This window comes from Rhodamnia argentea, chromosome 1 (genome assembly GCF_020921035.1).
Source record: "Rhodamnia argentea isolate NSW1041297 chromosome 1, ASM2092103v1, whole genome shotgun sequence".
Classification (NCBI taxonomy): Eukaryota; Viridiplantae; Streptophyta; class Magnoliopsida; order Myrtales; family Myrtaceae; genus Rhodamnia; species Rhodamnia argentea.
In genome coordinates, this window is record NC_063150.1 from 24271600 (window position 1) to 24343688 (window position 72089).

The 72089-nt window shown below is 38.5% G+C and overlaps 2 protein-coding genes across 2 annotated transcripts; both read left to right on the forward strand.

Moving 5' to 3' along the window:
• Positions 1-2140: 2140 nt before the first annotated feature.
• On the forward strand, positions 2141-6230 carry LOC125314757 (disease resistance protein RPV1-like). The gene is made up of 5 exons (XM_048277782.1): positions 2141-2295; positions 4073-4606; positions 4880-5142; positions 5252-5826; positions 5913-6230. The coding sequence occupies exons 1-5, from the start codon at positions 2141-2143 to the stop codon at positions 6228-6230; spliced, it is 1845 nt and encodes a 614-aa protein (XP_048133739.1).
• A 13105-nt stretch (positions 6231-19335) lies between these two features.
• On the forward strand, positions 19336-52867 carry LOC115730695 (disease resistance protein RUN1-like). The gene is made up of 3 exons (XM_048277788.1): positions 19336-20184; positions 22206-22936; positions 52716-52867. The coding sequence occupies exons 1-3, from the start codon at positions 19493-19495 to the stop codon at positions 52865-52867; spliced, it is 1575 nt and encodes a 524-aa protein (XP_048133745.1). The 5' UTR covers positions 19336-19492.
• The last annotated feature ends 19222 nt before the right edge of the window (positions 52868-72089 follow it).

Below are 72089 nucleotides of genomic sequence, written 5' to 3' on the forward strand. Positions count from 1 at the left end.
GTAAGTTACCAGTGGTTGGTAACCAGCTGCTTCGTCCTTCATATCCAAAACATTTTCAAATCTGGTTTTGGCAACAAACTTTCTAATCCTGACCGCACAATCAGCAGGCTAACATACACTAGCTTTACTGATGAAGCACAGAGCTCTAAAACCTGCCACCAGACGAAGTAGGAAGTTCGTTTAATAAGTAGGACTCCTACGAACCAACTTTGCTCATACAATCTTAACTTAGTTTCTGGACATTAGGAATCACCTAGTTGATTGAACACTGCAGCTTCTGACAATCTTCCAAGCATCAGCAGCGGATAGAGAGCTATTTAAGGAAGGTGTGCAGACAACGCTATCGTCCACAGCACCATCAGGTTCTGAACTTCCACCATGAGCAGCTTAAATAGATATCAGAAATGACATTACAGCTTCTACTTCAGCATGATAACCCAAACCTGAATCACAAACATCTCATTTTGAATAAAAAGAAAAAATCAATTCCAGATTGTCAGGCAATACATCAAATCGATGCATTAGACTTAAAAGAAGAAATATTACCGATGCTTGGAAATTCCCCTCCCGATTTTGAGCACCATCGAGCATATGACCCTCAGAGCTTTTTCAACCTTCCAATGCCATCTGGTGGCTTTTCTATTTTACTACCATCGATATCCAGAACTACCAATTTGGCAATTCCCATATCCATTCAGGTGATCGTCGGGAAGTTGGGGATCTTTTTCAATCGACAGCACCGCAAGTTCACCAAATGGCTCCGGAAGTTCAAGCAATCAATTTACAATCCTTTAAGCACCTTTAGCTCCTTCAACCTTCCAGTACCATCTGGTATCTCTTTTATGCTACTATGAGTAATATCCAGAACTTCCAAATTTTGCAAATCCCCCATCGATTCAGGTAATTCCATGATCGTCGTCCATGACAAGTCCAGTCGAATCATCAATTCCAACTTCCCAATTGAGTTGGGGATCTCTCTCAATCGGTAGCAGCGTCCCAATGACAAGAACCGCAGAGTCACAAGGAGCCCGATGCTGTCTGGAAGTGCCAGCAAGCTTAACACAGCCTGATAAGTCAAGGGTCAACAAGCTCTCCAAACCGCCTATTGAGTCCGGAAGTCCAACCAATAATTCGCAATCCATGGAACTTAGCGTCTTTAGCTTCGTTAGAGAACCGATGGACGAAGGAATACTTCGTATCATAGTTTTATCTAGACGAAGTCTCTCCATGTGTTTTAGTTCACCCATTTGAAGCGGCAGCTCCTCAAGACGCGAACATCTACTCAAGTTCAGTTGAGTCAAAAAATCAAACATGCCAAATGAGTTGAGGATCTTTCTCAATCGGTGGCAGCATCCCAATGACAAGCACTCCAGTATAAGCATCACTAGCTTCTTCAGAGAACCGATGGAGGAAGAAATTTCTCACGTGACAGTTCGATCTGGAAGAAATTGCTCCAGTTGTTCTAGTTCACCGTGACGCGGCAGCTCCACAAGACGCAAACATCCAGTCAAGTTCAGTTGAGTCAACAGGATAAGAAATAATTTGCGATCCTTGGCACTAAGCATCTCTGGCTTCTTTAGAGGACCGGTGGAGGAAAGAATACCTTGCATCATAGTTTGATGTGGAGGAAGCTTCTTCAATTGTTCTAGTTTACCCATTTGAGGCAGCAGCTCCTCAAGACACGGACATCCTATCAAGTCGAGTTGAGTCAACAATTTCAACTTCCCAATTGAGTTGGGGATCCATCTCAAACGGTGGCAGCGTCTCAGTGACAAGACCGCAAGTTCACGAGGGACCCGATGCTGTCTGGAAGTGCTGCAATCTCAACACAGCCTGACAAGACAAGGGTCGACAAATTCACCAAGCCGCCTATCGAGTCCGGAAGTTCAACCAATGATACGCAATATCTGTCACTAAGCTCCTCCAGCTTCGTGAGAGAACCGATGAAGGAAGGAATTTCTCTTATCAAAGTTTGATCTAAAAGAAGTTCCTTCAATTGTTCCAATTTACTAAAGCTTCTCCAGCTTCGTGCGAGCCAGGAATGCTCCGCTTGCCTCGGTTCTGTCGTTTCGAGAATCAGGATGTTTTAAGCTTGTGGTGGATTTATTGGTTTTGTTTTGTTTTTTTTTTTTGTTACTCGATGTGTTTTCCCTCGGCAATTAGAGCTTCGCGCCCGGCAGCTAGATGCATCCTGAATTGTGTTTGTACCAACAGTGGTGGCGTGGTAGTTTTCTTCGTGGTCTTGGATCGTGTTTGGTCTGCTGATTCGGTTGCGGGAGCTGAAGTCGATATGAGGTTCTTGTCTTTAGTTATTTAGATTTAGTCGATGGCCCGAGTGCTCTGTATTCAAGACCAAGAAGGATACTCAAAATTTAGGTATCAACATTATTGCTTTTTGGTTGCCAATTAATTCTGTTTCAAATTTGATGAAAAGGTGCTTTCTATCACCATAAATCAAATTTCTTGCGTGAAAGTATGTAAGGTTTGACTTACGAGCTAGACTTGATATTAAAATATCTTAACATTTCAATCTATTCCTAAAATCTTAAAAAAAAAAGGATGTTTTTTTTTCACCTTTTTGTTCTTTATGTATTACTACAGTTAGTAGGGCTATCAAAATGAGTAATTAACCTATGTTCTAATCCACATTTATTTTAATGGGTCGCCTCCAATTGAAAGTATGGATCACAATAAGTTCTACAGTAGAAAGCCAAAAACATATGGATTTTAATCGGTCTATTATAAACCCACTTCCAGCTAATTTAATAAATAGGTTAAGCTCAATCGGCTTTGATCCTTCTTTGCCGGTCTCTCTCTCCCTCTTCAATGTCATGACTCGCGACCTTCTCTCTTCGTTCGCTCTGCTTTCATCATTGTTATGTTTTTCTTCGATGTTTGGCTTGCGACCTCACACTATTATGACAAATTGCGCGTTTGTTGAAAATCAAACTTTCACCACCATCTTCATGCCCCCATCCATAACCTGACCCTCGACCTCCCTTACTAACTTGATGAGTGGGTTCATGGGGCAACCCATTCTTCAAAGTCGGTGTCTAGAACGGCTCACTAAATTTGCATTGAATATAAATGGGTTAAATAAAGTTAAGTGAATCAATTTGGGTAAGATTATTTTTGATCCGAATCATCCGTTTAATGGTTCTAGTAGAAAGTTATACTATTTAATCAAAAGACAAGTCAAATAGTCCAAGTCCTTCAAACAGATGGGAAATTTTGTCCGGCAATATAAAGAGCGATCTTTGGTAATCTAAAGACAAGTCTGTTTTTCGTTTGTTTCTTTTGTCGAAGTCGAACTAGAATTTGCATTTCACGACCTTTGACCTCATCCAGAAATCTTAATCCAAAAATGAAAAAGAAAAATCCGGAAAGGAGCTTTAGCGAGCGGGTGGGACCAGCGAGGCCCACATTCACCCTTCTTTCAAGGAAGTCGGCAGATGATGTTTCGGCCTCAAATCAAAAGGTCATCAGATATTTTACATTGCGATTGTATCAAACATTTAGCACGTGGATGATCATTTTCCATCCCACGTGACATTTTGGTGTACACACGCCAGCAAGTTCCGATTAGAATTGATGGATGAACTCAATTGACAAAATATAAAAATGTTTAGAGTCAAATTTCATAATTAAAAATTTTAAAACTAAATTGATACAAATTTAATAAATTTATGATTTTTTTTTACGATGATTTCCAAATATTTGTATATATAACTTCCTCCGCTGGGGCTTCTACTTGGCACGCCAACCCCACCCCCACAAAAAAAAAAAAAAAAAAAAAGGCGGCAAGAGGAGAAAAGTCGCTCAATGTGTGCTCCTAATTTCGACACGGCACGTCTCTCACCCTCTTTACTCGGGCCTAGAATTTTCGGACCTCTTTCAAATACGTTACGGAAGAAATATCACGAAAGTCGAGAGCCATCACGCCCGATTTAAAAAGCCTTTCTTGTGCTGCTTGCTACTACGAGGGTTTCTGATCAGTCCTAGAGAACCAAGCCCCCTCCCGAACTTGAACTAGTTCCTCATATTTTCCTGAATCATTTCTGACATCCTTCAGGGTTGAGAGTCAGATTCTGGGGGAGAAACTAGGTGCAGAGTCAGTCAGGGCAAAGAAGAGATGGATCTTCCCCTTGTCAAAGCGTACCTCTTCGCTCGACTGCGAAGTGTTCTTGAGCTGCGCAGATGCTCGAAAAGGCTTCGCCGACCGCCTCTACGGCAGACTCGTCGGTGTCGGAATCCGTGTCTTCAGGGACCACGCAGGTGAGAAATTGAGGCCAGAAGTTCTGAAAGCCATTAAGAACGGTAAGATTCTTATCCCGATTATCTCCGAGAACTATGCTTCTAGCAAATCCTGCCTTGACCAACTGGTTCACATGATGGAGCGCCAAAAACACTCGGGGAGGCGCCTAGTGTTTCCCATATTCTACAAAGTGAAAGCCGCGGATGTGCGAAAGCGAAGAGGTAGCTTTGGAGAGGCATTTCGTTGCTACAGGCGGAGTTTTGACGGAAAGGTTGTGGCCGAATGGAATAAAGCGCTTGAAGAAGTCAGTAAATTGACGACGGGATGGGAATCAGAGAGAGTTGCTGATGGGTACTTCCTTCTTTAACCAATACCTTGTTTACTTTATTTAATGATGAAAGTTCTTTGCTATAATACGCGTAACATTAGAGAGACCTTGAAAAGAAGTTATGGGTGCATCCAAATGGAGCAATCACAGGATTGGGTTTGGCCCTTTTACATCTTAGCAAATGAAATAAGAAATGGAGGTGGGAAAGAGATAAGTTTTCCAAGCTATCCGCAAGTTCTGTTTTTTGTGCTATCGTTAGATAATACTTATGCCATTAAACTCATTTTTATTGACAGGCGTGAAGAAGAATTGGTAAAATTGGTTGCGAAACAAGTTTCCCAAGAGTTGAAGAGACAGTATTTGGTCGGAATTGATAGCCGTGTGGACGAGGTCATGCAATTAATAGATGAGCGTTCTAGTGCTACCGTAATTGTGGGAATCTATGGAAGGGTGGGCATCGGTAAGACGACTCTTGTTAAAGCCATCGACAAAAAGCTGTCCGGTTCATCGTACTGGCGTAGCTTCATTGCAGACATCAGGGAATCATGTAATCGCAATGGTATTGTGAACTTGCAAAATCAGTTAATCGCTGATATGTTGGGAAGGAAATTATGTTCAAACGAGTGATGCACTAGGCGGAATCTTTACCCTCACATCCGTATTTAAAGCTAAGAAAGCGCTCATTATTCTCGATGACGTGGATAACACTAAGCAGTTAAACGATTTGGTTGGAATGAGTCATTTATTGGCGCCCGGAAGTAGGATCTTTTTTACGACTAGAAATGAGAGTGTTCTTGGTTGGGCCAAAGTCGACCGCAAGTACGAGCTTAAGGAACTGAATGAGGAGCAGCGTTTGATCCTATTTTCTAGACATGCATTTCGAAGAGACTCTCCTCCCAATGAGTTTTCAGCTCTTGCTCGTCGTGTGGTATCTATAACGGGAGGGCTTCCCTTGGCTCTCAAGGGTGTCGGTTCATTTTTGTGCAGAAAACCAGCGAAAGTATGGGAAGAGACAATACGGAAGATGGAAAATATACCTTATAGGAAAGTGCAAGAAAGGTTGCTGAGTGATGTGAATCTTACCGGAGATTTTCGGAGTTTGTTTTCTGAGTTAAGATGGCTCAAACGGGGGAATTGTCCCTCAGAATTTGAAGCAACCAAGTTACAAGCAGAGAGATTAGTCATACTGGATTTGTCAGGAAGCAAGATTTCAGATAACTGGCGGGGATGGCCTTCGTTGAAGGTATGATATATAAACACGTTCTTTTTCCATTTCTTTTGAGTAGGAACCACTCCTCGCTGACCCCTACGACATATTCTTTCTTACAGATGGCAAGAGAGCTGAAAGTTCTCAACCTTACAGGTTGCCGTTCTTTGAAAAGTACTTCCTACCTCTCAGCTTTTAAAAGATTGGAGATTTTGATCCTCAGAGACTGCAGCGAATTGAAGGGAATTCATCCTTGTATTGGAGACATGAAGAACCTCGTTTCCCTGGACTTGAGGGGATGTTCGCGTCTTACGGAACTGCCTCCTGAGATGGCTAAACTGGGACGATTGGAGGAACTTCATCTAGATGGAACTGGGATACGAGAAATTCCTTCCTTCATGCGTTCTCTAAAGAAGCTGAAGACGCGTAGTGCCAGTTAACTGGGTAAGCTGTTTAGCGAATTTGTTGGCCCTTGTCTTGTCAGTCTCTGTTGAGTTTCTTGATCTCTTGACAGCTGCGGGTTTCATGGATTGAGAGAGAGCCCTAACTCAATTGGGACGCTGGAATTGTTGACTCGACTGGGACTTATCGTGGCCAAGGGTCACGGAATTACCTGAAGGAAGTTCTGGATATAGGTAATAGTAGCATAGAAAAGCTACCAGATGGTATTGTAAGGGTTGCAAAAGCTGTGAGTGTTAAATGCATGATAGTGCTCAAATTTGGGAGGGGAATACCAAGCATCCGTAATCTTTCTTCTTTTTAAGTCTAGTGCATTTTGATGTAATGCCCAACAATCTGGAACTCGTTTGTATTTTTATGCAAATGAGTGGCTTGTGATTTAGTTTTGGGTTTTCATGATGAAGGGGAAGCTGTAATGTCATTTCTGGTTTCTATTCAAGCTGCTCAATGTGAAGTCTAGGACCCTATTGGTGCTGTCGATGATTAGCGTCGACTGCAGAGCTTCCTTAAATGGCTCCCTATCTGCTGCCGATGCTTGGAAGATTTTTAGAAGCAGCAGTGTTGAGTCACTTGGTTATCTTAATGTCCACATTATAGGTTGTTTCGAGAAAAAATTGACATTTCTGAAAACGTTTTTTGAAGAAGTCGTTTTGACAATATTTTTCGATATTTAGCTGAAATATGAAAATGAAGTGGGGAATATTTTCCGTCGTTTGATAATTGGAAACTTGATTTTATTTTCTTAAAGAGACATGCATTATTCATATGATATAAGGAATACTTGGCAGCTGGGGTTTTTGGTCGCAAGAGTTGGGGTTTCTCGTGTTGTGAAAAACGAGCGGTTGAAAGATAAAATAAAGACAACAAGGAAGCAATCACATACCAGATTTACATGGCTGAGTTAGTTGCATTTACTCTATGAAGAGAGCAGCAATAATTTCACTATAGATGAAGCATACAATGGAGATTTTAATTGCATTTGAGTTATTCAAACACTCTCAATATTTTCTAATCCCCAACAACTCACATAGTATTTAGCATACATAATTTTTTTAAATGCAATCTATCAATTTCACGAAGGATATCCCAAATCTTACCACTAGATTTATTGGCTTCAAAACACTTGCAATTTCTTCATGATGTAATTCACGAAGAAGCAGTCTTTTTGATACTTTTTCACTAATCAAATCATTAAATTATATCAATGTGACGTTCTACCGTGAATTTTGTTTTATGATTTAGGTAAGCAAGTGTAAGATGTGAAATATATACTTTTCCTTGTTGATTTTAGTGCAGGATTTTGAATGAGTGAACGTAACTTCAATTGAATATTTCATTGTTGAATTTAATCTACCAGTTCAGTATAGTAAATGCAATATAAACTAAAGAGGATTTGTATAGTTTATTTTTTACTTTTTCTAGTCGAGGATGCTCAAGAGCATAAAATTTATTATCTACTTACAAAGAAGTTGGACTTTTATATAGTATATTCATTGTCTAACAGATTGAGAGATAGGAAAAATACAACATGAACCTAACAGAGTTATATTAGAATATGGTCTATTATTTTGGTCTTTCAATAATTTATTTTTTTCCATATGTTTTTTTTTAATCTAATTTGACCTAGTCTGTTTTTTGCTTTCTGTTTTTTTGGGTAAAATCGAAATGGAATTTCATTTTGTAGGATTACATTTCATTTGCATTTCACCTACCCTTGTGTAAATCAAAAAAGGTGGGACCAGCATGTGCTTCCCGCTTCTTAGTCAAGCATTAACACATATGTAAACGAAAGGGGGAAATAGTTGTTTCAATTTTTGTATACCCACAAAATCACTATCAGTAATGATGATATTGTCTACATATATAATCACAAGCACACATCAACTGCCTAATCACACTAATAACAAAAAAAATATCTGATCGGGTGACAGTTAAATAGTTGAGCATACCCACTAGCCTCCGATACTTACTTGGTTTTTTTTTTTTTAATAAATAGAGGTTATGCCAATCCGTGGGAAAGGGACAAAGAAGAAACAAGGCAAAGCTCTGCTGACTTTTTTCCTAAATGGGACCACGTAGTAGGATTCGCAGAACCAGTCCCCCTCGATCCATCCATTTTGTTCGTCAACCAGCATGACCAGGACATGAGTAAAATGATGAAAAAGAAGATTTCATTCCACAATTTTCAATATACTGATTTGTATTGTTATATTATAATTCAATTAATACTTTTAGTAGCTTGACAAAAATTCGTTAAAAAGACCCAGAAGTCAGCTCATTTTAGCCCCACAAGACCCATGCTCGGCCCCCTCTCTCCATATATTCACAAAAATGCCATTTTCTCTTACTTACTAAAGTTAAATTCCATGTCATCAATCCCTAAGAGCACTAATCTTAGCCATCCATTTCTCCTCTAATTAAGAACTTTGGATGTGTCATGCCATGTGAATTAAAAAGAGCCAATCATATCATTTCTTGCTCACTAAGATATGAATATGAACCGGATAGGGTTAAAATGAAGTTTGGCCCAAAGGGCCGAACAAGTAAGATGGCAAAGCTTATGTGAGATAAACTTGAAGAGAAATAGGACAAGTGGGAAGTTTGGATTCAATCAGGTTTTACCAAGGTTGACCCCATTCGACCCAAAAGTCAACTCATTTTAGCCCGCACGACCCGTTGTCGGCCCCCCTCTGTCCATATTCACAAATTTGCCATTGTATCTCAATTACCAAAATTAAATTCAATGTCATCAATCGGTAAGAGCACTCATCATAGCCATCCCTTTCTCTAATTAAGACCTTTGGATGTGCCATGCCATGTGAATTGAAAAGAGACATTCCATATCATTTTCGCGTTATTTACGAAATGAATATAAGCTAATTACTAAATTAAAAATTAATGAATATTTTAGTGATATAGACCATATTTCTACTCATGATTGAATTGGATTGGATTTAATCGGATAGGATATGAAATTCAGTAATTTTGCTATATCATATCCCTTGTTTGGTGAATTGCAGTAATCAAGCGAGATATGATCATATCATATAATATTCATTTTTGCGTATTTAGAACATTTTGACATAAATGAACCTGAAAATATACAAATTGAGACTATAAGAATCTTTCACAATCCACATCCAAATCTAGTAAGAGAGAAAAATATGATCATTCACCTTTACTACTAGAAAATTTTTTGCCTCTTGTTACTTTTGTTAAACTTAAACAATCATAAAACCATGAAAGAGAATGAGTTTCGACTCTCTTTATGCTTTCATAGACATTTGACATGATCATAAAGTTACGAAGGAGAAAAACTTTCGACTCTCTATCATTTTAGTATAGTTTTGGCGTGAACTAAAAAACTAGGAGACGTGAAACTTCAACATGAATTAGAGATATAGAGGAAAAAGAGATGGAGATCCTATTTTTTTTAATAGAAATTTTATTGCACCTCATTCTTCCATAATTAGAAAAATCATTTTCAAGTTTGAATTTGTTCATTTAAAATATATATGGGTTCTTCTATTTCATTTTTTTCCGCTTATTTTTTTTTATTTTGTAGATCTCTTTTTCTTCGTTATTTTTATACCCTTCCATCATTTCTTGATAAAAAAAATTATTTAACAATAAATTGTATTATTTTACACTAAGTGTGTGTATTATAAAATACAAGAAATTCAAATATACAAATATTTATAAAAATAAATAAGAAATTTAATTATTTTTTAGTTATTTTGAATTTTATTTTTAATATTATAATTCAATATAAATTATATTATATTATTAGTTTAATTTTATTATTTAAGAAGTTTGTTATTTGAGAAAATAGCTTTTATGCCATGAACATAACAAATTTTACCCACTTTTAACCCTCATGTCCCATGGAATAATTTTATCCAATCTATATCCTATTATATCTCATTTTATCTTGTTCTCGACGAAAACCAAACACGGGAGAGAATAAATTTTATCCTGATTATCAAATGTAACCTAAGGATTAAGATTAGAGATAAATTTGAAATTTCTCACTCTCAAAAAAAATTTTGAGAGGAAAAGCTCTCTCTCTCTCTCTCTCTCTCTCTCTCTCTCTCTCAATTCCTCTTCACGGCATCCTCTCTTCGATGATTCTCCGGCCAATTTTTGGCACCGGTCCTCCAGTCTTGACTTGCGACCAACTTTATTGAAGTGTCCTAACTCCATCCATGGTGATTACCATCCATTTTTGCCGCCGGAATCTCCCTAATTCGGCCGATTCAAGCTCTTTGTCAGCGGTAATCAAGAGCAAGGGCGAATAGAGCTTTGACACGCGGCAGTGGAAATGGCCAACGCTAATATTTTTATTTTGGATGGGCCTACTTCTGGGTTCTAATGGGTTAATTTCTTTAATGAGCCCAACTTAACCTGGTTTAATCATGGACCGAGAAGGGTCCAGGTAGTAGGTACCCCTTTTAATTTTACTTTATCGTCTCATTTTCCAATTATAAAATTTATATGAAAGGTTAGAAATCTCTAGTTATAATGGCTAATGAGCACACAATTAACTACCTCTTTGTTAAAACTTTATTTCAAAATTGAAATTTATAACCGAATCTAATTATCTATCAGATTTTTGACCATGTGGGTGATTTTATGAAATAAATTTGTAGGTTTCTAAAGTTAAGCATAACTAATTTGTGCTTTCTTTTAAGCTTTTCATATTTTAACATGAATTATAAGAAGGCATTGAAAATTTACTTACACCTTTTGCACTTACAAGATGGCTTTGAAAATTTATTTACATATTTTGCACTTTCAAACTCGCCTAAGGTATTTTTAGGGAAAATCTTTTAAACATATTTTAGAGTTTTGATCCATTTTCTATGTGATTGATATACAACCGATATTAACTACTTCCTTCATAACAGGAGTTAAACAGCAAGAAATTTCATGTTTTTCCTTTATGCGTTGATCCTTTATTAATATTTAGGTATAGTTTGAATATAAATATGTTTGACATTTTATCACACTTTTAACAAATTAACCTTTTTCATATTTTGATCAATTTTCTTTTCTACTTTTTATTAAGATCAGCTAAATAATTAAATTCAATTTTTGACTTTGAAATATAGTTTCACTCACACTATTCAGAAAAAAGTCATTTAATTATGTGTTCATAAGATGTCATAAATAAAAATTTCTTATGAATGAAAATGTGAGACCATAAATTAGAATTGACAATATTCTCTAGGTAAAATGATAATAAGATATAGCAAATTGGTATCTTGATACACGGATATTTGTATTGTGGAACTAATGAGAGATATGATAGACCTAAGGGCAATTTTGTGTATTAGCTTGATAAAAAAAGAAACAGTAAATTGAAAGAAGAGATAGAGAGAGGACATTTCGGTAAGTTGGCTGAAAATATGAGTGTGTTAGACAAAATGAGGGTGAAAATAGCGCCGCCCTTATAATTTTGCCAATAGCATGTTTTACTCTTCTTAGAACTATTATATTGTGGGGGAAAACTTTTATTAACCTGTTGGCACTCCAAAAAAGTCAACTTTAAAGTTAAAGAGCTCAAGTTGAGAAGAAGGAATATGAGATGGTGACGGATCGGGTTGTCTCCACCACAAACTTCCCAAGGAATTAGAGCAGATACTTATTAGCATTATCACTTTAAAATATTTTAGAAAATAAATGTAGGATTAGTATTTGCAAAATTACCAAAAAAAATCCTAAATTTATGCTAATTCAATTATGCTAAATTGTCCTTTTTTTTTTTTTTGTTGATTCAGTCATAAATCTTTTGCAATTATGCCAAGTTAATATATCTAATCGATTTTGGCCGATCGGCTTCGACCGTTCAGTAATATAATATTTTAATGTTTTTTTAAAATTTTTCTATCTTTTTTATTTTTTATTTTTTTTCCCTTCCCTGCCGCCCGGAGTTCTCATCAACCATTGAAGACGAACAAGAGAAGTAGAAAGCTGCGATCTCTCTTCTTGCTCGACCAGGTACGCTTGTTAACCTTCATTTCTACGCAGATGTCATTTCCTCTTTCCGATCCGCGAATTGTCAATCAAATCCGAAAGTGATTGAGACTAGGATTCCAATTTGCAAATCTTGCCAATCACCCAATTTGATTTCGAACCTAGAAGATGAATTCGGACTATGGAAAACCCAAATAACCACAATGAAGCTCCGTTTCTCTCAAAAGCTTCGATTTTGATGTTAGAATCGGTTCCAACAAACCTAGGTCCTTGAACGATGTGAGGAACAAGACGACCTCCTTCTCGTGCACCGCCACGTCATTGCTTGCGTAGCAGTCAAGGCCTGTGTAGCAAACCAACAAGCCCTCATCGACCCACCAACCAGCCGTTGTCGCCATTGCCGCCTCTGCCGCCTCTGCTCTGACTTAGTCGGCAAGGGTAGGGTCCTTAGGCGGGCCCACGTCGATGTTTGGTGACATCTTCAGCAAGTGCTGGTCATCGTCGTCAACAATGGGTTCTGAGGCCTTGGGGTTGGGGATTTTTTTTTTTGGTCAAAGGGGTCGGAGATTGGGATCATAAAGAAGGACCCGAACTTGTTTGGGGATCTGGTTAGCTCGGCTTTAGGAGGCCAAATTTTGGGCTAGCGGGCCTCGCTAGTGACCGGTCGCCGCTAGTGGCAACCGGTTGGAGGAAGAAGATTGGAGAGAAAAAGAAGAAGGAAAGAAAAATAATAAATAAAAAAATAAATAAAAAAAAATCTTAATAGTAAAAACGGTCAAAATTGTAATTATGTGAATTGCACAATTGGAGTTATGACTAATTGGCAAAGAATAATTTGAGCATCCATGTCCACAATTCAACGCTTATAACTTTGTTGGTCAATATTGACTAGTCAAAACCTTTTAATGATTTATCTTTTTAAGATACAAAATGGGCTAAAGTACACTGGAAGTGCCAAGACTTTATGACGCTAATTTAGTGCAAAACTTTAAAATAATTTGAATGACTTTTAAAAAAATTGACACAATTACAATAGGTTTATAACTTTGTTGATAATTTTTACGCAACTAGTGAAAAACCCTCTTTTAATGATTTATCTTTTTGAAGCATCACAAAACATGTATTATATTTTTCATTTTTTGCATGTTGTCGGGTTCAAACTTGGTCTTGCATCCCCGCCTTCATTTGTCAGTCCACTAGGTGGGTTGTCTAGTGGTCATAAACACCAAAATCCAATGGAAATATGTATATAGATTCGAGTTGTTTAAACAACATTGCGTGCTTTTGTGTTGTGTAGCTCCAAACTCATGAACGTATTATTCTAAGTCAGGAACAAGTTGATGGTATTCCCCTTTTGATGTCTCCATACCCCTCCGCAGGGCGACATGAGAGCAGAAAAAAAAGAGAAAGGAGGATATGATTTCTCTCGCTTTGACCAATAAAAAGATGAACGCATTTTTGTTGGGTAATCAAATGCTAAAAGTCAAATGGTAGGCAGAGACAGTTTATTTTCCTTCTTTTTGCATCTTTCTTTTGGCAGGCAGGAATCATTCGGAAGATAGCTGAAGAAGTTGGTTCAGTGAGGCTTTTTCAAATTGTCATTATTGAATTGCATTTCCCGGTGTCAAAATCCAGGTAGGCTTCTTCCGGATTGTGTACAGCATTCTTTGCCAAGGCAATGATATCTAAAATTATGATTATCTCCTCAATTTCTCTGTAAAATGTTACCAATATTGAGTCATCCCCCATCGAGTAACGGTCAGATTTTCCTATTTCCCAAGTTCTTTTATTGGGGCCTAATCTATATTTTAGAACGGAGATTGATTCTAGATAATATTTTGGTGATACCGAAAGAAGAAGAAGAAGAAGAAGAAGCTAAGGATATTTGTTGTATTGAGTGGATCCGATCAGCCTAAAACCTTAGTTATGTGGTATAAATTTGATGTTCTTGACTAAGTATTGTTTGGGGATTATTCATCTGCTTAACATGTGGAAACATTCTTTTGACAATTATTGTATCGGAAACCATCTTAATGGTTTAAACAAAGTCCTCAATCTTCTTGATGATCCGCATGATCATGAGCGCTTGAAGGCTCTGGCACGGAATTATAACGGGCTCAAATTGAGGAAGTAGGATATTTTGGACCCAAAAAAAAAAAAAAAAGGAAGTAGGATCTTTATTATCACGAGAAACAAGAATGTTCTTGACAAAGTTGGGTGGACTTCAAATACGAACTCAAAGAATTGGATGTGATTAAATCTTGGATTCTATTTAGCAGACATGCATTTCGAAGTGACTCTCCTCAAAGAGGATTTGAAGTTTTCTCATGATGTAGTCTCTACTCCAGGAGGCCTCTCCTTAGCCCTTAAGCTTTGTAAGTAGAAACAACATAGTATAGTCAAATGTGCAGGAAAATGACATGATCGAAGCTTCCATGTATGTTGATATTAGATGTGGATTAGTTGGATAGGAAGTGTTTGAAATGAAATTGTTGTTACGTTTTACGAGAGGATCATTAAACATTAGAGGATTACTTAATTAATGGTAGGTTTGTCAAATAGGTGAGTCGGATCGAAAATGGTCCGATCAACTCATTTAATCGGTTCCCATTTTCATGCAATATCAATCCATATTTGCCCCAACCCATACCCGACTCTACCCATAGTGCTAAAACATTATCATATGTTATCCAATTTAGGAAAACTTGTTTCTTATAAATTTCTATAAAAAAAATTATATTGCTAATAATAAATTATATAATTTAAAAAAATTGAAATTTTTTATTCTTCATTTTCTTTTTGTTATTTTTTTTTCATCTACCTTGCTGACCACTGAGCGAGGGCCACGAATCCCTTGCTGGATTTAATAGAACAAAGAGGAAAAGAAAGAAAAAAATAAAAAAATATAAAAAAATTAGAAAATTAAAAAAAATAAAATAAAAATGATCTGTTTATAATTCACTTAAACTTGTTAGGAAACCATTTATGATCCACTTAAGCATGTTTTTAAAATTTAAGACAAGCTTTTTATGACACGTATCATTATATATGAGCTAACATATGAACTTTGGACCCATTTTTGCCACGAGATTAGCTGATGCTAATTGTCGGGTGGATGTCACTTGTTCTCTAGCAAGGTTTCTTTCTTCTTCCGCTGGTTGTGAATTGTGATGTGAAACCACTTTGACGTCTCTTCCTCTATTCAGCCATAAAATCGCATGATCAACGAAAATGGCAAGGTAATCCACTGTTCTGCTGCAATATCCAAAAGAGCTGCGAAAAGTGTTCACTTCAGTATGATAATTGGCACTTTATGTGGATTCTGTTGGATTTTTATTCACGAAGAGTATCTTTTTTTTACCCCTATGATTTAGATTTGGGTCTTCATGCTAAAGTAAAAAGCTGGAATGGACGTTCTCAAGATTCAGAATTCTTTCCTTTTTTTTTTTTTTTTGTTGCTTTTTTTTTTCTTATTCTGGAAGAAATTCCAATTGCTACAATGGAAATCCTGACAAAATAATATAAGAGTTTTATCATTTAGCGTTAAGCTCTTTACCCATCACTCAACAAAAGACTCCCTCGCAGTTCTAAATGTCTTAATCCATTTTTTGGACGCATCGTTTCTCCCAGGAGTGCCAATGGGCCGGAGCAGGCCGGGTCTCACATAGGCCCAATTTGCTTATAATTAGGCCCATTATCTTTGTGGAAAATACATGCGATGATCATCTTTCTCTCTCGAAAGCTACATTATAGTTTCTCCACATTACTAAGGCTATTCTCGGGGACCGCGGTCTTGTGTTTACAAAAAGCACGACCTGGACATAAGCGTTGTCAGAATAATAGTAGTCTAAGCGGATTCATGTTAACGTTTAATTGTTAATATGATTAATTGCTTACGAATTTTCTTAGTTAATAAACTAGTAATTTATTTACAGGCACTTGCATAAGAAGAATTAAAGAATTAATTCTTCATGGTTGGACGCGTGAAGGTTAGATTAAAAATAAAAAGAAGATAGCAGGGGTAGCGCGAGGCATGCGGAGCAACCATGTGATTGCATCACACCACTTTCATCTCAGCATGTGAAATAAGACATGGAGGTGGGAAGAAAGAACAACGACAAGTTTTTCGATCAATCCGCAACTTTATTTATTGGACCATGCTCTCCTCGGATCTAACAAAGAGTCATCGTCTGGTTTTATTTCACAGGCATGGAGGAGAAGTGGCGAAAGTGGTCGTTCAGAGAGTTTTGAGCGAGCCTAAGAAAGCGTTTGAGCTATAATCCACTTTCACTCCTTGTCATTGTTGAACGTGTGGTTCTGGAATACGATAACGAGCTCTTTTTCTGTTTAAGATGTAAATCATACAATAATTATGAATTGATTGGTAGAGGTTATATGCGTTTATGCACTCATGATTTCTTTAACAGTGAATCGTGAGATATTTTTATAATGACTCTGTTTTTTCATTTACATCGATATGCCGTCATACCAAACAAGGGACAAAATAGGATCCGAAAGTATCTGACTTTATTTTTGCAACAGCAATATTTCTGAATTTCTTATTTTATCATATTTAATTTTATCCTGATTAAAATTCAGACGATCAAACACAATTTCCGTATTCACGACAGTTGCCACGGTACTATCTGGGACCAGAGCACCCCGTGCTTTTATTCCTAGACGAGCATTGCGTTGAGTTGAGGGCGAGGTCCAGGAGTGGGCGACGACTAAACCCATGCACACCGGCTCTCGGTCAACACACAACATATATCTGCGTAAGAAGAACAATACACGAAAGATGAATGTCGTCGTTATACTATTTGTCCAGCTTGATCAGAAAGATGTCCGCACTCTTACCCAGCAGCCATGTGCTCTCCTGTAAAAGATTTGTGTACATCCCGAGGATTTGGTGACTGTTGGATCAAATGAAGAGCACGTCTCATTTTCTGATGTCTCTCATCTTTGAATAATATCACAAGACTCGCAATTACGTTCTTGTTAACAGTTGGCCAATTGTTAGTACCTACTCAAGACTTGGCTTTCTCCAGAATATATATATTTTTTTTTGTGAATTTCATCGCCTTGGAAAGCGTTGAACGAATTCAACGAAATGTTGCCATCATCTTTGTCTTGACGCTAGTATGTGCCTACGAATTTTGGATCGAGCACTTGTCTGGCTACGCCATGGATAGCACTCGTCTTCTATTCTCAAAACAATCGTACTGAAGATCTGAAAATTTGTCATCAAAATATAATCGAAGTTTAAAACTTTTAAAAAGTGCAATCAAAAGAAGAACATGATTTCACCAATTTTGCAAATTTAAGATTTGATTGCATTTTTTTGAAAGTTTTAGGACTCAATTATACTTTCTTAATAAGTTTTAGGGCATCCAAGACACTTATCCCTTTATTTTGCTTTTATTTCTTTTCATTGCTCACGCACCGCAATTTCCTTAGATGTTTTCACACAGTGACCTAGCCTAACAACATACAATTCTTTTCGAATTTATTCAAAAAGTGTTTGTTTATGCAGATTAGATTCTCCAATTTTTAAAAATAAAAAGCAAATGCCTTGTTGATTATCTTCTAATATTCTTGCATAAGTAATCGACGATAACACAACATTGCACTAGCAACAGGGCGTTTCCCGCTTGAGCTCTTGGTTTAAAAGAGGAAAGTCCTATGGTGGGTAGGCGAATCCCATTTCAATTTGTAAAACAGAGATCACAGGATCCAAGCGAGTAGGTGAAATCCCAATGGCATTAAGATAGGGAATGGATTAAAAAGAGGAAAGTCCTATGGTGCAATCGCTACTGAAAAGTCTAACTCGAAAGCTTAAAGCGAGCAGTGGAGGAGAAAGATCACATACATAGCGAAAGAGGTAGAATCTAACTCTGATATAAAGATTCTGTGCAATTTCGATCCGATTTCTATTTCCTTTCACGTTTCAAACTAGGCCTCTCTAGATTAACACACAGATGTGCATAAGACATTTATTGGGGAATGTGGAATATTTCAACAACCGACGGAGATGAGCATTCTGTCATCCCCGACCTTTTCGACGTACGCTTGTCTTTTACTTCTCTTTTTAGTTATCTTCGTTGCTCGTGTTTGGCATTGAAATTTCCTGGAGCTCGTTCTTCCTGGACGGGTATCTCTGTAAGATTTCTCTTCCGCGTCAGAAACATCCGCAACTTCCATAAGCGCGTTCGCTAGTGCTGCTCGTCAATGAATTATTAGGTAGAGTGTGAAAGCGTCTGAATTAAGGAGACTGTTAGTTTGGCCAAGAAAAAGAAAAAGTAGACCGTAGACTTATATAGTCAAATGTTCCTTTAGTCTTATGCAATGCGTTCGTTAGATGTGCCCTTTTAAGCACAACTTCTCAATAAAAAGAGAAATGATTTTCTGACAGTATAATTAGAGATGATATAATCTCAACGGCAAATCCACGCATCATCACCACGTATTTTGCATAAAACACTCGTTGATTGAGAAATCGTGTGATCAGAAATAACTAACATTACTGTCGGACTATCGAGCTTGTGCCTAAAAAAATATTTATAAATTTGTTGCCCTCCCGCCTCCTACGGACCTACCTCTCTCTCTCTTCTTCTTCCTCCTCCTCTGTTGCCATAAAATGTTCCCTCTCTCACCAGAACACTAACCAAACCAACCACCTCTCTCTCTCTCTGATGGCTACGATCACAAAGCTCTTGTGCCCGAGCCCCCTCTTCGTCGCTGTGGTCCTCGAGCAGCCACCACCGATCATCATGGCATGTGTGCTTCCTTAAGCCCTGGTCCCAGACCACCTTCCAGTCTCAGGTCGTCGTCACCTCCGGACTGTCCGTGAAATGTAATCATCGTTCCAGGAGCTCGTTGCTGTAAGTTTTCCTCAGTTCTGGTTCTCCCTCATGGCGGGTCCGCGTGAAATATATGCATCTGTGCTATCTATGCTCATGATTTGGCTCACTTTGTGTGCTCGTGCTTGTTCCGTTGGTCCACGATCATTTATTTTCCTTCCATTTCTGCTGTCGATTCAAAATCCTTTTTATTAGGCATTAACTTTGAACCATGTGCATCTAAAGCACCTTTTACTAAGATCAATGTAGTTGAGTTTCTCTGTGCTCGGATTTAATGTGCTTTTTATGCTGGAGTGATCGATCTCGTCAACTTCGGCTTAGATATCGTCATTGCCATTTGTTGGGGCTGATGCGGGCTAGTTTGCTTCCTGATTTCCTTGAGCAATTTTTTTATTTGAACATCGGGCATGTTTTACTATCTTTTTTGTAGAAATGCAGAAGATGGTGATAGTGGAGCATCTGGTTCGCCGACTGCGTTGACAGAAACTAATTCCGGCTCATTTAGTTTACCAGAAACTAATGACAGTGCATCTAGTTCATCAATCGAGCTAATCGGAAACCACTACGATGTGTTCTTGAGCTTTAGAGGCCCAGATACTAGAGAGGGCTTTACTGATCACCTCTACAATGGGCTCGTCGATGCCGGAATTCGTGCTTTCAGAGACGATAATGAGCTCCGCCAAGGTGAGAAGATTGGCCCAGATCTTTTGTCATCCATCCAGAATAGTAAGATCCTGATCCCCATTCTTTCAGTAAATTATGGTTCGAGCAAATGGTGCCTTGATGAACTGGTTCAAATAATGGAGTGCAAGAATAGTAATATGAGGCATATAGTGTTGCCAATATTCTACAAAGTGGAACCAGCCCACATCCGATATCAATCCGGTAGTTTTGGAGATGCATTTCGTAGGCGTTTCATAGCAGCTGATGTACCACTTTTGGAGTTTTGGAGACACATTTTGCATGCGCTGCATGCGTTTTGGAGACATATTTCTGCGACACCGAAGCGAGATAGGAGGCCTATCGACCCAACAGTTTTGGAGAAATGGAAGCAAGCACTCAAAGAAGTCAGTTCCTTGAAAGGATGGGAAGCCAAAGGGTACTTCATTTTTTTTTTCTCCCAACCTTTCTCTACCTTCCTTTAATTTGTGTGGGTGTTTAGTTTACTGGTTTTCTGATTCCTACCTGCTTCGTTTTCTTTCTTGTTGTTTTTTTTATTAGTACAAGCAGTAAGATCTTGACGGTGGTAGGATCCGGCGATGCATGAGTTCTATAAAGTTATTCATTCTTTGGAATTGCTTTGATGATATTGACCAGTCGAAATATAGGTTTTATTGTTATTGTCCCATTCGCCTGAATAGAGTAAGATTTTTTTTTTTTTTTTATGAATTTTCACTCTTAGGCTCCGTTTGTTTCACGGAAAATATTTTGCCCAATTTCTAGTGTTTGGAGGGTAGAAAATGAGCGGTCAACGGAAAATATTTTCCGGTCCACAAAAAAATTTTAGAAAACTAAGGAAAATGATTTCCTCATTTTGAGAAGAGGAAAACATTTTCCACACTTTTCATTCCTCCTCTCTTTCAACTATTTTTTTCTTTTTAATTATTTTTTTGCTTTATTTTCTTTTTTATTTATTATTTCAAAATTCAAAAATTTTATTTTTTATTTTCCTAATTAAATTTATTTTTAATTACTTTCTTTATTTTTTTTCCTTTTCTTTATTTTTTTTAGTATTCCTTCTTCGTCGGTCGCCGGCCACGGCCGCAGCCTGAGGCCGGCCAGGTGATGCCTGGCGTCGCCGCCCTAGAGCGAGGCCCGGCCAGGTGTCGCCACTCTTGAGCGAAAAAAATTATTAAATGAAGTGCATGGAGGAAAATTAAATCCAATTTCCTATCCTAAACAATAGAAAATATTTTCCTGATATTTTTCATATTTCAACCAAACACCGGAAAATATAGTCATTTTCTTGGAAATTGACTTCCGGGAAAATATTTTTCAAAAACAACTCATTTTCCGCGAAACAAATGGAGCCTTATATCCAAAGATTTCGTAACTTGTGCTGTTATTATAGTATGAGCTCCATTAATCTTCTTCACAAACTTTTCTAAATACATATTTGTTTGACATTAATTGTACAACTTTATTGGCGGTTTCTATATGAAGCTCATAACATCATATAACATGCATGTTGATTGTCAAATCCGTATTGCTATTGAAATTATTTTTCACAAAAGAACTTTTTCATTGGTAAATCAGAAAATACGAAAGAAGGGAAAAAGATTAAATTTATTAAATGCTTGTTTAAATAATTTTCAGTGTATTTCCCCATCTTCAGCTCATAATGTCTATCTAATACACCTGCATAAATTTATGTTCTTACTTTGAGAAAGAAAGTATTCTTCTACTTCCCAATAGAATCAGTATTAAATATATTAAAGTCACAGACGATGAATACTCAAAAGGAAAATAATTTCCAAACTGCTGTCATCCCTTGACCCCATGGAGACGGATAAGAACACGAATCTGCAGTGATACTAAGTTTACAACATGAGTAGAAACTTGCAAGCACGTAGAATTGCGCAAATAAGGAGAACTCCCCTGAATCGTGTTCAGGTAGTTCACAATATAGTACTCTGAACAACTTTCCCGATTGATATTACAGGATCTGAATTCCTCTTGCATCAAAAGTTATGATCAGTTTATTGATAGATCACTAGACAATCATACAGGGCTGGCTTATTGGATCTTTGTTTATTTAAACGCTATTGAAATTTTCAAAGTCAGGTCTACGTGATCCCTAATATCTTTATCATACAAGAAGTTTAAATTTGATTCATATCTATGATAGATACAGTATTCAAGATTCACCTGCGACGCATTCAATTTCTTTTTGCTCAATAAATTATGCCAAAGTAATAAGGGAATGGACCATGCCATGTGAAGCAACCACCAGCATTTTCTACATTAGTCTTAGCGTATCAGTTAACATATGGAGGTGTAACAAAAACAGTTCTTAAAGTTTTTCAATTTTATCCATGAATTTATTATCATTGTGTTCTCATTAATAAGCAATATAAAATTATTTTATCCATGTGTTTGAATTCTTGTCGCAATTGATAGGTATGAAGGAGTATTGGTGAGATCGGTTGTCCAAAAAGTGTTAAGGGAGTTGAAGAAAGACTTTGAGTTGGTTATTCCTGAGAATTTGGTTGGAATTGATAATCAAGTGGAGAAGGTTATGGAATTTGTAGATAATCATGCTAGTGCTACCCTATTTGTCGGAATCTACGGAATGGGAGGCATTGGTAAGACAACTTTTGCTAAAACTATCTATAACAAGCTCTCCAATCAATTTGAAAATTGTAGCTTCATTGCTGATATCGGGGTTTCATGTCAGCATAATGGCCTTGAGTACTTGCAGAATCAGTTAATCTTTGACATATTGATGCAAAAAGATCAAATTTGCAATAAGGACGAAGGGACTAAGTTCATCTCATCCAAGTTTGGAGCTAAGAAAGTTTTGATTCTTTTGGATGATGTAGATGAGGAAGATCAGTTGGAAGCTTTAGCTGGAAGCCATAAATGGTTTTCTTCGGGAAGTAGGATCCTTATTACCACTAGAAACAAGAGTATTCTTGACAATGGTAGGGTCGACTACCACTATGAACTTGAGGAACTAGATATGAATCAATCTTTGATTTTGTTTAGTAGACATGCATTTCGAATGAACTCCCCTCCAATGGAATTTGAGGACCTCACTCATAAGGTCGTATCCACCACCAGGAGGGCTCCCCTATGTCTGGAGGTTTTAGGTTCATTTTTGTGTGGAAAAGGGCCAACAATATGGAGAGGTACAATAGACAAGTTAAGAAAAGTGTCTCCTAAGAAAGTACGAGAGAAATTAAGAATAAGTTATGAAGCATTAGATTATCAACAACAACAAATATTTTTGGATATTGCTTGTTTTTTCATTTTCATTCACAAAAGAGTCGCGTCCTACTTGTGGGAAACTTGTGACTTCTTCCCAGAGGAGGGAATTGAAGTGTTGGCCTTCATGTCATTAATAAAAATTGGAGATGACAATAGGTTTAGGATGCATGACCAATTAAGAGATCTTGGCATGGAAATCGTTCGAGAGGAAAACCAGCAAGAGCCTCAAGATCGTAGCAGATTGTGGGACTACAAGGAAGTCTTGAAAATACTAAAGGGAAATAAGGTAACTGTTTATCTTCTTTTGCTCCCTTAGTTCATGTTCTAGTGTAGAGTGATGTCCGTCCTCCACTTATTGCTTTCTCCGGGAAATAGAGAATCTCCTAATATTATTGTCCTCCTGTCGTTCCATTTACGTGATTAGAAAATTTGAAGGTTGCTCTATCTTAGCAAGTGTTGCAGGTTGTCTAAGATTTTTCTTAAACAAGTGTACATTAAGAAATAATTTCCAAGGATGAGATAGTTTCAAAATTATTAGATACTTGATAAGGGTATTCTATGCTTTCTTTTGGTCGACAAGGGCATTCTATGTTGAAAAGGTCCTAAAGTTCTATAATTAATCCAGTTTCGTCCTTGACACATGCAATCAATAACTTGAATATGCTACTGTATACCATAAATAGTTAGGACTTTAATATCTCGGTGTAAGAATTAAATATAATAGGAGTAACCATGCCTCCATTTCCAGTGAAATTTTTATCATTGCACCATAATTGAGAATGGAAGGGATACTTATTTTACTTTTTATTAGGTTACAAACTCCTTTACCAAATTTACATCATAAGGACAGATTTAAAAGTTACCGAACATACAATTATTAGGACATTCACAGGAATATATGCAGATATGCATAATATTAACGTCTTTCAGGCGATGACCATTAGAAAGAGAGATGTTTCATTTTTTTCCCACATAAAAAGTCCAAGTAACTACTCTAAAATCCTATCTTTTATTTAATTAAGTTTGTGATTGTACTGTTTTTTTTTGTGAAATTAATCATACATTTAACTCTACCGCATCATTTGGTTTGACTCAAGTTGTTGCTCGAAAAGACTAGCACTTATTTGCATTCTCAACGTGCAACCCCTGTATAATTTGAAAAGCAAGTTATATATTAACAAATTCAAAGCCAATGTCTATCCATTATGTCTTCGTGTTACATCATAAAAATAAGCTAAACTAACCGAAAGAAAAATGAATACGCTGTATATTTACCAAAATCAGAAACGACTTTGCATTTTTAATAAAAAATTATATTTTTAGAGTCAAAGGTTTTAGGAGTACGTTCATCATATTTACTATACTTGAAAAATTGAGTTATTCATTATGATTTATTTATAATACGTCGATTTTGTAATGTGCAATAAAATTATATCTGCTATCACAAGTTGAGTTACTTATAATTAGTCATTACTACATTGGACAAAACAAAAACAAGATTGTGGTATTTTCTTATCAATTGCGTAAGTAGCCCAGTAGTGTAGTATACACGAAATTTATATATAAGAATGAACGGGAAAGAAAAGGACTTCATAGCGTGAAAATTTGTTAGCTTTGACAGAATTTGGTTTTTCCCAATTGCCACAATAATTACATCATGTGACTGTAGTTCATTTGGATATCTAATAGGAATATTATAGAGAGAAAGGATATATTTCCATTAAAGTTGATCAAATCAAATTTTTCTTTTTAACATTGTAATTCAATTAAATCTCGCGCATTGCAGGTACGTCTAACTAGTATAGTAGTGAAGCTACATTACAGCAAATTAGGGGATCTACGAGTCTCTTTGATTTACTCTATACGAGCCATTTGATCAAAGGGTATAAGTACTTTTATAATGTATATCAGAAACTATCTACCATTATATAGAATAAAATAAAAACTAAAAGAAAGAGAACATCATGATTCTTTTCGAAATCCGAGTACTTATGGCTAAATTTTACAATGGAAGTTGACATCCTTCACTTTGTTAGCCTTTGTAAATACCGTTTATTGGCAGAAAAAGAAACTCATATCTTCAATTGGCTAGTTTCTTAAGGACATTGAGCCATGTGAATAGCAATATGAACAAATCATATTAGATTACTTTAGTTAGATATAAATCGTATTGATGAACATTGATTTGTATTTATAGGGAACCGAAAAGATCAAGGCCATTTGTCTTAACAAAGGCCGGTCAAAAGGCTCCGGCGAAACAGTTGATCAAGGTGGCGATATCCACACAGAAGTGCAATTCAAGAATTTGACTAGTCTAAGGTTCCTTGACATGATTGGTGCACAACTTAGTGGAGATTTTAAGAACTCAATTGAGGAGTTAAGATGGCTTCGATGGCGGAATTGTCCCCCAAGTTTTAAAGCAAACAATTTTCATGTAAAGCAATTATTTCTACTCGATATGTCGAGAAGCAAGATTTCAGATGAATGGCAAGGATGGAGTTCCATCATGGTAAGATGGAAAAACAAGCCTTTTGGTTTTTGTCTTTTGAATCATAATCACTCTAGGCTAACAATATTTATGATTTTTTTTACTAGATGGCAGAGAAGCTAAGATATCTCAGCCTTGAAAGTTGTCAATCCTTAAGAAGTACAGTCTTCCTCTCAGCATTTAAGAATTTAGAGATTCTGATCCTCCGAGATTGTAAGCAAGTGGAGCAAATTGACTCTTCAATTGGAGACATGAAGAGTCTGGCATGCTTGTGTTGACGCCTAAATTTTGATTAATCTATTTTTTGCATAAAAATTATAAAAAAATCATCTCACATATTTATTTTTAGCGTACATTGCATTGGCATATAATCGGGCAAGCAGAACACTTAATTTAGCATGCGTCTAGACTAGGCACGTGATGGAAAAATACACCGAGAAGATTTGAAACTTCAAGGACTGTATTGCAAATACTTAAAATTTCAGGGACTGTATTGCAAATACTTGGAACTTCGGGGACTGTATTGCAAATACCAAAAGAAGATGAAGAATGGAAGATGATGAAGGGAAGATAATGAAAAGAAGATGAAGAAGGGAAGATGATGAAGGGAAGATAATGAAGGGAAGATGAAAATGGAAGGTGAAGAAATGAAGATGAAGAAGGGAAGATGAAAATGGAAGGTGAAGAAATGAAGATGAAGAAGAGAAGATGAAGATGGAAGGTGAAGAAATGAAGGTGAAGAATGAAGGATGAAGAACTTTGCCTATAAAAGAGAGAGCTCTTGAGAAGAGTTTTAGAAGGGGGAAGTGGAAGAGAATTGAGAGAGAGAGTAGAAAAGAATTGAGAGAGTTTTTTAGGAAGAGTGGAAGAGAATTGAGAGAGTTTTGAGAGAGTTTTTGAGATGAATTTTTAGAGAGGAAAAAGAGAGTTCTTGAGAAAAATCAGAAGAGAAAATTCGAGAGTGAAGAAAAGTGTTTTAGTCGAGCATCATCTTCGACGAGTCCCGACACATATTTCGCCCCTCGCAACCCAACAACGCCATTGCTTGCCATTTTCGACGACAGCCGCGTTCTTCCAGCTCCGAGATCTTGAAGGGAACTATAACGTGTATGTGAGTAAGATTTTGTGTAATAGAAGGTAATCCTTTCCATCTCGATCTACAAAAATGTAATCGTTTGGTGTGAACATTCGTTTGTTTATTTTAGACATGCCACGTGTTCCAAATTTTAGCATTATTACATGTTAATTTATTTCCGTAAATACTCGTGATTGGCTGCGTTTTCTTTCTTTCTAAATCACCCATGGTGTATATCGTACAAAGTTCAATGTTTTACATCCCCATAAAAAAGAAGAAAAAACCAAAAAAATTGCATCTTTGAATTTCAAGTAAAATCCATCAAAATTGCTAAATCAAATATTTTTCATGAAAATGGTACCGAAAGGGCGTTAGAGAAATCTGACGTAACCAAATCCCCGAATTCAAAATCTCTGGTTCACGGAAATAAGATAGTTTTCTCCCGCTATTTTATTTAGGTTTCTAATCAACCTACCGAGAATGATTAGTGGCGACTCCAAATTGAAATCACATTGCATGTTAATTATTTGAACCTTAAGTTGCGATTTGGTATGGACTTGGGAGAGTCCGAGTTAGGTTAGTTAAATAATTAACCTGATAATCCATTAGCCCGAAAATAAACTCGTTTATTTTTTGTATGTCGCGACGACTTGGCGACTCCACTGGGGACTTTAAGAGGACTTAGGCCAGATAATTTCATGAAAAAGGAATCACTTGATTTGGCAAATTTTGGTTGAATTCTCATTCTTAGGTGTTAAATGTTTTTGCATATTGGGAGTTATAAGGGGAGGAGTGATTGGCTAACCCTTTGTTTTGCGTGCTTGGTGAATTGGAATTGTGATTTAACTTTTGAATCATTGAAGCGGTGTTTGCTTTTAATTGTTGTGCATGATTTATCGTCTTTGCACTACATCGCACACAACCCGTGACCGGACCTGGGTCACACTAATAGTTTTAAGATGGTATTTAGATGGTCCTTTAACCTTGGCGGTAAGGCTTCGCTAAAGGTTATCCCATCTGGATCCCGAAATTTTTTCAAAAAAATGGCTCAAGGGTCGTTCTTATGCACGTGAGGCTACGATGCATGAGAATTGCCCTTGTCGACCGAACCAAGCCGAAGTGATTGAACTCGACTAGTCATGACTATTGTACGCGAGGCTGCGACTAGTCATGATGATTGCGCGCGAGGCTGCGACATGTCGTTTCGTTCATCATTTCACTTTGCAAAAGCCTTTTGGATAGATAGAATAAGATTTAAACTCACAATTCATGCGCATGTCTTTGTGATTGACATTTTCTTCCTATGAACGGTAATTTCTTGTCTCTTTTACCCTATTATCTCATTTTTATTTTGAGCTGGTCCATGGTTTAGGAGTATCGTTGTCTTATTTCCAATTTCGCACTTTGCTTCCGTAGCTTTTACAATTTCATCAGTTGTCCTCAATTCTGATTTGGCTTGTTCTTGTTGTGCGATTTTTACTAAATTCTACGATCGAGCTTTGAGTAAGTGCCAAACACGAAAGTTGTAGACCTATGTTTCAACTAATATCCTACAAAATTTCAGAATTAAATTCATAATTTAAGATGGCCTTTCGTTTTTTCAACTACCTGCGGTTATAACAGTTTTCTGAATGCGATTTTTTGGAAAAACACATTAAACTGATTTGATCCGTGCATTTCTAGTCCGATTGGCCAACATAAAAGTTGTTCATCATCTTCTCAACTACAAGCTCGTAAAATTTGGACATGTTTTGATCAACGTGCGAATTAATACGAATTTTTTCGTAAAAGCGGACAAATTGAAAATTACATGTTTCAATCCTTTGGTCATAATCACTTTGTTCATTTGAGTCTAGAGGGATGTCATGGGCCGGCTCGCTATTCTTGCTCCCTATACTCATTTTGGGTTTGTTACTGCGTACAGGTAATTTATCACGGATCTTCCACATATCACTCGATCGGTCGCGAAAAGGATGGCCGACATTAACGCTGCCGTTAGTGCTGCCCTAGACGAGAAACTTGGCTCCTTGACTGAGCGCTTTGAAGGGATGATGTCCCGAAAGATGGAAGAAATGATGACCGCCTTCACCGCCAAACTTCAATCAGCCACCGCCGGCCCGCCGCTTCCTACTCTAGTTCCTCCTACGGACAACTTCGGTAAAGCCCTGGAAGCTACTCTCTATCCGACAATGCCGCTAGAGGATGTGATCATCACGGGCGTGAACTCGAGCACGCCGCCCGTAGTCCCAATCCCTCAAGCCAACCCCGTGGCCCCCGGGTTGAATGGTGATACGGCCAAACTGTTGGCCCAAATGGAACAAAGGATTCGAGAGGTTGAGGGGACTCACAACATACCCCAGATTGACCTGTCTGTCTTTTCAAAGGTCACAGTGCCGGAGAAGTTCAAGATGCCCGACTTTGAGAAGTATGATGGAACTTCCAACCCGATTCAGCACGTCCGGATGTACCAGGCAAGAATGAACAAGTATGCGATCAACGGCCCCCTAATGGTCCAGACTTTCCAGGCTAGTTTAAAAGAAGCTGCCATGAGATGGTATACGGACTACGAGATCTACCGGATGGATGATTGGGAGAAGGCAGCTAATGCTTTCATCAAACATTTTAGCTTTAACTTGGACGTGCTGACCACCAGAGAAGATCTTGAACAGCTTGAGATGAAGAGAGGAGAAACAATCAAGCAGTATGCTACCAGGTGGAGGAACGTGGCATCTCAGGTGAAACCAGTCCCTCCCGAAAGGGAGCTCATGAAATTGTTTGTTTCCACTCTGCCGCAAGTTATGAGAACCCGAATTTTGGGATCCGTTGCCACGTCATTCAGCCATCTCATCGCAATGGCTGAAGAAATCGAGAACGGTATGAAGAAAGGCTGGTACGATGATGTCACCACAACGACTAAGAGGTTTGCGGTAAGGAAAGACAATGAGCCGGCCCCACAGGTCAACATGACCTACAGCCAAAAACCCACGACCCGGATGCCAATCGTACGGGTTCCAAATCAGCAGCGAGCCAATTTCGGCGTGCAACGACAAAGAGAGAATCAACGGTCCCCTCGGCGGTTTACCCCTCTACCGGGAACCCCGTCGCAAGTACTTGCGGTTCTACGTAAGAGAGGTTTGCTGACTTCCGAGCCTCTACGACCTAGTAACACGAACTCGCCAAGATATGATCCATCAAAGAAATGTGATTACCATTGCGGGGAGCTTGGACATGACACCGACGGTTGTATCGTGTTGAAGCATCGGATCCAAGATCTTCTTGATTCTAAGGCATTCTCGTTCCAAGGCAACAAACAGCCAAATGTCCAGAATAATCCTTTGCCGGATCATTCCGGTAAAATTAATCTTGTATTCGGGCTGGGAATCAGACAGGTTGGTGCTAGTAAGGATGAAGGAGTCTTCGATATCGCCGGTTGTTTTGATGATGTAACCATTGCTGCTATATCTGAAGACGGAGCGCATAAGGAGGAACCTTACCTGGCGCATAAACCTTCCAAATCATTCATTAATGCCATATGTGATGATCCACTGGAGGGTTTAGATTCAGAGTAACATCTTTATGTTTATGCAATCCCCTACGTGGGACATTTTCTGTTTCCTTTAGATTTTGGATCGCATTTGGATTTCTATTCTGTCTTGCACTCTTGGATTTTCTTTCCTAGAAGATATAATTTCATATCAATAAAATTGCACCATTTTTCGAATCTTGTTGAAGTATCCCAAACCAACCCGATGACGATAACCAACGACCAACAAGTTTGTCATCATGGTAAGAACCGAGGGTTGGGCTTCTTCAAGAATTCATGTCCCATGATTTTGAAAAATAAAAATAAATTCTTCAAAAAATCACACCGCAATTAAGCCCTGTTTGTCCTTCTGATTTTGTTAATTTATGTTTCGGGGGGATACATGAGGAGGAGAACTTAGTGGATTCAAAAGTATACGACCTAGATGAGTCCAAGTCCGAATATGAATTCAATGCCAATTGAAGCTCAGCCCAGATGGTTACAAAATCGGAGAGATAACATCCCGGACATACAATCCGATCCGGATGAGTTGATCTTTTCAATTCAAAGTTCACAAGAAATTCGTACAAGGGTAAAGCGGTATCGTTTCAACTCGGTTAGGACATGAGAACGTACATTGATGCTTTCCCTTTTGATTTTTACAGGGGTCACTGCCTTTCCAGATAGGGAAGTATCCATTCTCCCCGAAAAATTAATGAAATAAGAAATTCCTGGAGCCTTTGACAATCTCATGTCTCGAACCGGATAATGAAGTTTTGTAACTCATTTGCATGAGCGGGGGCAACTCCCAATCCACGCCCCTAAGAAGTTTCTTATGTGCTTGCGAATTCTGTCCACCAAGATAAAAAGTTGATGCATTTTATATGCTCAAAAACACTCATACATTGCATAGTTTGCGCATGACTGTTCCTCATGTTTAATTTACCAACTCTGAATAAGGAACATGAACCGCATAAGATACATCGAATGTATGGAATGGGGCATGACAGGATGATGTAAGGCAATCCTTTCCCAAACACGTCCAATTTTTTCAGGCGAGATGAACGGTGGCAAAATTCCGCATTCCCCAAGGTAAAGAGTTTTCTCGTGAGAGGTACGATAGCCGAAATGACAGAGGCATTCAGTTCTCTATCCCAAACACTACAGGTGATCCATTGATTACCCCTTTTGAGCGGTGGTTTCATTTCTTTACCCCTGTCAAGAACCACCCCACATCGGGGTCCGGACGGGTTAATTCCAGCAGCAACACGAGGTAAATGGTTAGAAATTTTCTTGCTCGGACTAACATTAATCTTCGGGTGTTTCTTTGCATTTATACTCGAATTTTAATTCAAGTGCCTTAGGATGATGAAGAGCATTCACTTCTCTATCCTATACACTTCATTCTTTGCATAGCCCACTTGAGCCTGCAAATTCATTTCTTAAACCCCTGTTGGTGATCATTTGCTCATTCCAAAGGCGAAGATAGCATTTTCCCAAGGATTAGAATTGGAGATGGTCGAGTCAACAGAGAATTCCCGAATGATCATTATGCTTGTTGTAATTCCTGGTTCAAAGTCATGGGATTGTAAAAAAAGGAGAGGCAAACTCAGCTTAAAGGAGAAGGGCCCGCTCTCAAAAAAACAAAAAAACAAAAAAAAAAAAAAAAAAGCAAAATAAAGAGATGTCGAAGGGCTCTCAAAGAAAAAGGAAAAGAAATCTTTTCTCGAAAAAAAGAAGAAAAAAAGAAAATGAGAGTCGGGAGTAAGAAAAGCAAAGGCCGATCTCATATGAAAATTTCAAGCATAGGAAAAGCAAAGTGCCTACCAAAAGTAAGGCCAATGCACATTCATTTGTAAAGTACTTCTGAATTTTGAATGTACATTTTTGCATGTTAAGTTGTAAATTCCATGTACATGTTTGCATTGTGTCTCTTGCAAATCCTTGATGAGACACTTGTTATGAAGAAGACTCCCCAAGAAATCAGTTTGTAAAGTGCAATTTTCAGTAGAAAACTACCATCCCTCATTCAATGATGGTATTCTTTCTGAAGACATTTCCGGAAGACCAAGATCGGTGACTAGTCGGCGATGATCACCAACGTCAAGCCCCTTCTCATTTAATTTCTGAGCCAAAACGAGCCTTTTCGTTCCTCGGTCCCCAATCCTAGCCTACGTTATAACCCTCCAAAGTCTCTTCCGATTAGGGCACTTGAGTTAACGTAGAGTTAAATGATTTTAAGCATCACTCGAAGAAGTTCGAGCAAGATTATTTCTCTCTCATTTTTGCAGGATTCTTGACTTGTAAATCCGGAGCAAATGATGAAGAAATTCATTTCAAGCAGCCTTGACTCAACGGAGTCCCCTTTGTAAACCTTTGACCTAGCTCTCATTACGGTCCTAATCAAGACCTCCGGATCGACTCGGTCGTATCAATTGCGAGATTACTTGGATCCTTATCGAATGCGATGATGGAAAGATTGAGTGATTTCTCTTGAATCCTGCAGACATGATAAATAGCTTTTCTCGAGAGTGAGAGAAAGCCCTTTCGGACTGAAGTCCCCCCATTCAGCTCACATTCGAGGTATTCGTAATGTGAGAACCTCCCTGGACAAAATTGGTAATGCAAACTTGACAGAATGGTTATGCATGAACCATAGTATGAGTGATTGCATTATACTCATTGTTGAATATGTTTGTGTGTGTTACCTATGACATTCTATGATAGGTAATACATTCCCGATGTTCGAGTTCCCTCTCAAGGTCTCGAAATTCATCCAAGGATTATTGAATGAGCAAGTTTTGCTGGCAAATGCCTACCAGGTACGATACGGCAATCTGCTTCGTTCCTTGATTAATCGTTTGGAGAACCCGGGTAAGTTTTCGAACCCCTTTTCAAATTAACAACTCTTCTCATGATAGTTGTTATGATTCAATTCGAGGCAATATGCCCCTTTTGTACTTATCGATTCCATTCGATGGTGCTCCTATCAAATATTGTTCAATTCGGGCAATATGCCTCTTCCGTCAAGTCGTGAAGACATATGCACTGGCGATCTTGACATCTTATCAAATCATAACGACGTAACTCTTATGGTTTCAATCTCGGGACGTGAAGACATATGCAATCGGCGATCTTGACATCTTATCAAATCATAACGACGTAGCTCTTATGGTTTCAATCTCGGGACGTGAAGACATATGCACTGGCGATCTTGACATCTCTTCAAATCATAACGACGTAGCTCTTATGATTTCGGTATCAGATCACGAAGACGTATGCACCGGTGATCTTGACCTTTAGTCGGCTCATAATGACATAGCTCTTATGATTTTCGGCTCCTTTATCAAATCATGAAAACATAAGCACCCATATTTTTGATCCAAACCAAATCATAACGACGTAGCTCTTATGATTTTGGTTCCCCTTTATCGAATCGTGAAGACATATGCACTTGGCGATTTCGACATTTAATCAACTCACAACGACGTAGCTCTTGTGAACTTGATCCCACTTCTTTCGACTCACAACGACGTAGCTCTTGTGATCTCAAACGACACACATATCTTGCGCTGTTTTGCATTAGGGAGAAGTCTCCGATAACAGATAGGCCAAATACCTTAAAATCCTTGCATCCGCAAAAAGAAACTTGGAAATTAAGAGAACCATTAGCTTACGAGAAATTTGGTAAAACAGGTATTCTTGTATGCGATCCATGTGCATGTTTCTCTAACATGGAAAAGAGGAATTATGACACATGTTATTTACAGGTCTTGCATATCATGCATCACTTCATTACATTAAAAAAAATGGGATTAAAACTCCCGCCAAAAAAGTTCATCCATAATTTGCACTATCAAAATTTAGGATTCAATTTTGTCTTTGAGCGGAACCTCTACGAGCCTCCACTCAAAGAGGGGCAGCTGTTGACGCCTAAATTTTGATTAATCTATTTTTTGCATAAAAATTATAAAAAAATCATCTCACATATTTATTTTTAGCGTACATTGCATTGGCATATAATCGGGCAAGCAGAACACTTAATTTAGCATGCGTCTAGACTAGGCACGTGATGGAAAAATACACCGAGAAGATTTGAAACTTCAAGGACTGTATTGCAAATACTTAAAATTTCAGGGACTGTATTGCAAATACTTGGAACTTCGGGGACTGTATTGCAAATACCAAAAGAAGATGAAGAATGGAAGATGATGAAGGGAAGATAATGAAAAGAAGATGAAGAAGGGAAGATGATGAAGGGAAGATAATGAAGGGAAGATGAAAATGGAAGGTGAAGAAATGAAGATGAAGAAGGGAAGATGAAAATGGAAGGTGAAGAAATGAAGATGAAGAAGAGAAGATGAAGATGGAAGGTGAAGAAATGAAGGTGAAGAATGAAGGATGAAGAACTTTGCCTATAAAAGAGAGAGCTCTTGAGAAGAGTTTTAGAAGGGGGAAGTGGAAGAGAATTGAGAGAGAGAGTAGAAAAGAATTGAGAGAGTTTTTTTAGGAAGAGTGGAAGAGAATTGAGAGAGTTTTGAGAGAGTTTTTGAGATGAATTTTTAGAGAGGAAAAAGAGAGTTCTTGAGAAAAATCAGAAGAGAAAATTCGAGAGTGAAGAAAAGTGTTTTAGTCGAGCATCATCTTCGACGAGTCCCGACACATATTTCGCCCCTCGCAACCCAACAACGCCATTGCTTGCCATTTTCGACGACAGCCGCGTTCTTCCAGCTCCGAGATCTTGAAGGGAACTATAACGTGTATGTGAGTAAGATTTTGTGTAATAGAAGGTAATCCTTTCCATCTCGATCTACAAAAATGTAATCGTTTGGTGTGAACATTCGTTTGTTTATTTTAGACATGCCACGTGTTCCAAATTTTAGCATTATTACATGTTAATTTATTTCTGTAAATACTCGTGATTGGCTGCGTTTTCTTTCTTTCTAAATCACCCATGGTGTATATCGTACAAAGTTCAATGTTTTACATCCCCATAAAAAAGAAGAAAAAACCAAAAAAATTGCATCTTTGAATTTCAAGTAAAATCCATCAAAATTGCTAAATCAAATATTTTTCATGAAAATGGTACCGAAAGGGCGTTAGAGAAATCTGACGTAACCAAATCCCCGAATTCAAAATCTCTGGTTCGCGGAAATAAGATAGTTTTCTCCCGCTATTTTATTTAGGTTTCTAATCAACCTACCGAGAATGATTAGTGGCGACTCCAAATTGAAATCACATTGCATGTTAATTATTTGAACCTTAAGTTGCGATTTGGTATGGACTTGGGAGAGTCCGAGTTAGGTTAGTTAAATAATTAACCTGATAATCCATTAGCCCGAAAATAAACTCGTTTATTTTTTGTATGTCGTGACAGCTTGGACTTAAGCCGATGTACTAGTCTCAAGGAGCTACCAGCAGAAGTGGGTAAATTAGAAGCTCTGAGGGAACTCTTTCTAGGAGATAGTTCAAACCTTTCCGTATTACCAGACAACATAGGAGATTTGCAGAATTTAGAAATGCTGGTTATTAGCGGCACTGGGATAAAAGAATTACCCAATGGCATTGCAATGTTGAGAAAGCTCCAAGGTTTATATGCATCAAGGTGCAAAAAACTGGGAGAGAAAATGCCAGAAAGCATCCGTAATCTTTCTTCCTTGCAACATCTTGATTTTTCTGGTTGTGAGGAACTCCAATCGTTGCCGGAGCTTCCTTCCAGCATAATAAATTTGAGCATCACCTGTCAAAGTCGCAGATTGCCTTCAATTTCCTACCTAACCGATCTCCAGGTACTACGAATTATTGACTGCAAATTTCTCGAGTGCATTTCGGAGTTTCCATCAACACTTTCAGAGCTTTCTGTTGACGTCTAAATTTTGACTAATTTATTTTTTGCATAAAAATTATAAAAATCATCTCACATATTTATTTTTAGCGTACATTGCATTGGCATATAATTGGGCAAGCGGAACACTTAATTTAGCATGCGTCTAGACTAGGCACCGTTGACGCCTAAATTTTGACTAATCTATTTTTTGCATAAAAATTATAAAAAATCATCTCACATATTTATTTTTAGCGTACATTGCATTGGCATATAATTGGGCAAGCGGAACACTTAATTTAGCATGCGTCTAGACTATGCACGGGATGAAAAAATACACCGAGAAGATTTGAAACTTCATGGACTGTATTGCAAATACTTAAAACTTCGGGGACTGTATTGCAAATACTTGAAACTTCAGGGATCGTATTGCAAATACTTGAAACTTCGGGGACCGTATTGCAAATACTTGAAACTTCGGGGACTGCATTGCAAATACCAAAAGAAGATGAAGAAGGGGGGAAGTGGAAGAGAATTAGGAGAGGAGAGTGGAAGAGAATTGAGAGAGTTTTGTGAGTAGAAGAGAATTGAGAGAGTTTTTGAAAGGAATTTTTAGAGAGGAAAAAGAGAGTTCTTGAGAAAAATCGGAAGAAAAAATTCGAGAGTGAAGAAAAGAGTTTTAGTCGAGCATCATCTTCGACGAGTCCCGACACATATTTCGCCTCTCGCCACCCAACAACGCCATTGCTTGCCATTTTCGACTTAGCCGCGTTCTTCCAACTCCGAGATCTTGAAGGGAACTATAACGTGTATGTGAGTAAGATTTTGTGTAATAGAAGGTAATCCTTTCCATCTCGATCTACAAAAATGTAATCGTTTGGTTTGAATATTTGTTTGTTTATTTTAGACATGCCACGTGTTTCAAATTTTAGCATTATTACATGTTAATTTATTTTTATAAATACTCGTGGATCGGCTGCATTTTCTTTCTTTCTAAATCACCCATGGTGTATATCGTACAAAGTTCAATGTTTTACATCCCCATAAAAAAGAAGAAAAAACCAAAAAAATTGCATATTTGAATTTCGAGTAAAATCTATCAAAATTGCCAAATCAAATATTTTTCATGAAAATGGTACCGAAAGGGCGTTAGAGAAATCTGACGTAACCAAATCCCCGAATTCAAAATCTCTGGTTCGCGGAAATAAGATAGTTTTCTCCCGCTATTTTATTTAGGTTTCTAATCAACCTACCGAAAATGATTAGTGGCGACTCCAAATTCAAATCACATTGCATGTTAATTATTTGAACCTTAAGTTGCGATTTGGTATGGACTTGGGAGAGTCCGAGTTAGGTTAGTTAATTAATTAACCTAATAATCCATTAGCCCGAAAATATACTTGTCTATTTTTTTGTAGGTCGCGACAGGCACGGGATGGAAAAATACACCGAGAAGATTTGAAACTTCGTGGACTGTATTGCAAATACTTAAAATTTCAGGGATCGCATTGCAAATACTTGGAACTTCGGGGACTGTAGTGCAAATACCAAAAGAAGATGAAGAAGGGAAGATGATGAAGGGAAGGTGATGAAGGGAAGATAAAAATGGAAGGTGAAGAAATGAAGATGAAGAAGGGAAGATGAAAATGGAAGGTGAAGAAATGAAGATGAAAATGGAAGGTGAAGAAATGAAGATGAAGAATGAAGGGTGGAGAAATTTGACTATAAAAGAGGGAGAGTTCTTGAGAATTGAGGAGGAGAATTTTGGTGATAGAGAAGGTAGAGAGCTCTTGAGAAGAGTTTTAGAAGGGGGGAAGTGGAAGAGAATTGAGAGAGAGAGTAGAAGAGAATTGAGAGAGTTTTTTAGGGAGGTGGAAGAGAATTGAGAGAGTTTTGAGAGAGTTTTTGAAAGGAATTTTTAGAGAGGAAAAAGAGAGTTCTTGAGAAAAATCAGAAGAGAAAATTCGAGAGTGAAGAAAAGAGTTTTAGTCGAGCATCATCTTCGACGAGTCCCGACATATATTTCACCTCTCGCCACCCAACAACGCCATTGCTTGCCATTTTCGACGACAGCCGCGCTCTTCCAGCTCCGAGATCTTGAAGGGAACTATAACGTGTATGTGAGTAAGATTTTGTGTAATAGAAGGTAATCCTTTCCATCTCGATCTACAAAAATGTAATCGTTTGGTTTGAACATTTGTTTGTTTATTTTAGACATGCCACGTGTTCCAAATTTTAGCATTATTACATGTTAATTTATTTTTATAAATACTCGTGACTGGCTGCGTTTTCTTTCTTTCCGAATCACCCATGGTGTATATCGTACAAAGTTCAATGTTTTACATCCCCATAAAAAAGAAGAAAAAACCAAAAAAATTGCATCTTTGAATTTCAAGCAAAATCCATCAAAATAGCCAAATCAAATATTTTTCATGAAAATGGTACCGAAAGGGCGTTAGAGAAATCTGACGTAACCAAATCCCCGAATTCAAAATCTACGGTTCGCGGAAATAAGATAGTTTTCTCCCGCTATTTTATTTAGGTTTCTAATCAACCTACCAAAAATGATTAGTGGCGGCTCCAAAAAATGAAAAATCTTTTGCAAGATAATCACATGAACCATAAGTTGCGATTTGGTATGGACTTGGGAGAGTCCGAGTTAGGTTAGTTAATTAATTAACCCGATAATCCATTAGCCTGAAAGTTAACTTGTTTATTTTTTTTAGGTCGCGACAGCTTGGCGACTCCATTGGGGACCCAAAGAGGATTTAGACCGGATAATTTCATGAAAAAGAAATCACTTGATTTGGTAAACTTTGGTTGAATTCTCATTCTTAAGTGTTAAATGTTTTTGCAGATTGGGAGTTATAAGGGGAGGAGTGATCGGCTAACCCTTTGTTTTGCAGGCTTGGTGAATTGGAATTGTGATTTAACTTTTGAATCATTGAAGCGATGTTTGCCTTTAATTGTTGTGCATGATTTATAGTATTTGCACTACACTGCACACAACCCGTGACCGGACCTAGGTCACACTAATAGTTTTAAGATGGTATTTAGATGGTTCTTTAACCTTGGCGGTAAGGTTTCGCTAAAGGTTATCCCATCTGGATCCCGAAAATTTTTTCAAAAAAATGGCTCAAGGGTCGTTCTTATCCACGTGAGGCTACGATGCATGAGAATTGCCCTTGTCGACCGAACCAAGCCGAAGTGATTGGACCCGACTAGTCATGACTATTGTACGCGAGGTTGCGACTAGTCATGATGATTGTCTTGCGAGGCTGCGACATGTCGTTTCGTTCATCATTTCACTTTGCAAAAGCCTTTTGGATAGATAGAATAAGATTTAAACTCACGATTCATGCGCATGTCTTTGTGATTGACATTTTCTTCGTATGAGAGGTAATTTCTTGTCTCTTGTACCCTGTTATCTCATTTTTATTTTGGGCCGGTCCATGGTTTAGGTTGATTGTTTAGAAGTTTCATTGTCTTATTTCCAATTTCGCACTTTACTTCCGTAGCTTTTACAATTTAATCGGTTGTCCTCAATTCTGATTTGGCTTATTCCTGTTGTGCGATTTTTACTAAATTCTACGATCGAGCTTTGAGTAAGTGCCAAACATGAAAGTTGTAGACCTATGTTTCAACTAACATCTTGCAAAATTTCAGAATTAAATTCATAATTTAAGATGGCCCTTCGTTTTTTCAACAACATGCGGTTATAACAGTTTTCTGAATGTGATTTTTTTTGGAAAAACACATTAAACTGATTTGATCCGTGCATTTCTAGTCCGATTGGTCAACATAAAAGTTGTTCATCATCTTCTCAACTATAAGCTCGTAAAATTTGGACATGTTTTGATCAACGTACGAATTAATACGAATTTTTTCGTAAAAGCGGACAAACTGAAAATTACATGTTTCAATCATTTGGTTATGATCACTTTGTTCGTTTGAGTCTAGAGGGATGCCATGGACCGGCTCGCTATTCTTGCTCCCTGTACTCATTTTGCGTTTGTTACTGCGTACAGGTAATTTATCACGGATCCTCCACATATCACCCGATTAGTAGCAAAAAGGATGGCCGACATCAACGCCACCGTTAGTGCTGCCCTGGATGAGAAACTTGGCTCCTTGATCGAGCGCTTTGAAAGGATGATGTCCCGAAAGATGGAAGAAATGATGGCCGCCTTCACCGCCAAACTTCAATCATCCGCCGCCATCCCGCCGCTTCCTGCTCTAGTTCCTCCTACGGACAACTTCCGTAAAGCCCGGGAAGCTACTCCCTATCCGACAATGCCGGTAGAGGATGTGATCATCACGGGCGTGAGCTCGAGCACGCCGCCCGTAGTCCCAATCCCTCAAGCCAGCCCCGTGGCCCCCGGATTGAATGGTGATACGGCCAAGCTATTGGCCCAAATGGAACAGAGGATCCGAGAGGTCGAGGGGACTCACAACATACCCCGTGTCGACACGGCTGTCTTTTCAAAGATCATTGTGCCGGAAAAGTTCAAGATGCCCGATTTCGAGAAGTATGATGGAACTTCCAACCCGGTTCAGCATGTCCGGAGTTGTCACAAATGTCAGATTCATGGTGACAAGATTAATGTCTCTCCGAACGAGTTGCATCGCTTATCCGAACCATGGCCGTTTTCTATGTGGGACATTGATGTTATCAGCCCTATCAATCCTAAAGCATCCAATGGGCATCGATTCATCTTGGTAGCAATTGACTATTTCTCTAAATGAATCGAAGCCGCATCTTATTTAGCGGTCACAGCACGAAATATCGTGAAATTTATCCGTCGAGATATCATCGCTCGATATGGTTCACCTGAAGCCATAATCACCGACAATGGCTCAAACTTGAACAACAAGCTAATGGACGAATTGTTCAAGGAATTCAAGATCAAGCATCTGAACTCTTCCCCATATCGTCCTCGGATGAATGGAGCAAGAGAAGCCGCCAATAAGAACATCAAGAAAATCTTAGCGAAGACGGCTGAAAATTATCGCGGCCCGGCATGAGAGGTTGCCCTTTGCACTTATGGCGTATCGGACCTCGATCCGAACATCTACGGGGGCAACCCCGTATTCTCTTGTATATGGAATGGAGGCTGTTCTACCAGTTGAAGTGGAAATTCCTTCCTTACGTATCTTGTCTCAAGCCGAGCTAACCGAAGCCGAATGGATCCAGCAGAGGGCGAGCCAATTGAATTTGATCGATGAAAAGAGACTTAAGGTTATATGTCATGGCCGGTGTTATCAGCAGAGGGTTGCCAATTCATTCAACAAAAAAGTTCGGCCTCGATATTTTCGGATCAATGACCTGGTCTTGTGAAAATTGTTGCCAATAGTCCCACTCCCGGAAGGGAAGTTTTCTCCAAACTATGGTGGTCCATATATAGTAAAGAAGGTGCTCCCTGGTGGTGCTTTGATTATGGCCGAGATGGATGGTCATGTCCTTACCAACTCGATCGGTTCTGACTCCGTAAAGAAATATTATACTTGATTCACTCTGATGTTTTCATAATCGAGTTATAATATTAATACAGATTCACGAGTTGTTCACATTTGGGCATTCGTTTGTTTCCTCGCTACTAATCTTTGCTTTGAGAGATTGTTTCAAATGGGGGAGTCTCTCCGGCCCAATTGAATTGACCATCGGTAGCGTGATATTTACATATTCACAGAGTAAAGGGGTTATCTTGCAAAAAAAGATATGACGACCAAGATGAAATGAGTAAAATGAAGAGCCCCTTCAATCACGTCAAACATATGGAAGAAGGAATAATGCGAAAGCAAAACGCAAATGAGCAAAAACTTGCATCCATTTCATTCAGCGGGAAACCTTACAAACGGATCATCGGGGTGGGAACGTAAAGCCAAACCGAGCCCTAATGAGCATCACAAAGGAGTTCAACCGACTCTCCATACGGTTGATGCTCCGCCTACACCGATCGCTTCGAGAATCGAGATCCGCCGACTTAAAGAGGAGGAGCTCACATTTCTCTTTAAGCTTGGCCACCCTGTCCTCGTGATACTCGGCAGCAGATTCCAAGTCATGGATCAGCATTCTCCCGCGGGCTATATCCAGGGTCGGATCGTCCAGCCTTTCTTCCAGCCATGTGCATTGGAATTTCGAAACAATGTCGAGCGGATCACGCTCAAAGATGGTCTGGGACATGGCCAAACGTTCCACCAAGTTCCCCCTCTCACGAATCAGCAGCGAGACTTGTTCATTACCATAGTCAAGGGCCTTCTTATGATTGTCGGCTACAAGAGCGGCCAACACCAAGCTGTCCGACCGATCCCGATAGCGAGCTCTCACAAGATGAGCCAAAGTAACATCTTGATGAGCAAGATGGTAAGCCTCCGGGAAGTTAGTGAAGAGGGTAGGGAAGATCCTATATTCCTTTTCTAACTCGGTACCTTGAATAGAAACGGTGTCCATATCCGTAAATATGAGACGGATTTCGGTTTCGACCTCCGGATGGTTGGCTATATAAGAGTAGCCCTGGCCTAAGAGATTATAAAGTTTCTCCCATTTGGCCAAAACTTCAGCCGAGAAGACGCGTGCAGGGAGGGAGACCATTGTTCTTGAAGCTGCTAAAAAGAGTGGATGCGAAAGAGTGCTTAGAAGGTTGGAGATGAGGATATGGAAGCGATAATCGTCTCGGCGTTAAATCCTAATTTAAAGGGCAGAAAAAGTCATAGCAATAATTATTGTGGGGGCCGAGTTAATTATCCGGGTAAAACTACGGACGTTTCGTCCGTGAATCACGGATCTACCATCTCGAGGCTCACGAAATTCGAAAAGTTGCGAAATGACTTAAAGGTTCCGCCATATTAAAAGAGGGACAAGCATACTGCAGAAAAGATTTGAGGGTCCCACCATGTTAGAAGGAAATGAAGAAGACAGAGCGGGAAACACGAAATCTTGGGAGAAGCACTGGCTTAGTGGTTTTCATCCACGTTAAAAGGGAGGCTCCGGAACATGCATGTTTACTCGGAAGAATTTGGAGAGAGTAAGCATACAGCGGAGAGTAGAGTGAACAAAAGGCAGTAAGAAGTATTTCAATCCAACATGTTTGGAGGCTACCAAAGACTTATCGGAGGCAACCAACCTAGACATCCCCGAGAATGAACTCGCTGAATTTCGAGGCCGGATCCAGCCGCATAAGCCGTAAAACCCAACTCCCTTGGCGGTGAAGTTCAAGATCTCGATAACAAGCAACAACAATAGCAAAGCGGCAGCAGCCGTAGTCAACCCCCTAAAAGAAAACATCAAATCAAAGAGCTCGAAGCTGCCTTTAAGGAGTGCCCTTACGTGAACGGGAAACGAAAAATGAGTTGAGCTCGGAAGCTAGGAATGGAGCCCTTGAAGGTCAGGTTTTGGTTTCAAAACAAGCGGGCCCGAGTGAAGGTTCGAAGTGAAAGTCATGAACTTGCGTCTCTAAAGGAAGAAAATGAAGAGCTTCGAGCGGAGATCAAGAGGTATAGGGATGCTCTTAACATCGCTATTTGCCATGTCTCGCAAAGCAACCCCATCACCTTTGGTGGCATGTTCCTTGATGAGCCACATCCGAGCATTGAAAATGCTCATTTATCGATTCATCCTCTCGAGCAAGTTCTCGCACAATCGGATTTCGTTGGGGATACATCCGTGAATGTCGGCCTTGCGGAGGCGTAACCGATGCCCTTCGAGGGAAGTGACATGCATCACTACAATTGGAGTTTCCACGATGTCACGATCGGCCAATTCAACACCGATGAAACTCCGAATCTGTAGCCTACATGAAGCTTGAGTTTTTATTATGGGCTCTCAAAATGTCGCTCTTTTGAGCATTACTAGCCAGCCCTTACGAATCCTCAAGAAGAGTAGAGACATGCGTGAATGAATGTACTGTTTGTTACAAAGTCCCCATGCGAGACATTCTTCCTTTCACGCCTAGAGATAATCAAGGGGCAAAGAACAGTACTATCCACAAATATCGTCATGCTTAAATGCGTGAATTCTTTGTCAGATTTGACTGAACGCCGAAAGAAAAAGCATTAAAAGCCTTCACATAGGTAGATGCAAAAAGATTTGAGGAGGGAAATAACTGCCTCATTCGTAGGAGAAAGCGGAAAGATTTGAAGAGGGAAATAATCGCCTCGCTCGTAGGAGGGAGCGAAAAGATTTGAGGAGGGAAGTAAATGCCTCGTTTGTAGAGAAAGTGAAAAGATTTGAGGGCTCCTCCATATCAGAAAAGGAAGAAGATGATAGATGGAGTGAGAGATGAGAGTTATTACGAAACGGATCCAAGGCACTAAGACCGAAAACGAGAGAAAAAGCTGTCCTCTTTCGTAGAGAAAGCGAAAACCTGTCTGCAAGACTAATAAAAAAAAGAGAGAGGAAGTTTATAAAGAACTTGAAGTCTCCATACACCTAGCGACCTTCGGAATCCGTCACGAAAGGCCATCATCGCTTTTGTGATTTTCGGGCAATTTGTTTTTGCAAGTCCAAAAACATCTAAAGCCCAGCCTCTGGTCGAAATACCCATTTCGGTCTACATATGGAAGGTTTTAGAAGAAGTACACGTTCATTCCGGGCGGAAATATGGGAAGCTTCCTATCCCGAGGATCCGCAAGTCATGGCCATTGATGGCAACCCCGTTTCCCTCTCAATCCTCGTTGCTATGCTGAGAAGTTGCATGTACGGGGTTTTTGCTAATGCGAAAGCAACGGATGCCTTACAAGTGCGAGGCGGTACAAATATGATTTTGACATCGTCGTCACAGCCGTCGTAGGGATCGACATGGACGGTTTCATCTCTTAAAGATCATTGATTCCGAGTTGGACATACAGGTCATCGTAGTATCGGCAAGTAATGATCGGCAGTTCATAACGAGGGCCATATCGCATGGTGCTCGAGACGTCCTGCGGAAGCCGGTCTGCGGCCCAAGTGCTCCAAAACATTTGGCAGCATGCTTTGTAAGGAAGCAATTACTTGTACAAAAAAACCACGACCAAGGCGACGACGACGATTTTGTCCAAAAGAAAAGGCCCCTTTGGTCCGCCAAGCTTCATTCTATATTCATTGAGGCGGTTCGACAGGCTAGGAATCAATTCAAAGACGACCACTGGCTGTACATAAAATGATGAATATAGACGGACTCACCATGCAAAGTGTCACAAATCACCTTCAAAGGGTTAGAGATAAGGCGAGGAAGCACGATGCAGCTTGGGACCAAGGCGACCGGACCCGAGTTGGCTGGAAGATCAATTCCGGGAAAACCTACCGAGCAAAAGGTACCCGGCCACTTCCCAATCAAGAATACAGGTTATACCAATATTCCGCTGGTGGTTCTAGTAGCGGACCAGTTGATCATCCCTACAAGTTCCCGAGCAACGACGGAGGCTCAAGCTTAAGGAGTCGGACCGCTCACAGCAATCTGTCACCGGTGTTAGCAAGTAACAATGCCCAATTCGAGTATCAATTGCTCGAAAAATCAGAAGATTACTTTGATGATGAACTTGCTACCTTGATGAGCCTGTTTGGAAATGAAGGACCTCCGTAGCCGTGATCCGAAGCAAGTTATTATGGGTCTTCAAACAACGATTGTTGGTGTTTAGTCCAAGACGAGAATCGGTTGATCGTTGGAATGGCCAGCAAGAGAGGTGGAACCAATCTCGCATGAATACTTCTTTGATTCCATGTATAGTTCCCCTGCGTGGGATATTTTTTTTACTTTCTAGCTGTCTAGAATTTGCCTAGAGTTAAAGGGCGAATTTTCTCCTCCCTTATCAAATGCGTGAGTTCCTTGTTAAGCTAGGCCCCTGTAGAAAATCAATTTGTGGACGACGCCCCTGAACGCCCGTAAAGAGAGATTCCGAATAGCCTTACTTGGGAGAATACGAGTAAAAGGCCAAGCGGACTCAAAGATGGGTAACTCCGTATCGTCCCAATTGGCTCTCAATCATTTCAAACTCGATTTAAGCTTATTTCATTCTCGACGGGAGATTGCCAACCTGTTTTGAGAACAATATAGCAAAAAGCGAACCAACCGTGGACGCCAACATCACCACAGCCTAGTGGTTGGGGGAATGACAAAGTGGTCCGAGGCGTTCCGGGTTCGATCCCGGGATTTGGCATCAATGTATAAAGATTAATAAAAACCTTTTTGCTTCGCAGTTCAATGACCGATTGAAGCTCAGCCCAGATGGTTACAAAACCGGAGAGATAACATCCCGGCCATACAATCCGATCCAGATGAGTTGATCTTTTCAATTCAAAGTTCACAAGAAATTCGTACAAGGGTAAAGCGGTATCGTTTCAACTCGTTTAGGACATGAGAACGTACATTGATGCTTTCCCTTTTGATTTTTACAGGGGTCATTGCCTTTCCAGATACGGAAGTATCCCTTCTCCCCGAGAAATTAATGAAATGAGAAATTCCCGGAGCCTTTGACAATCTCATGTCTCGAACCAAATAATGAAGTTTTGCAACTCATTTGCATGAGCGAGGGCAACTCACGATCCACGCCCCTAAGAAGTTTCTTATGTGCTTGCAAATTCTATCCACCAAGATAAAAAGTTGCTGCATTTTATATGCTCGAAAACACTCATACATTGCATAGTTTGTGCATGATTGTTCCTCATGTTTAATTTATCAACTCGAATAAGGAACATGAACTACATAAGATACACCAAATGTATGGAATGGGGCAAGACAGGATGATGAAAGGCAATCTTTTTCCAAACACGTCCCATTTTTTCAAGGCGAGTTGAACGGTGGCTAAGTTCCGCATTCCCCGAGGTAAAGAGTTTTCTCGCGAAAGGTACATTAGCCGAAATGACAGAGGCATTCAATTCTCTATCCCAAACACTACGGGTGATCCATTGATTACCCCTTTTGAGCGGTGGTTTCATTTCTTTACCCCTGTCAAGAACCACCCCACATCGGGGTCCAGGACGAGTTAATTCCAAGCGGCAACACGAGGTAAATGGTTAGAAATTTTCTTGCTGGGACTAACATTAATCTTCGGGTGTTTCTTTGCATTTATACTCGAATTTTAATTCAAGTGCCTTAGGATGATGAAGAGCATTCACTTCTCTATCCTATACACTTCATTCTTTGCATAGCCCACTTGAGCCCGCAAATTCATTTCTTAAACCCCCTGTTGGTGATCATTTGCTCATTCCAAAGACGAAGATAGCATTTTCCCAAGGATTAGAATTGGAGATGGTCGGGTCAACAGAGAATTCTCGAATGGACTCATTTTTTGTATGCTAGATTTTTTATGTTTACATAATTTTTCTTTGTAAATATTTATGTTTGTTGTAATTCCTGGTTCAAAATCATGGGATTGTAAAAAAAGGATAGGCAAACTCAGCTTAAAGGAGAATGGCCCGCTCTCAAAAAAAAAAAAAAAGAAGCAAAATAAAGAGATGTCGAAGAGCTCTCAAAGAAAAAGGAAAAGAAATCTCTTCTCGAAAAAAAGAAGAAAAAAAGAAAAATGAGAGTCGGGAGTAAGAAAAGCAAAGGCTGATATCATATGAAAATTTCAAGCATAGGAAAAGCAAAGTGCCTACCAAAAGTAAGGCCAATGCACATTCATTTGTAAAGTACTTCTGAATTTTGAATGTACATTTTTGCATGTTAAGTTGTAAATTCCATGTACATGTTTGCATTGTGTCTCTTGCAAATCCTTGACAGACACTTGTTGTGAAGAAGACTCCCCAAGAAATCAGTTTGTAAAGTGCAATTTTCAGTAGAAAACTACCATCCCTCATTCAATGATGGTATTCTTTCTGAAGACATTTCCAGAAGACCAAGATCGGTGACTAGTCGACGATGATCACCAACGTCAAGCCCCTTCTCATTTAATTTCTGAGCCAAAACGAGCCTTTTCGTTCCTCGGTCCCCAATCCTAGCCTACGTTATAACCCTCCAAAGTCTCTTCCGATTAGGGCACTTGAGTTAACGTAGAGTTAAATGATTTTAAGCATCACTCGAAGAAGTTCGAGCAAGATTATTTCTCTCTCATTTTTGCAGGATTCTTGACTTGTAAATCCGGAGCAAATGATGAAGAAATTCATTTCAAAGAGCCTTGACTCAACCGGAGTCCCCTTTGTAAACCTTTGACCTAGCTCTCATTACGGTCCTAATCAAGACCTCCGGATCGACTCGGTCGTATCAATTGCGAGATTACTTGGATCCTTATCGAATGCGATGATGGAAAGATTGAGTGATTTCTCTTGAATCCTCGCAGACAAGATAAATAGCTTTTCTCGAGAGTGAGAGAAAGCCCTTTCGGACTGAAGTCCCCCATTCATCTCACATTCGAGGTATTCGTAATGTGAGAACCTCCCTGGACAAAATTGGTAATGCAAACTTGACGGAATGGTTATGCATGAACCATAGTATGAGTGATTGCATTATACTCATTGTTGAATATGTTTGTGTGTGTTACCTCCGACATTCTATGATAGGTAATACATTCCCGATGTTCGAGTTCCCTCCCAAGGTCTCGAAATTCATCCAAGGATTATTGAATGAGCAAGTTTTGCTGGCAAATGCCTACCAGGTACGATACAGCAATCTGCTTCGTTCCTTGATTAATCGTTTGGAGAACCCGGGTAAGTTTTCTGAACCCCTTTTCAAATTAACAACTCTTCTTATGATAGTTGTTATGATTCAATTCGAGCAATATGCCCCTTTGTACTTATCGATTCCATTCGATGGTGCTCCTATCAAATATTGTTCAATTCGGGCAATATGCCTCTTACGTCGAGTCGTGAAGACATATGCACCGGCGATCTTGACATCTTATCAAATCATAACGACGTAGCTCTTATGATTTCAGTCTCAGATCACGAAGACATATGCACTGGTGATCTTGACCTTTAGTCGGCTCATAATGACATAGCTCTTATGATTTTCGACTCCTTTATCAAATCATGAAGACATAAGCACCCATGGTTTTGATCCAAACCAAATCATAATGACGTAGCTCTTATGATTTTGTTTCCCCTTTGTCGAATCGTGAAGACATATGCACTGGCGATTTCGACATTTAATCAACTCACAACGACGTAGCTCTTGTGAACTTGATTTCATTTCTTTCGACTCACAACGACGTAGCTCTTGTGATCTCAAACGACGCACATATCTTGCATTGTCTTGCATTAGGGAGAAGTCTCTGATAACGGATAGGCCAAATACCTTAAAATCCTTGCATCCGCAAAAAGAAGCTTGGAAATTAAGAGAACCGTCAGCTTACGAGGTATTTGATAAAACATGTATTCTCGTATGCGATCCATGTGCGGGTTTCTTTAACAAAAAAGAAAAGGGAAATTATGACACATGTTATTTACAATCTTGCATATCATGCATCACTTCATTACATAAAAAATGGGATTAAAACTCCCGCCAAAAAGTTCATCCATAATTTGCACCGTCAAAATTTAGGATTCAATTTTGTCTTTGAGCGAAACCTCTACGAGCCTCCACTCAAAGAGGGGCAGCTGTTGACGTCTAAATTTTGACTAATTTATTTTTTGCATAAAAATTATAAAAATCATCTCACATATTTATTTTTAGCGTACATTGCATTGGCATATAATTGGGCAAGCAGAACACTTAATTTAGCATGCGTCTAGACTAGGCACGGGATGGAAAAATACACCGAGAAGATTTGAAACTTCAGGGACTGTATTGCAAATACTTAAAATTTCGGGGATCGCATTGCAAATACTTGGAACTTCGGGGATCAGTAGTGCAAATACCAAAAGAAGATGAAGAAGGGAAGATGATGAAGGGAAGGTGATGAAGGGAAGATAAAAATGGAAGGTGAAGAAATGAAGATGAAGAAGGGAAGATGAAAATGGAAGGTGAAGAAATGAAGATGAAAATGGAAGGTGAAGAAATGAAGATGAAGAATGAAGGGTGGAGAAATTTGACTATAAAAGAGGGAGAGTTCTTGAGAATTGAGGAGGAGAATTTTGGTGATAGAGAAGGTAGAGAGCTCTTGAGAAGAGTTTTAGAAGGGGGGAAGTGGAAGAGAATTGAGAGAGAGAGTAGAAGAGAATTGAGAGAGTTTTTTAGGGAGGTGGAAGAGAATTGAGAGAGTTTTGAGAGAGTTTTTGAAAGGAATTTTTAGAGAGGAAAAAGAGAGTTCTTGAGAAAAATCAGAAGAGAAAATTCGAGAGTGAAGAAAAGAGTTTTAGTCGAGCATCATCTTCGACGAGTCCCGACATATATTTCACCTCTCGCCACCCAACAACGCCATTGCTTGCCATTTTCGACGACAGCCGCGCTCTTCCAGCTCCGAGATCTTGAAGGGAACTATAACGTGTATGTGAGTAAGATTTTGTGTAATAGAAGGTAATCCTTTCCATCTCGATCTACAAAAAATGTAATCGTTTGGTTTGAACATTTGTTTGTTTATTTTAGACATGCCACGTGTTCCAAATTTTAGCATTATTACATGTTAATTTATTTTTATAAATACTCGTGGACTCGGCTGCGTTTTCTTTCTTTCCGAATCACCCATGGTGTATATCGTACAAAGTTCAATGTTTTACATCCCCATAAAAAAGAAGAAAAAACCAAAAAATTGCATCTTTGAATTTCAAGCAAAATCCATCAAAATAGCCAAATCAAATATTTTTCATGAAAATGGTACCGAAAGGGCGTTAGAGAAATCGACGTAACCAAATCCCCGAATTCAAAATCTCCGGTTCGCGGAAATAAGATAGTTTTCTCCCGCTATTTTATTTAGGTTTCTAATCAACCTACCAAAAATGATTAGTGGCGGCTCCAAAAAATGAAAAATCTTTTGCAAGATAATCACATGAACCATAAGTTGCGATTTGGTATGGACTTGGGAGAGTCCGAGTTAGGTTAGTTAATTAATTAACCCGATAATCCATTAGCCCGAAAGTTAACTTGTTTATTTTTTTTAGGTCGCGACACTTTCACAGTGCACTCAACTAACAAAAGTTGAACAATCAGAATCACGAAAATCTCCAAACCCTCCCAAGTTGGAGATTTTGGAAATTCGTGGCTCCGAGTTTATGGAGACCGTCGATGTTTCGCAATTTAACCATCTGAGGACATTGGTCGTCAAGGATTGCAACCGTATAATTGAAGTTCGAGGCCTGGACAATTTGAATTATTTGGAAATCTTGACCATCCGACAGTGTGCTTCACTTGAAAGGATGGACCTTTCAAAATGTCGGGATTTGAAGTATTTGCATGTTGAAAATTGTGAAAATTTAGTCGAAATAGAAGGCCTCGATAGCTTGGAGTTCTTGAAGATCCGATACATCTCGGGGTGCAACAAATTACCCATGTTCAAGCTCTTGACAAATTGAGATATTTCGAAACCTTGACTATCCGACGGTGCGCTTGAATTGAGAGGTTGGACCTTCCGGAATCCAAAGTTCTGAAGAATTTACATGCTTCATGGAACAATAGAATTTGTAGAAGACGACTGGGATAAGTCGTTTGGAGAAGATGACTCGGATGAGTCCAAATAGTTGAGATGATCCACATTTCCTAACAAAGGTACCTAAAGCAGGTAAGCTTCATTTTCTCTTTTGAGATCTAGTTTTCATTTGTATTCCCTGCTTACAATTCCTTTCAAGATTTATTACCTTTTCAATAGTATTTTCTGGTTGACAGTGTTATTGTTTTCTTACTTGAATTCAAGGAACCGTGGGAGATGCTCATGAAAGTTAACGTGCCCTTCAGTAAAATGTTTCGACTACCAGTAAATGAAATAGATCAAAAGGCCTTCAAAGTGCATCATTTTGCTTCCGTCTTCGGGTAAGATTCCTCATCCTATGCAGCAAAATAAAGATTCGCCACGCTTGATTGATTCTGGAATGCTGGCAATACTGAATAAAAACTGATGTGTACAGCATTCGATAGCATGCCAAAGGCAATCGTATAGGTTGGGAAATGCTAAATGAATGACCCTTTATGGTCCTTCTGATGTGAGGTTTTATGTTGCTCCGCGTTCACCATGGAGTTCGTGACTGCATGTTTCTGAGGTACGCTTAAGAAAGAATCAAGATGGTAGAGATGAACGAGAATGTCTTTCGATATAATCAACGCAATGAGAGATAATACTCCCTTATGCTATGCATGAGTTACTAATAGTGCATTTACTTGCTGAAAAGAAAAGCACTGGAAGCATTTCCGTAAGTTGAATTCACTATAATAATTAATCACAGCTGTCCTCCATTCGTTCTGATCTATGAATAGCACATAAAGATCAAGAAAAGAATCATACTATTTCCCACAAAAACAAGCAGCCTAAGTTGAATTCAGATCAATTTGAGTGGGAAGGCCGTGTGGTTATCAAAGAGTGTTGCGATATACTCGCTCTCCTTTCTGATATCCAAGTTGTCTATTGCCCTAGAGAAGCCAATTCAGTTGCAGATTGGGCCGCCAAAGCCCATAGGACAAAAGCCCTCCCTAGGAATTGGTCATCTAAACCTCCCCACGTACTTTTGGATCTTTTATGTAACGAAGCCCAACTTGTGGGTTCTTCGAGTTCTGCTTAGTTATGTCAATAAAGTTTTATTCGACCAAAAAAAAAAAAAAGTTGATTTCACTATACAAACTTGATCAAAGCTTCTGTGGTTGGTGAGGTTAGATGCCTATTAGTTGGATTGAATGAGTTCCAAATGAAAATTACAACTGAGTTTGACAAACAATCTGTAAATATTGGGGTACTATCGGTATGTAATTTGCTGATGTTAGTTGCTAGATTGATTTCATTTCATTCACTGGCAGGATTTGGTTATTATTCAACTGGTTGTGATGTAAATGCTGAAATTTTTGTAAGAGTTTCTGAAGGCACTTCTAAAGAAACAGAATCATCAGAGGACCAGGAGCTCAATGCCGGGACTTCTCCAGACGCTGACTATGCATCCTTCGAACGGTAAGGAGATTCGCATATTCTTATCCCACACTGCCCTAATTACATTCAACAGTAGCTTTGCGGAGCTGCAATACTATCCAAATCTAATGAAAGTCCAGCCAAGTAGTTCGATATAGCACCCAATAATTTGGACGATTCTATTCCAAATTGGTATCATAATTTGCCCTTGCATGAATGTCTTTTTGGTATTCATTCGAAGAGAGTTGTTTGAAATTCAAGTTTGGATCTTCATGCTACAGCAGCAGCTGTAATTTATGAATTTGAACGGGCACGGCCTTCTGTCATTTGAGTGGAATGTTTTCACGTTAATGCTTCCACTGATGATCGTATTGCCCGGCACAGCTTCCTTAAGTGGGCTCTTTATCTACTGCTGATGCTCGGAAGAATGTCAGAAGCAGGATCATCGAAATAAATTGGCACAGAGTTGGTTAGTGATCCTCGATAGACTTCCTAGGTACATCTTATGAGCAAGAGGTCTAATGTGAATCCTCACTCCTGTCTGTTATGCCGACAGGTTTTACAGGTTTGACAAATCAGTAAAGCCATTCGATGTTTGCCTGCTAAACTTTGTTGGGTTGATAAAGAGCTTAAAAGTTCGCACTTTGGAAATCACAGTCGGAGTTGGCTTGGAATGGATGTTCTGCTGTGGTTGAAAGTCTCAGAATTAAGGATTTGCGAGGTTAAGACGTTATGGAAGCTGATTTTTTCATTAAATGGAGCAGTCTCCACGAGCTCAGATCGCTTACCTTTCCAGCTGCACTCTGCGCAGAACTTCCTCCTTACTGTCATATGATATATGTCATGTTAATAGGTTTTACAGCTTTGATTCATAAGTAAACGGTGTTAGCCTGCTAAACTATGCCAGGTTGATAAAGAACTTAGGTTACTTTTGGCTGTCCAGATAAAACTCAGGATAGGATAGGTTCTTATTTTTGGAAGCTGTGGCTTGGAACAGATATATCCACTGCGGTTGGAAGTAGGGGTGTCAAAACTAACCAAAAAACTGACCTCAACTATTAACCGAACCGAACCGAACTAAAAATTTGTGTATTTTTGGTTCAGTTCAGTTTTGGTTCAGCTAATTGAAATATAACCATTTATTTCTTTTGGTTCAATTTATTTTGGTTTGGTTCGGTTAACTGAACTGAACCGAAAATCTTTTTTTTTTCTTTTAATTCAGCCTTCCCACCGGCGCTTCGCAAGCCTCGAGCTACCCCAACACGCCAAAAACCTCCACCTCCTCCTGCTCCTCACACTCCTACCCACGGCCACCCGTGCCACCACGACCAATGCCATCACTGCCATCGTCCCCACCCCCATCCTACCCATCGCCCTCATTTCCTCATCCTTCCCCCTCTCCTCTCTCTTTCTCTCTCTCTCGCTCGCTCCAAGCATCGCTCTGCGAGTCTCTGTCTTAAAGAAGAAGAACGCAGAGCTCACTCTCTCGGACAAGGTAGCTAAAAATTGTTGCAGAGCAAATTTTTATAAAGAGAATTTCAGGAAAAACCAAAAAAAAAAAGGAAAACGGAAATGTGCTTGGTCGCTGCCTTTGTCCATCTAGCCATGTGAGCTCACTGACGCATTCTCTTCTTCTTCTTCTTCTTCTTCACCTTTTCCTCCACTTCCTGGTTTTGCAATCTTCTTCGCCGTTTGGTGCCGAGTCATTGACTCATCAACTCGCCCGAGTTGACTGGCTCAAATGGCCTCCTCGTCTCGGGCAAGGAGCAGCTCCCCATTCTCGTATCGCAAGCCTTCCAGTCCTTACTCCTCGACTTCCTCCTCCTCCTCGCTCTCCAATCCGCGGCTCCTGCCTCACTCCTGCGCCTCCTCCGCGACGTCCGGTGAGGCTGCGGACACCGTGGGGAGGCGCGTTGGGGTAGAGCTGGTGGAGTGGTTTTCTTTGCTCTGAACCAAGCCTGAGGTTGTGGGGGCTCTGAATTTTGGGGGCGGTGGTGATTGGCCAGTGAATCAGTTGTGCAAAAAAAAAAAGGGGGAAAATTAAAACCAAAAATCAAAAAAGAAAAACCGAAAACCGAACCGAACCGAACCGAACTGAATTGGATATTTGGTTCAGTTCATATTCAGTTCAGGGCAGGTTCGGTTCAGTTCAAGCTTTTCACCTTAATGGTTCAGTTCAGTTTAGTTTTTGGAAAAACTAAACCGAACTGAACTATTGACACCCCTAGTTGGAAGTCTCGGAATCAAGTTTAGCTTGGTACACTTCCTGTTCTAAGATTGCCCGTCCTTTTTTTGGTCCCCTCTCGAAATTTTACTTGTCGAAGTTTCTGTTACAGCTTGTCCCAAAGTGAAATTGGATAACTAGGTGTAGCGACAGTAGGAGGTCCAAAAATCAGTTGTGATTCACTGGGCATCAGCTAATAATATGCACCATTTCAGCACAATGGCAGCACTAGAGTGGAGTGAATGAATGTTCTGGAAAGATAAAATGGCTATCAAGCCGAGCCCACGTTCTTCAGATTCAGAATAAAAAGATCAACTAATTTTCTCTTCTTCTTCTTCTTTTTTCTCCTCCAGGTAGCTAATTCCTCTGACACTTATTTAACTTTAGCATTAGGAAACAAAACCTCCACTGAATGTTGCGAAGAACACTTGTCCAATCTTTTTTTAACCAAGGCCTGCCCTTCTCTACTGTTCGCCCAAGTAAAACCGCAGCCTCTGCTCTCCACATCCATAAGTGAACAATTGTTAAGCAGTTCTCTGAAAGCAGCTAGCCTATAAATAGTCGGGCTTCCCTCTTCCCAACCTTTTCCTAGTGGAAAAGTGTTTTGTTAAAGTCACCCATACGTTGATTATAGGCATAGTTGGAGCGAAGTTGCTGCCAAAGCAAAAAAAATTTTCCTTGAAAACCGTGGGAGCATCTAGGAGAGTGATTCTCATAGTATCTCCACTGTTCGGGTCTTTACACAGCAAGTCGATGTATTCCTTAGAGCCTAGAAACCGCCTCAATTGACACATTTGCGGTCCACATAATCACCAGGCCCCCGCGATGCCTTCCGAATTTTTTTTTTTATCAAAAGGAAATTTTCATTTTACTTAAAAGAAAGGTACATGACATCAAGACAAAACCAATCACAAAGCGTTACGATTCAATGTAAATCTGAAGAATAGATCAACTTGGATGCAATAACTCCCTTTTTCCATAAGAACAGATTTGTCATAACGTCACAACATCATAACACAATTGGCAACCGATCACCGAAACTCGCATTATCATCGATGATGAGTACACGCCAAAATCTTCATCTATAATAACGGTTTTGCCGAAAGGCGATGCGTGTCAAGGTTCGGTATTCCTAACACCATTACCGTACAATGATAACAACAGCACTAATATGTTGAAAAGGCACAAAAAACATCTTGTAAACCCCATATCTATATTTAAATCGAGATAGAAGAACTCTCAAATTTAGATCTAACTCTAAATGGGAAGAGAAGAGTTATAAGCCAGTTACAATTGATCGGAACACTTTCGAATAAACTCATCGTTGAATGCGGTGAGAAGAGAGTTTTAGAGACTTGCGGAACGTTCGAACGACGTTCATGAAATCAATGAAGAAATCTTGAAGATTCTTAAAAATGAAAAGATAGGGAGATAGACAAGAATATCGAGAGAAAGAGGGAAGAGGGCCTCAGGGACGCCGCCAACAATGAGTTCGGAAGACGCCTTCTAACACGATCCACAATTGCTACCTTGTTCTTCGTTCGCATCAAGAAAACCAATTGGATTTCGAGCAGCTAAATTGGACGACAGATGCATAAGGAATCTGGCCCAATCTCATTTAAGGATAGGCCCAACTTGTTCACAAACTTACAATGAGTCTTTATATGTCTAGTCCAGTTAGGACAGTCTTGGAGGACATTTTCTTTTTCCTGGGTTTGTTTCTTATTACGTTACTTTATATAGTTCTAGCAAAACAAAAAACAAAAAACACAGTACTTCATATATTCTTTGTTTTTTCTTACCAAGATCACAACTTACCCATTTTTGTGCTACATTGGGAACCGCGCACTGAATTTGTCTTCCTTGTTCAAGATTTGACATTGACTAATAATCATTTTTATGCATTCTTAGGCTATAGCATAGTATCATCTTCGCGATACAAATGCTTGTCCATCTTTGCATGTTAATACACTACAGAGCTTATGTAATCAAAAACTTCTAGTGTTAAAATCATAAGATGCATCTTGATTCATTTATCTAGGTTAGAATGTAAACCTTCATTGTTTATTGCTATTGAGATTTGAAAGAAGGAACCGAGGCAAGACCGTCCTTTTTTAGTTTGGTCGTAAAAGCAAGCCCGTCTTCACCTACGTTCAAAGATGCATACGGCTTGGGCAAAATTTTTAAATGGGTATGGCAATGATTGGTAAGAAAGCACAAAGACATTGGTCCCACATAATGTGCTTCGCCGTAATCCTTCATGCTATGATCAACATTTGTACATGAGGGGAAGAGTGAAAAGGACAGAAAGCTATTCGCAACGGTTCCCTAAGAAAAGGCAATGGCTTTGAATCGCCGAACTTTGCAAAAGGCTTGACACCTCAAGCGTTTTGCTCTTTTTACAACGTTTATATTGACAAAGGAAGAGGGGGGAGTTGGTGGTGGTTGGGGTTGAATTGTTGTTGAAATAAAAGTGAAGATAGCGAGAGCACTGTAGGATCTACATCAATATTTCCCATGAATTTAGCTATGGGAAACGAAAAAGTTTTGCCTAGTGCAAGGAAGGGCGATATCAACTGACGATGAGTCGAATTGTGTGACAAAAGTGATTTGGAATCATAGAATCAGAGAAGCAAAAGGAGATGGGAAAAGTACCTACCCAATGGAAGCTTTGATGGGAGAGGAGTAATGTCGAGTGACAGGACGAACCCATAAGATTGTTCCAACAAAAAAAAAAAATTAAGCTATTAGAGAGTAGGAAATGCATCGTTAAGACATGTTTACCGAGCGTGCGAAGGTTTCGATGTACGAGATAGTTAAGGAGTTACAAAACGAGGAATGACATAACTAGTTATTTGTGCTCGAAAGAAAATCAACTATTGGATGACAAGGCATGGGGAAATTTGAAACTTCGCTCTTAAATAGAACATGTTGAAAAGATTTACTTCACAAACTTTGTTGGGAAATATGCAATCGAACACGATACTATATTGAATAGGAAAATAAATCGAACATTAAATGTACGCGAGACGGTTAATGTGGCCTACTTCACAGGGAGAGTAGCACAAGATTTTACTATAAATTAACCGATGCGACGGAGATTAGATCATACTCGAGTCACTTAAACTCACTCGGTGTGTCACAAACCCAATTGTATTAAATGACTCGCACGATATATAGCTCTCATATTTCGTTGTCAAACTATCACTCTATGTCACATAGCAATATACAAGATCTTACCACGAGACTTTCACAATTTCAAGCACTCGTGACGTTATTGGCAAAGAAAACCGCCACAAAAATTACACTTCACGGAAACATTCTCCACTTGGTGTACAATTACAAAATCCTCCGGAAAAAACTCTGCACAATCACATCCTAAGTCCCCAAAAGACTGAATATATTTTGCGTGTGTATCTATGTAGCCTACTCAAACTAGGAATCCAACTTTAACATCTGAGATTAGCACAAACCAAGCCAAATTTCACATAAAATTTTCGGAAACTTAGTACTTGGATTTTCCTAAAAGAACTCCACACTTGAGATTTGCACAAAGCAAGTCCGATCTCTATGCATTTTTGGATCAAATTTCGCTCATGAGCTCTCCAAACATAATCTCAATAAAGTTACATCTTGGCTCAATGTTTGAGCAAACTTACAATCGCATCTCTGGAATCTAAATTTCGGTTCTACTCTCCCACATCTCCTCAAGAACTCCTAATTGCCACAGATATTGTTCAAGGCTCAACCGTGCTTAAACTGCGTCATGATTGTGGATCTCAACAAAATGCCAACTCCAAATAGCCAACTCCATATTGCCAACTGCATATGAACCTGTAGCTACTCCACAAGGTTTCTTAAATACCATTTCCTTTACTACAGGTAAAACAAAACCAATGTTGTATCCATAATCATCAGGAGATCAGTCTTGGACCTTGTCAAACTTAGCAGTTATATTAATTGTTAACTCTACGGGCTCCACTTTACTAAAAATGTCATCCATATCGATTACTAAGCTATATCGTAACCTCAGAAGGTTCTTGTTTGCAACTTAACCTTGAGCTATACACCTAGGTTCTTATAAGCCTTGTCATAATCACTCCTACCCATAAGTACTAAAAACTCGTCAACTATAACTATTAATAGCCCCACTTACCTTGTGCATAACTTAGAAAAATGAGCTTCATTATTCTTCCATTAAACTTACTGTTAGAGGATTAGCAAGTTGGGGTATAAATGTAATGTTGGGGTATAAGTATAATTGTACTAGGCTTAATCTTAAGCCTATAAGTACTTCTCTTATTCTCAGAAATAAGATAATCACTCTTTTATCATTAACACTTACCATGACTTACTCAAACATAATATTTGCAACCAAATATTCTCACAAGAGAAAAGTTAGAAACTTACTTAACCCCACTTTTTCAAGAGTCCAACATTCGATTGCAATAGATGGAGAACTAGTCACTAGGTAGCTCTCCGCCAAAATCTCCTAGTCATACTACCACTAAAGAGCATTTTATGGGACTTCTATAGATAAATTTTGATTATCAACTTTGCAAGCCATTGTGGTGCACTGGCACTTTGTGGTGCCTCACAATGCCTTTCTTCATTTAATAGCTCCAACCACAATCCATGCTAGTGCCAATTCAAACATGTTTGATCGTATTACCAATCTTCCTTTCGATCAAAGCTTTCAACTACCCAATATTGATACAAGCATCGAACTTGTGCCTTAACACAAATACTTAGGTCCTCTTCGAGTAGCCATACACAACCGATAGTAAATATAACACTCTTCCTCTAATAGTTGTACAAAACTTCACTTTCCGTCGTTTGCTTGAGTTACAACATTTGTAGACATTCACCTCCTTAGCCACATAACTACCCAACAAACTCCATTCACTTAAAATCTTTAGGTTTCTCTTTAGGAGAAGAATAGTAAAAGTTTCAAAAATTGTGTATGACGCACACTTTGGTCTCAAAAGTTTCATTTAGATCACTTAAGTGCGAATTTTTTTTTAAAGAAAACGATCGTTTTATTGCCAACTCCGATATGCATTGCCGGAAATTAGATGTTACATGTTTTTATTAATATTTGAAGTCGACGTGGCTCACCAGAGGTCCAATCAGCAATTAAAAAAAACTAAAATTAATAAAAAAAAATAAAAAAATAAAAATGTAATTAGTTAAATCTACAAACTAAAAAAATAGAAAATACAAAATAAAAACTTAATTAGCTAAAAAAAAAAAAAAAAGCTAAAAATTCCAAAAAAAAATTAACTGGATTATTTTTTACAAAAATATTAAGAAATAAAAATACAAAGTTAATTATTTTTTTGAAAAAATTATCTTTTTTTTACAATTTATTAATTTTTTTTAAAAACTTAATTATTTTATAAAATTTTTAAATTTTTATTTTTTTAATTCCCCCTTTTTAAAATTTTTTCATTTTTTATTTTTCTATCATTTTTATTTTTTAGAATTTTTAATTCTCCCCCTTTTAAAATTTTTAATTTTTTGTTAAATTTTTAAGCTTATTCTTAAATTTAATTTAAATAAAATTTTTATTTTGAAAAAAATTAGTTTTTAGCAATCTTTTAAATCTAATTTTAATTTTTTTTTAAAGCTGAGAAGTCCACGTGGGTAATTTTTTTAAAATAATGCCACTTTTTATTACAAATTTAATTGTAAATGCCATGTATTATTGTTGAGCAGAATTTCTCCTTGGAGGCACTTAAGTGATCGTTTTTTCTCCGATTTAGCACTTAAGTGATAAAATTTTCGCGGTATACAACTTTTGACACTTCTAGTATTTTTATCCCATTTCTCTTCCCTTGGACTGATGCATCAGACAACATTGACGCGAAACCCATCACTATCTGTTTTCCACGTACTACAATGAGTATAAATTGTTTCAAACTCTTATCGGTAAAGAATCGAGCTATAAATTGTTCCATCCAAGCGTAGAGACGATCCACATCGTTTTAGGCGATGCTCCTCACAAAGCGTTACTTGCATCCAATTATATTTTGACTTTGTTTTATAGGACGATTAGGAAAAAAAAAGTTATACGAAATTCTTGCTTACCTTTTGTTTATTTTTGCATGCCAACCTGCACTCGTGATAGAGGTCAGCGCTATCATAAGAACTTTTTTGACGAGCCGGAAGAGTAATGATAAGGGCAGCATGGGACAACTCTCCACAGTCAATGATCGCATCTGCAGAGATGAGATTATTGCCACATAAAAGTTTCAAAAGTGCTTTGTCCCTACCTCATCAGTTGGTGACTGGTTTTCCACTAGGTCGTATGTCTAGTGGTTATAAACACCAAAATGAAATGAAATATAGACGTAGACTCGTCGCGTACTATTGTATTGTATAGCTCCATTCTAGGTTAGAACAAGCCGATAAGATTCCCTTTTTGACGTCTCCATACCCGTCCCAAGTGGCGACATGGGAGCGGAAAAGGAAAATGCGTATTTTTGTTGGCTAATCAATTGCTGAAAGCCAAATGGTGATATTTAAGATGATTATCCCCTCAATCTCTGTAAAAGGAAATGAGTCATCTACCTTCGACTAGTTCTTTTATTGGGACTTTACCCATATGCTAGAACAGAGATTGATTCCAGAGAATCGTGAATTGATCATTTTATACGAAAAACTCAGGATATGTGTTGTATTGAGTAGTGATTGATTCATTTAGCCTAAAACCTTAAATATGTGGTATAATTTTGACATTCTTGACTAAGTAGTAAGTGTTATTTGAGGATCATTCATTTGCTTAACATGCCGAACAATTCTTCGATGGTTATTGTATTGGACACCATATTAAAGATTCGAGAGGACTCGGTGAAAGGGATGTTCATCATGTCGTTGCATGGAGTCCAGCCATTACAAAACGAAAGCACAGTGAAGATTATTCATGCACTATTACGTCAAAGAATGTAAAAAGAATAAGGAACAGTAATTTGTTTTATTTCCCACTTCTTCCCATTTGGCCACCTTACTTTAGACAAGATCCTCCTCCAATTCCCATGCAGATGAAGTCACGAGAACAAACAAACAGGTCCTACCCAACCCTTTTGTCCATTTCTTATTCTCAGCTCACTTCATCCTTAATTATTCTACGCAAAACTACTGTTTGAAGAGAGTTGTGTACATTCCCAAATGAATTATCTTTCTTCAGGGATTTTCTCTGTTTCTTTTTTCAATTTGAAAAGGCAATGATTTGTGTGCCTCAACAATTATACTACGATGGACCTCACCGGCAGAGACTGAGATCATGCGAGAGGGGGAGGGATATGTTTCAAAATTTGAAACGACAGAATTATGGTGTTAAGGGCAGGTGGGATTTAGGAGGGAAGTTCATAGGACAACTTGGGACCATGTGGACTTACATTTCAATCATATCCAGCATTATCATCCCTAAAGTCATCATCTCTCTCTCTCTCTCTCTCGATCCGATCTAAGGCTATAGCCAACCAGACAAATAATCGGCACAAATCAAATGTGATACGTCCTTGCATTTGTATTTAATTAGAAAAAGAAAAAAAAAAGTTCATGTCAAAAGAGTGAGTAAAATAAAGAAAAGGGATTGCGAAAACTTAGGCTGAAGTGAGAGAATCTAAGACGCGTTCTAAAGGGGACAAATGAAACAGTTTGGCCAAACACCGACTTTGTCATTACTATTTTAATTATCACAATAAAGCTCTTAATGTTGGGAATCCCCAAACTTAGCTTAGCTTAAGTCTCGTTCATCACTGTTATGCAAGGAGAACTATCCAAAAAGTTCTAAACTTATTATATTTTTATAAGTTCAGTTCTAAACCTTTCAATTTTGCCAATTGAGTCTTAAATATTTTTATGTTTTGCCAATTGAATCTATCTTGCTAATTTTAGCTAGAATTCGCTGATGCCAGTCATCCTATGTAGCACGGCTAGGGTTGGTGTCGAAAATTTTTAATAAAATTTTTAATGTTATTGTAATTTCTTTTTATTTTTCTTTCTTTTTTGTCTTTTCTTCTTACTTCTGTCGATGGCTAGCCACCGGCCATGACCAAGCGAGCTGGCCTCACCCGAGCTAGGGTTGCCTTCATCCGCCACGGTCAAGACATGAACGGGCGAGGACGAGCCTCGGTGAGGGCTCCCCTCACTAGGCCTAGCTTGTGGAAGGCGAGGGCAACCCTCGCCCTAGCAAGGCCAACCCATCTAGCCATGGCTAGTGGCCAGCCATCTCCTATTGGCATCCACATTAGTGATTTTTCACAAAATTGGCCGAATGGACTCAACTAGCAAAATTGAAAAGTTTGTGACTGAATTGACAAAAGTGCGGCCAACTCTCCCTTTTATATTCATAGTTATGTTTTCGACGCACGAGTCAAGAGCATGATGTATTTACACGGTCGAACAAGAGCGTTTCTTAGCTTTCCGGGAGGGTTGTCGAACAAGAGTTGAGAGGAAAAACTCAAAGAGACCCCGAACAAAACGACACTATTAAACTAGCTCATGATTTGGGCGGCGCATTGCGATGAGATTCATGGAAATAATTTTCCTGTTTGACTTCGGTTTTCCAAATTAATCTAGAGGCTTTAGTTAACCCCGAGAACAGAGGCTCCAACTTTCTTTTCATCTGGGGACCGTTAAAAGATCAAATAGTGCGTCTACACTCTAGAGGAAAGTAAGAAGAAACTTGATGAAGTGAGGGCTATTTTGGTCGATTATATGACACGTGGAGGATGTCGGTGAATTTATGGTGTGGTACCAAGTGCAAAAAAGGAGTGAAAAGTCTCCGCCGTGACAACAACGGGATTGAGCTTCTTTTTCTTGGTGTTTGGAGATGGACGATTATCAAGGTTTTGACTATGTTGGAGTGGAGATTATGTGTTGATATAAACATTAAAGCATATGCGGCGAGTCTTGTGGTTTAGTACTAGGTTTAGCTTCTTTGTAATTTTCCAAGTGTGTTAGTAGCTAAAGAGTTTGGGGTCATCAAGAATGACCAACGCAGCATACTTAAACTTTGACAGCGGCTATATCAAGTCAATTGTGAGATTTTATGAAATCACTGCCAACTGTTCTAAAAGTTTAAGCTGTTAGATGAATGCACGGTTTAATAATTAATTACTTTATCACTCTCCATCACGCTTAATCTAGTCTTTTTGTCTAGTACTAAGCGTGGAACTATTTAATTTGGGAGGCAACTGGGGCCTGGAATGATTTGAACTTAGAACCCCCCGCTCCGATATCATGTGAGATTTTGTGAGATAATTGTTAATTATTCTAAAGCTTAAGCCATTAGATGAATGAGTGGTTTGATATTTAATTATTCTATCAACTAAAACGTAGATTTCGGGATTGGAATTCATCTTTTTATGATTTTAGCGTTAGTTTTTTATATTAACATCTATGAAACAAATTAACAAGATGAACTTAACAATTTAGAATTGCCAAATCAAAGCCTCTTTCAGCATTCCGCATGTCCACTTACCTTCCTTTTTTACTCTATTCTCATTGCTTCCATAGAATTGAGAGCTTACATTCTCAGAAACAGGGAATGAGAACCTACTCTTACATTCAAACTGTTCTCATTCCGTACTGTATACTTATCGTACTCTAAATTGAGGGTCGTACCGAAAGGACCACACCCAATTTTTTACCCCGGATGAAAAAGAAAGGTAGAAAGAAAATTAGAAATTGCAGAAGTACGAAATCGGGATGACGTCACAACATCGAATCCGATTAGAACATCAAGTCCCATAGAATTTACGCCCCAACTGGTCTAGACTAATCATCAACAACTATCGACCGTCCTTTCGCAGGATAGTGTTTATTGGAACCATCGAGTTCATGTTCATGCAAGTACTATGCAAAGGAAGAGGTGGGAATTTGCAATTACAAAATCTCAAACTTTCAAGAAAAACAAACATAAAACTGTAGTGGTAATAGGACAAAGACTGTAAGAATCCCCCCTGAGAAATTTGCTGCGGAATACAAATGGGAACACATTAAAAACCCTAAATTTGGCCCGATTTTCCCGAAATATCCGGGTCACGGGTTCAAATCCTGACGGACCCCATCATCACCTTCACAAGCCTCCCGACCACGTGATAGTCATTGGTCTGAGTCTTCTTCAATAATATCCGAGTCTTCATACGGGTCAACGTCCTCATCATCGCCATCATGGCGCACACATGCATTAATTAAAGTGTGCATGACAACATAACTGCAATTGCATGCTTTTGCAGACCTTTCATGGCCCGTTCTCCACTGCCACCCGTAACTTGCCTAGAGGGCTAGAGGCAGATTCCAATGAATACTAATATTATCTAGCATTAATTTCGCACGGTACTTGCGAACCAAGAGTACGCAGCTAGCAAGTTAATTAACGAGTATTGTACGAAGCACAAGTCGATAATATAGGAGTCAATGCTCCAACGACTCACTCCTGATACGGGAGGCTACTATACCTGCTTACCCAACGATAACCAACTGAGAATTGACGTGGAGTTTACCTTTTCCACCATCAACCTCCTAAATCAAGAGAATATATTTTTCTTCCATTCATCCTAAGGAATACTCTCGAATTTTACGTCTCAAAGTTCGGATGAAGTAATTTTAGGACTTACTCACGTCCAATGGACACAAATATTATCTAACATTAATCTTGCGAGAATTTAGAAAATGATAAAAAGATTAAAGGTTCACCTTGAGTTATATTCATTCGTCTATTAACACTTGCCCATCAAATATAAGGGAGTACTCTACTGTTCTATCGGGGCATGAGATCTCGAGTTCCCACCATACCAAAGTAATTACCGATTTACTATGGTAGGAATGCCCCGAAAGAGGTTCAACTTAGAAAAGGACAAAGAAAATTGGCTTAGCAGATATTCAAATCCATAACCATATTTTTTATTTGGCATAATTTGACTATGAGTCTCGATCAAAATGAACAATCTAGCTATCATTGTAAACTAGGTTGAACTTAATAATTCTGCCGACAGCTTGTGGGGTTCTTATTAACACTATTATATTGGCCGATAATTCTTTTATCAACCTGTTGGGACTCTAAAGGAGTCCACTTTAAAGTTAAAGAGCTCAAGCTAATAAGAAAGAAAATGAGAGTGTGATAATGGGCATACATTGCAGAAAGAGTCGAAGCTGTTCTTCAACAGCTTCGAAATGTCAAACAGGTTGACAAACATAAAAGCTGTAGAACAATGAAATGGCCTGTGGATTTACACTTATTTATGTATAAACTTGTAAGGAAAAAAAATTGGAGACATATTAATGTATTATGAAGAATTATCCACGTCAAGAACGGCCGCGCCTCGTAGAACGGCCGCGTCCACATCGGTGATTTCTTACCAAAATTGGTCGGATGGACTCAATTGAAAAAATATGTAAAAATGAAAGTTTAGAATTGAATTGGCAAAAGTACAATAGGTGTAAGATTTTTTGACAATTTTACCCGCCAACTCAATATAGCACTTTAGCTCTTCCTCATACATAACATCCTCAACTACATATAAAACAAAACCATTGTTGCACATATACTTGTCAGGTGATTGAACTCGGACCTTGTCTGACTTGGCAATTACAATATTCGTTGGCTCTATAGACTCCACCTCACTATAAAAATTTTCTGTGTTAATGGTATGCTAACACCCACTATCGCAGGTTTTTTTTTTTTTTTTTTTTTGCAACTCCACCTTGAGGTGAAGATCATCTAAGTCCATATTGACACTACCACAATCTTTCCTACCTAGAAGTATTGGAAACTCATTAGATATATTAACTCTACCGACGATGGATGAATTTATTCCGGGCACCACAACCGCTAATCCTCAATTTGCATCTCCCAAAAGTTGAAAATCTTTCCAATCAAACCTATCATTTTTCACCTTTCCTTCTTCTACTGGAATCTATCTACTTTAATTTAGTCTAACCCAATTATGATACCTACTTTTGTGGAAAAAAATGATCGAAGACAATGTTAAATAAACCACGGCAATAAATCAGACACAAGTTTACATGGTTCGATCAGTGTGACCTATGGCACGGAGAGAATAACACAACAATCAATTATAGATCAAATGAAAAAACACTTCCAGGTTTGTTGCAAACTGCAATTCTACGCAATTACTTACATGCTCACCACAAAATATTCATGATTTTAGACACTCGACATGTCAGGCTGCCTCAAAAATTGCACATCCCGTCAAGCTTCTCCATTTGTACAAACACAAAACCCTCTGAGAAAGCACTCTACAAGTCCCGGCCATAAATATCCCGTAAACCGAATGCTTTTAAAATCGATAATAATCTATATCTAATTATTTTCGTAGGTGGTGAAATTATTTTCTTTCATCAATTTTAAAGGTGATACAAGCTATTATTTTTCGAAAAATATTTTCCAATTCTTAAGTTTTCTGTGAAACAAACGCACTCCAAGAAATCAAAACCAAAACCTTTGTCTCCATACCTTGTTAGTTTGTGTTAATTTCGATTGCCGAAAGTAGTTGAACGTGGAAAACAGGTAAAGAGATCTCTTATTCAATTCCTTACATCCCATAATTCCCTTCTAATTCACATGTCGCAAGCTTTAACTCTATGTCCATATTTTCGTTATTCTCTCTTTACGCGTTGTTATCCCTTAATCATAAATCCTTCACCAAATCAACAACAGACCGCTTTTCAAATTGGAGATATGTTAATGTAGTGGGTACATACACAGTCTTTTTTTTGGTAAGGATGGTACATACACAGTCTTAAGTCTTAACATATCAAATAATTTTTAGCACGCACTCATCATTGACAGCCGACCGCTTTTCAAATTAGGAGTACGAGATTGTTTTCCCAAGGGTGCATTTAAGCGAGACAAGACACAACAGTCAAAAAGAACAGTAGGTTAGGCCACCGGAAATATCTAGCCCCGTCGAGCTACAAATTTCATTTACTCGATATAATTCTCATTTCATTTTCTCCGGTTGTATAAGAGTTAGATGTAATTTTCTCTCGCTTTTCAAAGAGTTTCTAAATTTCTGGGGTCTTCTTTTCTCCCTCTTTTTGATATTGAATTCGCGGGCGGTCACATTACAAAAGAGAATCGTGACGATTAATGATTGAAGATCACTTTATGTAAAAAAACCTGCTAACATCATTAATCAGCCGAAATCAAGCTACAAATTGTAAGAGGAATTCCATCCAAGCGCAAGTATCCACACTACTTTAAAGCAATGCTCCTCAGATAGCGTTATTTACATCTATTAATATTTCCACTTTGCTTTATATAATGATTGAGTTTTTTATTTTTTTTTCCAATTGAGTTGTAAAATTTTTTATATTTATGCCAATTCAATCCATCCAACCAATTTTGATCGAAAATCACTGCGGTGCCGCAGCTAGATATGACGTGGCAATTTTCATATTTCTAGATTTTTTATTATTATTTTCATTTTTCCATTTTTTTTGTTTTCTTTCTCTATTTTTCTCCCCTTCCTTCTCCAACTAGTCGCAAGACCTCGGCAAATTCTAAAAAAAAAAAGAATATTATTAAAAATTACCACGTCATCTCGGATCGTGCCAAGTCGGCATTTTTCAGCTAAAATTAGTCGGATAAACTAAATTGGCATAAATGTAAAAAATATTTATGACTCAATTGAAAAAATAAAAATAAAAATTGAATTGACATAATTATAATATATTTATGTTTTTTTTTATTTGGGAAATCTCCACGATAATTAAGAGAAAATATTCGTATATAAGTGCTGCTTCTCTGCTTTTGGATGCCTACATCCCCTCCTGACCGAGGTCAGCGCCATTATTTCAACTTTTTTGACGGGCCGGAGGAGTAATGATTAGGACAGCCGGGGACAACCCTCGACAGTCAATGATTGCTTCTGTGGAGATGAGATTATTGCCACATAAAAGTTTCAAAAGTGCCATGTCCCTGCATCATCACTTGGTGACTGGTTTCCTCTCTTGGCCATCCGGGATAGCTACTACTAATTTTCATTCTTTTCGTTGCTTTGGAGCACGAAAAACTGTTGGAGACAAAGATCTAACAATTTATCATTTAAATATATCCAAAATCAATATATTTACCAAAACTCAATCAATTAAGGTCAAATTAACCCTAATAGCAACGGGTCACAATATTCCAACAATATCAACCATAAATCAGTAAATATAAAAAAATTAAAATTAAAACAACACCCACGAAGTTTTATGTGGAAAATCCCATGCATGAAAAATTATGGAGCATCTCAAAACAACAATATATCATTACTATGAAGATGGATCAACATAAAAGGGAAAAAAAAGAAAAAAACTCTAATCATTGTTGGAGAAATTGAGAGACACGAATGGAAAATAATATAAGTTGTGGAAAATAACATAAAGTGGTGGAATAATGTATCATTTTCTTTATTAGTAGAAAAGGTTCATGATAATGCATGATTATTACGTTTTTAATGAATAGCAACGTTCACCATTTTATCTGTAATGTTGATTGATTAATTCTCTTGAGATTATTTTTCTTCGACTCAATAAACTAGGGAGTGTCATAACCATTGAGAAGATGAGCATGAACGTATTCGAAAATATCATGAAAATATGATTTTCTCCTCAATCCTTTTCTTGAAAGGATTCCTATTGATCTCGTGTCACCTCCCTTCTATTGTTGGCTTATTTTATATCCAAGATTGGAAACCGCTTCTGATTGAGAATCGTTTGGCGACAAAGGATATTTGTTGTATTGAGTAGCGATTGATCCAATTACTTTAAAACCTTCAATATGTGGAATAATCTTGGCATTCTTGAGTAAGATTTATTTGAGAATCACTCAGTTGCTTTCCCTTATTTATTTATTTTTTTAAAGATGGCTAGTCTAGTACGTCAAAATTCTTTTTCATGATTATGTTGCTGCGTATAGTCCAGCCATATAAAGACGAAAAAGCACAGTGAAGATGATTCGTACACTATTAAGTAAAAAAAAAGAATTGTTAAAATAGAAAAAGGAACAGTGACTTGTTTTATTTCTCTCTTCTTCTCATTTGGCCACCTTAATTTAGGCAAGATCCTCCTTCAGTTCCCATGCAGATGAAGTCACAAGAACATACAAACAGGTCTTACCCAACCCATTTGTCCATTTCTTATTCTCATCTCGCTTCATCCTCAACTATTCTAAGGCAAAATACATTTTTTATAGACAGTATGCACATCCCCAAATGAATGGTTTACATCTACCTTTCTTTCTTTCTTTTTTGAATTTAAAAAGTAATGATTGTCTCACCAATTATACTGCAATGGTCCTCACCAGCAGAGGCTTATATCATGGGAGAGAGGAGGGTTATGTTTCAAAATTTGAAACGACACTATTATGGTGTTAAGGGTAGGTGGGATTTAGGAGGAACGTTCCTAGGACAACTTGGGACCATGTGGACTTAGATTTCAATAATATCCAACGTTAGTCATCATCTCTCTCTTGACCCATCTAGGCTATAGCCAACCAGACAAAATAATGGCATAACTCTAACGGGAAATGCCCATGCTTTCATTTAAATTTTTTTTTATAGTCCATGAGAGAGAGAGAGAGAAAGAAAGAGAGAACTTAGGCTGAGGTAAGAGAATCTACAACTCATTTGAATAGGGACAAATGAAACAGTTTGGCTAAACACCGACTTTGTACTTACTATTTTGATTATCACGATAAAGCTCTTAACCTTGGAAATCCCCAAACTTAGCTTAGCTTAAGTCTCGTTCATCACTGTTACGCGACGAACCCTTACATTTATTTTCAAAGTTAAGTCTTCCATGAGCGCATCAAGAGCATGACGTATTTACGGTATCAAACAAGAGGTGAGAGAATACCCGAGAAAACCCATCCAAAATAAATATTAGTGGGCTAAGATATTCTGAATTTTCTCATCTTCATAGTATAATGATTATGAAGATCTCAAGATAGTAAACTTAGCTAATTTACCTCCTTAATTAGTTCATGACATGATCTATATTTTCATAGTGTAACGATATAGTCGTCCTACTCTCATGTGATTGATTATGATCCTAATAAACTACCACCAAAAGAATGATCTTCAGCAGACGACTTTATGAAATAGAACTTAAGGAATCGATGGTAATTCGATAGATGGAATTAAGCCGTGCAAATGCGACTTTCCCAATAACGAATATAAATGACCGTTTCCTTAGCGGGTCAATAATTTTCCGACCAAAAAAAAAAAAAAAAAAGAAGCCAAGAATTTGGGCTGTGCATGGGAAAAAAGTTTCCTGTTTGACTTTAGTTTTCGAAATTAATGTAGAGGCTTTAGTTAACCCCGAGAACAGAACCTCTAATTTTTTTTAACCTAGGGACCATCAAAGGATAAAATATTACGTCCACATTAAGAAGAAAACAAGAGAAAACTCGAAAGAATGAGGGTTATTTTGGTCAAATTTGCGACACGTGGAGAATGTTGGTGAATTCATGGTGTATTACCAAGTGTAAAAAAGAAATGAAAAGTCTCCGCCGTAACCACGACGGAATTGAGCTGCTTTTCTTGGTGTTTGGAGAGGGACAAGTATCAAGGTTTTGACTTGTGGTGGAGTGGGAGATTATGTGTTAATATGAACAGTAAAGCATGCGGGGAGTCTCGTGGTTGAGTACTATGTTTAGCTTCTTTGTAATTTTGTAAGTGTGATAGTACGGCCGGGGCACATGCTTTTTAACTTTCTTTTCGTTTTGGCTGTTAAAGTCTCTAAAGAGTGTTGGGGTTATCGAGAATGACCACACTGCGGCATAATTACGCTTTGACTTAGGCTATGCCAAATTGGGTCTCAATCGAAATGTGACAAAAAGTGAAGCAGCAAGGCGTAAATTGATGATGGACAGAGATTTGGATGTTGTTGGGAAGAAGGGCGAATCACTTCGATTGGTGACAGATGATAGATAATATGGCGAAAATCAAAGCCAGGGTCGTGATGGAATCATTTCGTTTGTTTGAAAGATAATTGTTTTTCGAAAATTTATTTTTCGACTTTC

What these genes read in the sequence shown, in the direction of transcription:
- LOC125314757 (XM_048277782.1), top strand. Translation starts at nt 2,141, where the DNA reads ATGTGTTTTCCCTCGGCAATTAGAGCTTCGCGCCCGGCAGCTAGATGC. An exon ending in TCAGAGAGAGTTGCTGATGG is followed by an intron (nt 4,607 to 4,879) that starts GTACTTCCTTCT and finishes TTTTATTGACAG; the next exon opens with GCGTGAAGAAGAATTGGTAA. An exon ending in GGGGATGGCCTTCGTTGAAG is followed by an intron (nt 5,827 to 5,912) that starts GTATGATATATA and finishes TCTTTCTTACAG; the next exon opens with ATGGCAAGAGAGCTGAAAGT.
- LOC115730695 (XM_048277788.1), top strand. Translation starts at nt 19,493, where the DNA reads ATGTTTTACTATCTTTTTTGTAGAAATGCAGAAGATGGTGATAGTGGA. An exon ending in AAAGGATGGGAAGCCAAAGG is followed by an intron (nt 20,185 to 22,205) that starts GTACTTCATTTT and finishes CGCAATTGATAG; the next exon opens with GTATGAAGGAGTATTGGTGA. An exon ending in AGGGCCAACAATATGGAGAG is followed by an intron (nt 22,937 to 52,715) that starts GTACAATAGACA and finishes ATTCACTGGCAG; the next exon opens with GATTTGGTTATTATTCAACT.